Raw genomic sequence first — 70,892 nt, forward strand, 5'->3', positions numbered from 1 at the left:
CGCCGATGAGCTGAAGAAATCCAAGGAAGACTTGGAGGAGACAAAGAAGAAGTTGGCTGATGCTGAGGCTCTACTCAAAGTCCGTGTCTATACCCAGGAAGAATATGAAATGGGTTTCAGAAACGGGTTCAGAGTGTGCCGAAGAGTCTGCCTTCATGCTGAGCCGAAGTTGGACTGGTCCAAATGTGTTGAATGGGTCCAGGATCCCGAAGACCCTCATATGAAGTATGCAACTCCAGTCGAAGCTGAAATCCTTAAGGCTGAGGAAGCCGAAGAAGAAGCTGAGAGAATGGAGTTGGAGGCTGAACAGAGGGAAAGGGAGGCTCGGTAGAGTGCAAAGCCTGCTTCTTCTGCTGCTGGGGCTGAGACCACCATGGGGCCCAACAATGCTGACCAGTCTGATCCTCGGGCTGAAGCATAGGAACTCGGGCAGTCGTCTTCAGAATCTTGCGGTTCATCATGCGCTCAACTTTAGACTTGCCGCTTTCTGAATTTTTGCCTTGTTTGTTTTTTGCTTCAGCTTGCCTTGTCGTACAAAACAGTTTATTTTTTTGCTTCTGTACGTATTTCGGCAGCTGTTATTTTCCGCTTGTGGGCGGCTGCCGATATAGTTTTTTAACTTATTTGAACTTGTAGCTCAATTTCTGAGCATGAATTATTAATTTGATGTTCTTTTCTTCAGCTGCTTTGTTTTCTGAATGCTTTACTGTTTCTTCAATTCTGCTGAACATAAACTTGCACTGGTAGTGCTTCTTGCCCCCCCAGAAATTGAAGTATGGCTTCAGCTGAATAAACAATTTCTTTATTTCTTAAAAATGGGTATTCGAAACACAGGGCCAACTAAAGGCAATGCTTCGGATAATGGCTTTCTGGGATACAAGGCTCAGTTAAGGCAATATCTCAGAATTGTCCATGGACTCACGCCTTTGGAGAACAAATCTTACTGAAGCTTGACTTCAGCTGAAAGACTAGAGTTCTTTAAAAAGACGAGTTTGTCAGCAATCTGAAACCCAGTTACCCGAAGGCGAAGGTTTCAGACGAGGCTGAATAAACAATTTCCAACAGTTGCTGTTATCCTTGATTTTCTGTCTATCATTGGAAAAATGGATATCCGAAACACAGGGCCAACTAAAGGCAATGTTTCGGATAATGGCTTTCTGGGATACAAGGCTCAGTTAAGGCAATATCCCAGAATTGTCCATGGACTCATGTCTTTGGAGAACAAGTCTTACTAAAGTTTGACTTCAGCTAAAAGACCAGTGTTCTTTAAAAAGACGAGTTTTGTCAGCAATCTGAAACCCAGTTACCCGAAGGCGAAGGTTTCAGACGAGGCTGAATAAAAAACCCTTAAAGAGTAGATAGAACCAAGAAAACTTTGAAAGGATAAAAAGTTGCAAATATTTATATAAATGGCGGCTCCAAGGCCTTTCATTAGTTCAAAATGTACTTACAAAGATTGTTCTGCCCCGAAGGGTTTACACATGATATTTTTTCAGTACATCAGCGTTCCAGTGATTTTTCAACTCAGTTCCATCCAACTGCCGAAGTCGGTATGTCCCTGGCTGAAGCTCATCACAGATTTCATAAGGCCCTTCCCATGCAGCTGAGAGTTTCCCATGGATTCGGCCTTTCTGAACTGCAGCAGCATTTCGAAGGACAAGGTCTCCAATTTTAAGAGGCCTTGCATGGACCCTTCGGTTATAAAATTTGCTGATTCTCTGCTTATAAGCGGCCATTCTGTCTCGAGTTGAGTCTCTTACTTCGTCGAGGAAATCGAGAGATTCCCTCATCAGTCGCTCATTCTCAGCCGAGAAGTGGTGCACTCGTAGGCTCTCAGAGCCAATTTCCACTGGAAGAACGGCTTCGGCACCATACACCAGTTCCAAAGGTGAATAGCCCGTTGCCATTTTTTCAGTTGTCCGAAGGGACCAAAGGGTTCCAGGGAGCTCCTCCAGCCACTTGGACTTTTAATCTTCCACCCTCTTCTTGAGGGCATTTAGGATCTGTTTATTTGCAGCTTCGGCTTGTCCGTTACTTTGCGGGTGGCATACCGCTGAATATGCCAGTTTGATGCCGAACTGATCTGTATACCGCTTCAATGGTAAGTTATCAAATTGCCTCCCATGATCGAAGACAAATACTCTCGGGATGCCAAAACGAGTGATGATATTCTGCCAGATAAATTTTCTGACAGTTTGCTCTGTAATGTTCGAGGCTGCTTCGGCCTCGATCCATTTACTGAAGTAGTCAACACCAACTATCAGCCATTTTTTCTGGTACACAGCCTCTGGAAATGGTCCTAGTATATCCAGTCCCCATTGGGCAAACGGGAGTGGATTAAGGATCGGCTGAAGATCCCTTGCTGGCTGGTGGATAACTGGAGCGTATTTTTGACATTTTTCGCATTTCCGGACCAGCTCCTTAGCATCTGCGATCATGGTGGGCCAGTAATATCCAGCCCTCAATGCCTTGTGGGCTAAGGTCCTTCCCCCAATGTGGTTCCCACAGATGCCGAGGTGAATCTCCCGTAGGATATAATCTGCATCTGTTGGTCCCACGCATTTCAGCAATGGGGCTGAGAAGGACTTTTTCAGAAGTTCCCCCCTGAAGACAATGAACCTTGAGTTGGCTCTCTTCATCTTGGAGGCCAAAGCTTTATCTTCGGGAGTTTCTCCCCGAAGCTTGAAAGCTAGGATGGGGTCCATCCAACTAGGCTCTGGGTCAGCGCAGCACACTTCAGGTGCTTCGTCGACACTTCTCTCTCGACGCACTTCTACATATACAGATCTGTTCAGCTCGGTAAGAGATGAACTGGCAAGTTTGGAGAGTGCATCGGCTTGAGTATTCTGACCCCTTGGGATCAGCTGAACCTCAAAAGTTTTCAGCTCTGCAATGACTGACTTGGTCTTGGCAAGATAAGCTATCATGGAGGGCTCTTTGGCCTCGTAGCTGCCGCTAATCTGATATGCAACTAGCTGAGAGTCTGTTTTCAGGCAGACATGATCGGCTTCCAGGGAGATGCACAATTCTAGGCCGGCGATTGCTGCCTCATATTCGGCTTCGTTGTTCGAGGCCTTAAAAGAAAATTTGAGTGCATACTCAAAGGATTTGCCTTCGGGAGAAGTTATCACTACTCCTGCCCCCGAACCGTTTTTGGTGGAAGATCCATCCGTAAACACGGTCCAGACTTTCTTTTCATTGTCTAGCGCTTCTTGGTATGAGCATTCGGCCAGGAAATCCGCTAGAGCTTGAGCCTTAATGGCAGCCCTCGGACGGTAGCTGATGCTGAATTCGGTGAGCTCAAAAGCCCACTTGGCTAGCCTACCAGATTTTTCAACCTTGCCGAGAACTTTTTCCAACGGCTGATCAGTTAAGACCACTATCTGATGGCAATCAAAATAGGGCCTCAGCTTCCGAGCAGCTACTACTACCGCGAAAGCGACTTTCTGGAGTAGAGGGTAGCGAGTCTCGGCATCCGTTAGTGTATGACTGACAAAGTAGATCGGTTGCTGACTTTTACTTTCTTCCTTCAGCAGTACTGCACTGATGGTGGCTGGGCTAACGGCCACATACAGGTACAAAGTTTCTCCTTCTGCTGGGCTAGCCAGCGTTGGGAGTTGAGCCAGATGCTCCTGAAGCTGTTTAAAGGCGTCTTTTTGCTCTTCCTCCCAAACGAGCTCTTTTGTTTTCGGGAGTTTCAGGGCTTTGAAGAAAGGTAACCCCTTATCCGAAGCTCTGGAAATGAACCTCGAGAGGGCTTCCATTCTTCCGGTGAGCCGCTGAACATCCCGCTTTGTTTTCGGCTCAGGAAGGTCGAGCGCTGCTTTGACTTTAGAGGGATTGGCATCAATCCCCCTTTTGCTGACTATGAACCCAAGGAATTTCCCTGACTTCACGCCGAAGACACACTTCTTCGGATTCAGCTTCATTTGATGCTTTCTTAAGGTGGCGAAAGTTTCAGCCAGGTCCTTAACATGGTCCTCAGGTTTTTTGCTTTTGACGATCGAATCGTCGACATAGACTTCCATGTTTCGGCCCTTTTGATCGGCAAAAACTTGATCCACCAGCCTTTGATAGGTTGCTCCCGCATTTTTCAATCCGAAGGGCATCATTTTGTAATTGTACACCCCAGCGTTCGTGACGAATGCTGTCTTTGCTCGATCGTCGGGGTGCAGGAAGATCTGATGATACCCCGAGAATGCGTCCATGAAACTAAGCAAGGCATGGCCACTTGTCGAATCGACTAGCTGATCGATCCTCGGCAAGGGATAGAAATCCTTCGGGAAGCCTTATTTAGGTCCGTGAAGTCAACGCACATCCTCCAGGTACCATTGGCCTTCTGAACCATCACCACATTTGCCAGCCATTCTGGATATTGGCAAGGTTCGATGAAGCCTGCCTCCAGCAATTTTTTGACCTCGGCTGCGATGTCCCGGTTCTTATTAGCGGAGTAATTCCGCCTCTTTTGCTTAACTGGTCGACACGTTGGGTCAACATTAAGCTTATGGGAGATGAGGTCTGGACTTATCCCGGGCATATCAGTTGCCGAGAAAGCAAACACATCTCTGTTGTCCCGAAGGAGCTGAATAAGTTCACAACGGGTGTTCGGATCAAGGTCCATCCCGATTGTTACACATTTCTCAACGTCTCCTTCGGCCAACTCAACTGTTTCAGTCTGTTGGTCCATGCCCATTGCTGATGGACTGGACTCTTCATAATCTGGCCTGCTGCCTATGTCAGCAGGTGTCCCAGTCTTTTTGTTCTTCGGCTGGCTCTCTGAGTCCTGCTGTTCAGCTGAAGAGCTAGCCTTTTCCCTTTCGAGCCCTTTACCTCTGGGTACAGATCCTTGGGCCGAAGCACTTAGGCCTTTCGGCTTTTTTGTGCTTGGCTCTCTTTCTTTTTCTTTCTCCTCCTCATCCTTGTCGTCATCTGGGCGACTACTGGATGGCTTGAGGTAGTTGCACCTTCGGGCGTCCTTTTGGTTGCCCTATATCCTTTCGGGGAAGCCGGCGTCTGAGACGTAAATCATCAGCTGATGATAAGTTGAGACGACCCCTTGGATCTCATGAATTATGGGTCTCCCCAAAATCACGTTGTACACTGAAGGAGCGTCAATGACCAAAAATTCAATCATGACGTTCCTGGCTGCCTCATCGCAGCCGATGGTGATAGGAAGTGTCACCTTCCCATCTGGATAAGTTGAAGCCCCGTTGAACCCGGATACCGGGTAGGGTACCGGCGTAAGGTGCTTGGGCTTCAGCTTGATTTGATTGTAGGCCTTTCGGAACAGAATGTTTGCTCCGCTGCCACCGTCAACAAGGACCTTACTGACGTCGTGGTTGGCCACCGTGGCGATGATCACCAACGGATCCTCGTGAGGGAACGTTATCCCCCGGCAGTCGGCGGCTGTGAACGTCATGTTCGGCACCGGCGACTGGGGAGATTGAATGTCAGCGTTGTTCACCTGGTGAGTCAAAGCTCTAAGGTGTCGCTTGTGCTCCCTCCGAGAGCATATTCCTCCCGAGATAACATTGATCGGAGAGAATTTCCCCTCCGGCTTTTTACTGTTCTTCCGGGGGAAGTCGAGGTCTTGCCGAGAGTCCTTTGCTGACTTCTCGGACTCTTTTTTCCCGCGGTGATCCGCGATGTATTTTTTAAAGTATCCCTTCCAGACCATGTCCTCTATCTGGTCCTTCAGTTGGATACACTCCTCAGTGTTGTGTCCCGGAGACTCGTGGAACTCGCACCACTGATTTTTATTTTTTCGCTGATACCACTCTGGGAGTGGTCTCGGCTTTCGGTAACTCTGCTCCTCCTTCATCACGCTGTAAATTTTGGCGCGTGGAAAAGAGAGCGGAGTGTAGGACTCGTATCTGCCTGTGTATGAGGCAGATTTTTCCTTCTTTGGGTCGCCGGCCGAAGATTGCTCCGAGGCCTTTGACTTTCCCTTTGCCTTATGGCCTTGGCCTTCAGACAAGGGTATTTGTCTTTGTTTTCCTCCCCCGAATTGAGGTTGGGTTTTCGCTTTGTTCCATTCTCGGCTCGGATGAACTTATCCGAGGCATTCAGAGCTTCCTCCAAGGTCTGCGGGGTATGCATGACCATGAAGTCTAGGAACTTCCCGGGCTGAAGGCCATTCTGCACTGCAAAAACGGCTAGCCCCTGGTCCAGTTGAGAGACGCTGGATGACTCGTTACTGAAACGGGTCAGATAGTCTCGGAGGCTTTCGGTTTCCCCCAGTTGCAGACTCATGAGTTCTGCAGTAGTCTTCTCTCGGCGGTTTGCCGTGGAAAACTTGCTCCTACATTTGGAGGACAGATCACCCCACCCTGTTATGGAGCCTTGCTTTACTCCCTTGGAGATCCACGCTTGCGCGACCCCCTTGAGAGTGGTTGGGAAATATTTGCACCAAGTCGCTTCGGATCTGGGGTAAAGATGCATATGAGTCTCATACGAGGCCACGTGGTCCTTCGGATCCGAGGTCCCGTCATATGTGATGTGCGACGGTATTTTAACCGTGGGCATGTGCTCTTCCAGTATCCATTGCTCGAATGGCGAACTGTCGGGTAGCATAACGGCCTTGCCCTTGTTCCTGGCCGAAGGAACCGCGCTCCGACCTCTTAGAGAGGTAGGAGTGGTTTTCGTCCCTGGCTGGGAAGTCTGGGCCTCGGCCGCAGGGAACGAGAGGCGACTGTGCAAGCTCGGTTCCTTGCCGCCGAGTCGGTCGAGGACGCTTCGGCGAACAGTCTTAGGTTGTTCTCGGTGAGTAGATTCTGGCCGAGAAGCTGAGCTGCTGCTCTTATGCGTTTCTGGTCGGGAGGATGAGGATCCTTTGAAAAATTGAGGGTTCTTTTTCCTCTCTTTTTCATTTTTCCAGGTATCCTCTTCCCACTCTTCCAGTTCCCGGAAGGAAGGAAGCTTCCCACTATCATGGTCTAGCTTCCTCCGTTGATGCCGGGTATGCGGAGGAGTTCGATCACGAGGTGGTGGCATATTTTGTGCCCTCATCGCCTCCATGAGCACTGCCAGCGCTCTTGCCACCTCCTCCGAGCTGGGCCCCGTCAAAGGGGTCCTCGGCCGAGTATGGGAATGAGGGCGCACAGTCGATGGTTGGCTTTGGGGCACTGAATGTGTCCTATGATCGGACTCACCCCTGCTAGACCGAGAGTGACTCGGCCTATGATGAGAGTTATGAATTACGGGAGAAAGGGAATCCTCCCTGTATGATCCTCCCCCCGAGCTGGCACCCTTGGGAGAGTTCCGGTCCGGCGAGGGTGATGGTGTAGGGGTTTTAGGCTTTTCGCCCGCTCCTTGACGGAGGCCTTTGCTCTTGCGGTTCTTAGCCAATGCTACTAAGATAATTGCAAGATGATCTTGGTTAGAAATTTGGCTTAAAGATTTTTGAAAGTCTTCCCCACAGACGGCGCCAAATTGTTTCGGGTGAAAACAATGGGACCTTGTCGAAGGTCCGATGAAGTGGAGAAGACTAGATTCGATCCAAGTAACGTTGGGCCGAAGGTTTCCTGCACAGTAAACACACGTAAACTAGTCTCGGGGGTGTTGCCGAGGAAGGCCCCTCCGATGCTAAAGTCAGTACAGTGCGTAGAAAGAGAACACTATGCAAGAGAATTAATTGCTTGAGGTTTTGCTTGAATGAATGTACAAATGTAATATTGATGGCTTTTATACCTCTGCATACATGGAGAAGTTGGGCCTTAGCCCAATTGGCTTGCCTTGAAAACTGATCTTTGACTTTAGCACAATTGGAGAAATGAACCTTGACCTTGGGCTTTTAATTGGATCATTTAATGCCTAAGCCCAATTGGACTAAATTGGACCCAAACACTATCTAAGACTTGAAATCGAATCCCGTCTATCTAGTCTTTATATTTATCCAAAATGAGGGGTTTGGTGTTTTTGGATGGAGTATTGAAGTACAAAATGGGACAACATTTTTGGTTGTAATACGTAGTATATGTTTTATGTAAGACTTTCACATTCAAAGGAGGAACAACATTTAGAGATAAATCATTTGCTAATAGAGTTTATGTTGACTTATGAGGATGGCTAAATGTGTTAGTGTATGCTTGTATACTGAATAGTAAACTCAATTACTTATTACTGAAATGTCCCACCTTTATTAGAAAAATGGGACTGAATAAAGGTGAAACATTTTGAGAGTGTAAAGTGCGAAGAAAATAGGTGAATTGATGGCTAGTTTATTGGTCTTTGTTGGATATAATGGTATGATGTATCGGATTTGATAGAGTATAAAACATATTCTCGAGCCTCAACCAAAAGAGAGTATAACACATATTCCTGAGCCTCAACCAAAAACTCATTAAGCTTTATACCCTATCAGGATTGTATCCTATTGCTCGCAGTCCTGCACGGTGCACACTGAGCATAGTATGGAAGACATTTTGGCTTAAAGGATGAGGGGTACGGTAAGCTGTCTCAAAGGGTATGCTCGATGAAACTCTTGCAATTCCTAGGAAAGTTTGTTCGTTGTGTTGGGGGTTGAGAGAATTTAGAAGAGGAGTAAATGTGGCAATACATGACCTACCTTGGTAAGTGATTTGGTGGGGAAGTTTATACATTTTGGTTTTAGTCCTGTGTTAATAGTCTAGTTATGGGTTACTGTTGGCTCATTTTTAAGGTCTGATTGTAGCTCATAAATATTGATTAAGCATGTGGTTGGGGTGTTTTAGTTGATGCACACCTTGATCTGTAAGAAGGTAGTGGGCAGTCTGAGCACTCATGAGCTGATCGCTCAGGATTCTAAGTGATAACTCTTAAATTTCCGGGATTCTTGGCTTTATTCTAGTCACAGGCAATTGCAGTATATAAACCTATGTCCCTGCTCCACATAATCCCAAGTCTCAACTCTCAAGAATTGAAGTATTATACATTTTGGACCTAGGCGGCTAGGCCCTTAGCTTAATTTAACCTTTAGAGCCAAGGCTGCATATGTGCACATGGATGTACATGATCCCTGCCTAGTCGTATTCTTATCAGGTTATATTTGTTTGATCTCAAGACGTATGCATCAGTGCACCCTCTTTGGCTATCAATGTAATTTGTATGAGCCAAAGTAGTATATTGGTATCTGGTTATTAGTAGGTGCAAACTGCAAACGTTGATATATGCAAGAGCTATGAATAATGTCAATGTTTTGTTAAAGCTATAATCAGTGCTTGTTTCAAAATTATTTTTATAGCTCTCTATTTTGGGGGAAACATGATCCAAGGTGGAAAATTAATATTTTGTGAAGAGCACACGTAGGTAATACATGGAGTATTGTCAATATCCAGTGTTGTGCATTGAAGGATTATGTAATTTCACGAGGTTTCCTTTGTTTTATGACCCTGAAAGTGAAGTCGCTGAAGTAGGAATTAGCTGAATAACTATGTTAGACAAATTTGAGGACAGAAATTTTATGAAGTTATGTCACTTATCACAGTCAGACCTAGCAACTTTGAGTCTTTAAGGAAATTTCCTAGCTATTTTATGGATTAATTTGGAAGTGTTCTAATGTCATATTCAGGCTGTTAGTGGGTTAGACCAGATGCTATAATGATAAATTGGACTTATAAAGTTCGTTTCATGTTGAGCTTGATTCTTGAGGTGTTCATTAATTCGTCTTAGACTGTTGCATGTCCTAAATTGCAATTGAGAAGAAAAAACTGTAGAAAATCACTTGATATTTAACTCTTTTTAGCCTGCAAGATGTCTCACTCTTTTGTTTTATTTCTTTGAAGTTTCTTTTTTTTCAAAATCAGTTTGATTCCTTCTTGTCTTCTCTCTTCCTGTCTTAGCTTCAACATCATTGTTTATAAGGACTGGATATGCAAATTTTAAGTATAATCTGTTGCTGATGACATCCCTTATTTTGTGCTGTTAGGCTGGTGATGTAGGGACTCAGTATCGGTCAGGGATATACTACTACAATGAGACTCAAGCACGTCTAGCTCAGGAATCAAAGGAAGCCAAGCAATTGGAGCTTAAAGGCAGGACTGTTGTAACTGAGATTCTTCCCGCTAAGAGATTCTACCGGGCAGAGGAATATCACCAGCGGTATCTGGCAAAGGGTGGCCGTTTTGGTGATAAACAGTCTGCTGCAAAGGGTTGCACTGACCCCATCAAATGCTACGGCTAATAGCAGATTTGGCTTCTGAACAATCATACTATATATTTCTATTTTGAAATTTATATGTTAGACTTATATATCTATGACTGAGCTCAATAAATTGTCTCCATCTGATTAATACCCTGGATCAAAAAACTTATATTTGGGGAATTCTTGTTAAGCAAAGAGAGCTTATAGCATGATGATTATATTTTTACGGTATAAATCATGAATTAGCTTCACACAGTTGTATTATTTGTGCTTCGAAATCTTTCATTCGTTTTTTCCATGGAAGTACTTCCCAGAAAACATAGTAATCAGAAATGATTTTAAATATAAAGACAATCAGAACTTTATATAACTGCCACTATTATTATGCTGCCTTTAGTTTAGAATAGGCTATTAAAGTGTAGCTAACAATTGAAATGTAAAATTCAAGTTACATATGCCATAAAAGTTTTGAGTGATTCAATCACTAACATCTCTAAAACTGATTTAAAGTTCATCCTTCCCGGAGTATCCATCCTCAGAAGATGCAGGATTATTCGACGAATTCTTGATAGCATATGAGGCCTGCATCGCAATCCCACACAACCCTTCTTTTGCTGGGATACCGCGCTTCATCCTGATGTAACCCTTCTCGCCCCATTCTTCTCCCCATGAATTCTTCACAATCCAGTACTTGGTACCATCAAGGGTAGCTCCATAGCCCACAGCCGCGACACCATGATCCAATTCTGTTCCACATTCTCCACTGAACACCCCCTGTTTTTCAAATCATCATAGAAAAACATTAAGCATCAATGTTTTACATTTCAAAATATAAATGTTCAAATTAGGAATTTTTATTTTACCTCTGAATAGAACTGCATATCTTGACTCCCAGCATCAATGGCCACAGAAATAGGCTGGTTAGCAACCGCCTTGAGCAAAGCGCCCTCGTTGTTCTCAGGTACATCTTCATGTCCATCAATTGATACTTTTGGAGCATTCATCTGCAACATTAGTTTTTCTTGTTAAATTCTGCTGTTTATAATGGATTATTTCAGTACACAAGATTATGAAGATTGCTTTTTTGTTTTTGGTGTGTAGAGAAATCAATCCCATGATCACCTGGAACTGGGAGGGGAGCTTTAACCACCTGAGCTACCCCTCACTCTCGAGATTATGAAGATTGTAAGTTATGGAGTAATACCTTTATTTTATCACATTTACCATCTGCAGCTGAGTAAGGGTAGTTTTTTTCATCAGTAAGTCCACCAGTTTTCTTGATAAAATCGAAAGCAGAGTCCATGAGACCGCCGTTACATCCTTGGTTCTCAGAGGTGTCACAGTCAACAAGCTCTTGTTCAGACAGGGAAACCAGCTTCCCTGTTTTGATCTGGTTAATACCCTCGACGGATACGACAGTGGAAAATGCCCAGCAACTTCCTGTAAAGAGTAAAGCATATAAACAACTAAGAATCATACAAGAAAAGCTAATTTGGATTAAACTGTCACTTTCTTGATTGACTCATTTCAGCTAGTTTGAAGCATAAATATTAGTCCAATAAGCAATTTTAGCAAATGATTTAATGCAGAACTTAATGAACAAGTAATTGTGTACTGACCACATTGGCCTTGGTTCTTGATAGGTGTAACAGCACCCTTCTTCCTCCAATCAACGGATGCAGGGACATTATCGGCGTCTTCATACATGAAGCTTCCGGTAGTCTTCTTGCCTTGGAGCATCCGGTGGTGGGCGATTTTCGAGCCAGCATAGTGAGTACGAAACTCATGGGTTGTCATATCAGCAAACTTGTTCAACTTAAGCTTGTAAGGCTTGTCCATCTTATTAACTTCATGGACATGCTTCACATTAGCCTTGAACACATTGAACCTTTTGTGTTTGTCTTCTAGGCTCCTTGACACGGTATGCTGGCTACGCCACCTCTCGTATAGGTTCCATAAACTATCTTCGGATTCTAGGTCCTTCTCATGGAAATCGAACCCCTCCGAGAGGCCAATGACCATTGCAAAGGCTAAGGATGCAAGTAAAATGCACTTGATCTTATTGTAACCCATATTTGGTTTTTTTTTTCCTTTGTGTGTTTGGTTTTGTGTTTTTAATGTGATGTAAAAGAAAAGTGTATGGGTTGATGATTAAATTAGGAGAAGAGAGGAGGTATTTATAGATGAGTGTTGAGGAAACAAGACAAGAGGTGTGCAATTATTATAACATATGAAGGTGCCTTATGGGTAAGAACTACTTAACAAAGAGAGGATTGTGTGCATGATATGTTGCTATTTCTTATGTTGGACAAGGTGAAAATTTCTTAGAAGTTTTAGGAAATTACATATTTTATTATGGAGTGGGCTTTGAGCTTACTTCTACCCACACACTAGTAAATGATGGGGAATTTGAGGCAAGTACGTTAATAGAGCTAGTAAAAGTAAATTCGATACAACTACGTGACAAGAGCTAGACACGATATTTGTGGATTAGTGTAGTGATTTTTTATTCATTAATGAGCCAAGTAAGTGCTTAGTGTTTAATATGAATATGACAAAAGTCCTATGTGCTTAGATTTTCTATCCGTTAATGAGCTTCTCACTTAACTAAAATTTATACTCCGTACTTCACAAACTTTTAAATCAAAATCTAAGAGGTAATTAAAAGCTAGAGCCTAGAGGGTTATTCAATCTTAAATTAAAATACTAGCATGGCAAGCAAACTAGCTAATTTACAAAAAAAATAGTTTTTTAAAATTATTTACATAGCGTGATCAAACAAGATAACTGAGTCGAATATATTTATGGCTAAGACCATCTTACCATTATAAGAACACCTTGTGATGGGTTAGGTCAAGGGGAGAAAGAAATAGGGATAGAGTCATATACTCACATGTTTAATTTGCAATGACTCACAAAAAGTGGTTCTATAATGCTAATGGTGATATAAGTTGATTAGTCCAGTATTTTAACTCATATACTTCTCTCTTTGATCCTCTGTTTCTGTATATGTATCCCATTTGAAATCTTCATTTTGTGGAGAGAAATTTTAAATATGAATTATCTATGATAATTATGCAAAGAAAGTAAGTAACATATCCACTTGGGATGCATTTAGATTCATCACGATAAATTATTTCATATTATTAACTTTTTTTAACTTATATAATACGCAGTTAAAAATATTGATTTTTATAAAATCGTGCAATGTAAATTGTGCAAAAGGTAAATGGAGCAAACAAAAAGGAATGAAGGGAGTAAATCAGTTGGCCTTAGGTAGATATCTAAGAATCCATCTTTGATACAAACTCGAAACTGACACAACATGATCCATTTGCCGCTTCTACATGTCCCCCTAATATTACAATGCGCTTACATAAGGGATACACCTTTATAGTTAAGGTATGACGAGCATTAGCCATACTAGTTTTAAGTTCAACTGGTATGTTCCACAATTTAGTTTGTTATTTTTCAGTGTTATCATACAACTTCGGTGTTGAAGAAATGGGTTAAATTGTAGTATTATGGGGGAAGAAGATAGATGTGTACGTAGCTTATTTGGGATGCGTGACAATTATGTGTGATGACGATTATGTTTTTTTATTTTGCTATGGTTTGTTTTGCAAATATCTTGTGGCTTGTTACAAATTTGCAACTGCAATTGTCCTTTTCCTTAATGAAAACATCTTGTGATATTGATTTTTAGATCTATCAATCAATAACATACATTTTTTTCACCATTACAAATATAAAGGTGCAAATTATTAGAAATTAGAAATAACTAAAAGATGATATGAATTGAAGGTGTTATTAAGTAATCTTTAAGTTAGGTGATTTTTTTTGAAATACTATAATTCAATGAAGTAACATGAAATTGTTGATTCATCAAAAGGCTAAAGTGTTCCAATACTTTAGCATTTTACTAGAGCAATGAAACATGCACTTTACCCTTAATTTCTTACATCAATCATTACTTCATCCGTTCACTTTTAGCTGTAAAAGTTTGACTAAATTTGTAGAAGTTTTTTTTAATCAAACTGTTACAACTAAAAATAATGGATAAAAGTATTTAAGTCATCTTATTTGATTTTTGATATAATTTCTGTACATAATTTTGAGACATATCATGTTTCTAAACATTATTTCATCAAGCTAATAGCCGAACAATGCTATTCATTTCATTTAACACTTTATAGATTTCAACTCCTTGTCGATCATTTAAGTTACTTGTATGGAATGGATTACCAAATAGACTAAAACGAGTGAAATCGAATTTGGATGTACCATATAGAACTTTCCCATTCTAGCATGAAGATCAATCATTTTAATGTATGCATTATTGAGGGAAAAAGTTTAAGAGATCTATAAAGCAATAAACACGTACCAATAATTTACATAACTAAAACTAAGCTTAGATTGCCCCAAACTTTACTTTACTTGTAACTTTCAAACTATATGGATATGTTCTTTACCAATATTATTGGCTAGATCTAATAAATGTAATGGCGCAAAGAAAAGATACAAAAAAAAAAAAAAAAAAAAAAAAAAAAAAAAAAAAAAGCATTTACTACTTTGTAGAAAAATTACATAACATTTTATCAAAAATGAAAAAAAAAAATTAAATAAAAAAAAAACTAAATGAATAAAACAAAGTTATGATAGTTTTGCTTGTAGAAACAAGAAAAGCGTAGTGTGTAGTGTGTTGGGTGGTAATGGCTTCTTCAACTGAAACTCTAGTGTAGAACACAACAAAATATGAAATGACTCGGCCTGTTCACATTTACTTAATTTCAGTTCAGTTTAGTTCAGTTCAGCTCCAATCAGTTCAGTTCAGCTCCTAATTTCCCTCACTCATAAAATATTCATTTCAGCTCAATTCAGTTCAGTTCAGTTCAGTTCAGCTCAGTTCTGTAAATGTAAACAGATCCTGAGACTTAAATCTTATAGTAAGCTTAATTATATACATTTAAATCATATTTAATGAAAATTTTATTGGAATTTGAGGCCAGTGTTTTTAGCTTCAAAGGCTGAATCTAAACAGAATCATTGTTGGTCAAGAATAATTTGTTCTCTAAAGTAACTCTAAAGGTTTCTTGCCTTTCATGCTATGTACATGTATAGTAAAACTAATTAGTCTAATTCCCTATCACATGAGAACCCATTTGACTAATTGATCTTTGATGTGGTATTTGGATTGTGTACGTGGACAAGCTAAGCTTCTAAATTAAGGGTTGATTCAAATTGACTCGAGTCTATTCAGTTACGTAGTATGTCATATTTATAAGTTTATTATGATATTATAAGCTACACAATATAATAAGTTTAGAGTCAAGAAGGGTTAATTTCAATTCGAGTCCAATCAAGTTCTATTATAACTTATAAGTCGGGGCAGATCTAAGATTATTAAGGTAACACTTGTAATTGTCAATTTATTACATAATCGTTTCTTTTATCTAAAATTTTGAAAAACGGTGGGTCATGTGTAACTCGAAACTGTTACTAAATCTCTGATGATTGTAATTTGTAAGTCAGATGAATTAAAATTAAGCATTGATATGACTGTAATAGAGTATATAAATCTTTGGCTTCAACCATTAGCTTAATTCTTTTGGTTTGGTTGATTCTTTAACACGGGCATCAAGAGTCAACATAACACTAAGGTCACGGGTTTGAATATCATCTACCCCTCTTTCATAGTGGAATAATATTAAGCGTTTTGTATATTGGAACCCATGCTGGATCTACACTTCAAAACCCAATGGGCTCTCATGTGAGGGACATAATAGAGTATAATAAACTGATTCTAAGCTTCATCAACTTTTAGTTGAGTTGTCGGATTTCTTTGTCAAGTCTATATTCTAAAGCCGAGGCCGAAATTCAAAATTCTAGGGAATATGCTGCCTTTAAGCTAAGTGTTCCCATATTTGACTAAACAAGTATGATGAAGCTATCGCTAATCATTTGAGCATTCTTCTAGAGGTCTTAAATTTATGTTACGATAGAGTATGGATTTGTGAAGATTGTAAGGTTTTGCCAACCAAGTCGGCATACATGCTAACTTTTGTAAAAAATAATTTGGAACTTTTGTAGCGTGATATATAGCATCAGAATGTAAAGTTTTTTTTTTTTTTTTTTTGACAAAAAAGGTTTAATATTTGGCTTGAAGGTTAAAGAAGGGCACATGATCGTTATTATCATCGAGGTTGCATGGACGTGTAAAACACTACTAATATTAAACGTCATCTCCTATTGATATTATAAATACAAGTTATAATTTTAATACTAATAGAGCCGCATAATCGACTTTTAATTTATGAGTATATTGTAGGATATGAGTACGACTATACAAGTAGTTAATGTCTTTAAATAGTTACTCTGTTTTTTTAGTTGTACCATAGTGGCTTGACATGTTTGTCAAAATGTATTTTTGACTATAAATTACATGATTTTTTTGTTTGGTCACGAATACTTGAATTATTTAATATATAAGCTTAGATTATAAAATTGTTATTTAAGATGCCAATATGAAAAAAAAAAAAAAAAAATCTAACAAGTTTTGACATGACTATACTTAACAAAAGGACAAAGTCAATATGGTTCAATTTACGAAAATAAAGTATTATTCCACAACTTAAGATGTTAAGTTGTTACTATATAAATCAAAACTTTAGAGAAGAGATATTGTTGACATTTTAGGTTGATAATAATATAGGTTGGGTATCATGTGAACTTCAAGAATGACAGAAACTCCAACACGAATTGTGTAAATAATTAGTTTTTTTTTTTTTTAAGTTTTTTTTTTAAAATTTTTCTTTTTCATGGAGAAGTCATGGACATCTTGAATTCTTGAGTACTCTTTAAGATAACCAAAAGATTAAAATTTAAATTAAGAAAATGAATGCAAGAATAATATTCATATGAAATCAAAAGGCATTTTACATCACTAGTATACTCTATAAAATCAATCAAATTTAACCCTGTTATTATTATTTGCAATGGCCCTTGAGAAACAAAAAAAATTCATCATAAACCAGTGAGAAAATATATTTACATTTTAAATTTCAAGAATATTGATGATATAATTTCCACTTTCAGTAACCCCCCTTTTTCTTCATTCACTGAGAACAAGAAACAGATAAACCGAAACATTGTACAGCTGAATAAACAGAACAGGGAAGATATGAAAGCTGTACCTTGCAGCCAACAGGCAAAAAACATAACATTCCATAGGAAGAAGAAATGAACTGTACATTGCAAGAGAAGAAATCATAGCATTTCATAATTTATACCCTCTACCCCTGTCTAACTATTAAGCACGCCAATCAAAATCACCATAAAAAACAACCAGTAGACGTGAATATATGATAAACCGAAGTAAAATGTATCACACCCAAGTGCAAATAACTCCATTCTTGTCAGATGTCGCCAAAGGCTTTCCTAGACCACTCCAAGCACAGCACAAAACAGAAGATCCATGTTCCTTAAGAGTGCTGACTATATCTCCCTTCTGTATTGACCAGATATGTACAGATCCATCGGCAGATCCAGCAGCAACATAATTGTCATCGGCACTAATACAGGATCTGCTCCAATTAGATGCCACTCTGTTTCCACTTGCCCTTAATGTATTGTAAACCTCAAGTGTTCTCATATCAAACAGATTATGCACATTATCTCTCCCACTGGTCAAAATTGTGTTACCATTTCGAGACAAAGAGATTGATGTCACAGCAAGAGAATGAGCAGCAACTTCACTTAAAAGCTTCCCTGTCTGAATGTCCCAAAGCCGGAGATTGCCATCGACATGACCAGAGCATATTGTTCTTCCATCCATACTGAAACAAACAGCGTTGCAATTGCTTGGAAAAATGATTGTATTAGTGCAATAACCTTTCTGCAAATCCCAAGCTTTTATTGTTCGATCGTATGCTGCACTGACAACGTGCCGATTGGATACTTTGCTCACATCTACTGCGCAGACTTTATCAGTATGCCCTGTAAGTGTATGTCGGATTCGGCCCGAGCTGACATCCCAAACATACAAGTTATTTGAGCTACTGGCAGCTATTACAGTTTTATTATCATTTGTGACAGTGAGATCAAGAACAGAACCTAAGCAACCATAAAGAGTGTGACTTAATGATCCTGTGCTTGTATCCCACATCTTAATAGAACGATCCTGTCCTCCAGTGATCAGTTTGTTGGAATTGTACTCAAACAATATGGAAGCACAGCCACCATCATGAGCTTGTATTCTATTCTTGCAAGTTGTAGGAATGGTTGATTCCACAAAAAACTCGGCACCTTCCTCACTTCGACGAACTACACCATCAACTTGTTGGCGAGCAATTTGTTGTATGCTGCTGGCCTTAAGTTGTTGAAGCATGTCTTCATAAAGAGAATTTGCCTAAATCAAAATGAATATAACATAAGATCTTAGTAAATAAATGTTAAATTTTCTGTATAAGGATGGCAACAGGACATAGCAGCTAAAGAAGTTGATATCGGCAGCAAAAGAATACATTCAAGAAGCTCTCCTGAGCCCTGATTAAGATACTTCAAACAACTAATAGGAACTCATTGATGCCGTTATCTGGTTAGTTTAGAGCTTGACAGTAGAATATTTTGGTTAGGACTTGGGAGTTCTCTGCCCTTCAATATATAAAGCATATTGACTAGCAAATCTGATCTATGAAGCTTCTACCATAGGCAATGAAACCACAGGAAAAGATTGATGAAAGTATCTAGTGATAGTCAAACACGAGATATATAGAAGTTAATGGAGACAGTTCATAACCTTTTCCATTGGGAATAATAGGAACTCATTATGGTTACTTGGTTAGTTTAGAGTTTGACAGTAGATAAATTTGGTTAGGAGTTCTCCGTCAGTCAGTGTATAAAGTACATTAAATAGATCTATGAAACTTCTACTAAAGGCACTGAACTGCAGGAAAAGATTAATGAAAGCATCTAGTGATAGTCACACAATAGATGTTTAGAAGTTAACGGAGACAGTTATAACTTTTTTTCCATAAGGCAATTACTCATCTAAAGGTGATGAATCATTAATTTACTAATTTTATTGAGACAAAATTTTCATTCTTTATGTAATGAAGTTCATAAATCAAGAAAGTAAAACCTGATCTCTCCAAGTGAATTGCTGAAGATAGCTAGATATTAACAGAAAATACTTTATCCCTAGAACTTCAACAGCAATAATATACTTTATAATCTCAAAGGGCCCCACGCCACAGCATCTAACTGCAACATATATTAACCAAAAACACAGGGAATAAGAGGGACTCTTATAAGCATCAGGAGAACAAAATTAGAACAAGCCATCAAAAATTAAAAGAAGCTATCTTGACTGAAGGTTGCCAACATTTTTCAGTCCTTAAATCAGTTGCCAGTATTTGCAAAGAGCAGCGGAGGAGTTGATGAAAGCTACAAGTGATACACTCAGACTAGTCACTTAGTAATGTCAATGGCAACTTTGTGGAATAAGCTTTTTTCGATTCTGATGCCCGAAAATGAACAAATTTGAGGAAATAATAACAATGGAAGTTTTGGTTCTAGAATTTCATGACAAACAAATTGAAAATGGTACATTTCATCACTTGTCATCCTTTCTTCACCTTAAATCAACAGGTATGGTCCATTGTCTTTGCATATTAAGTACAGGAAGCGCTGAAATTTTCACATTAATATTTCCTAATTTATTGGCATAGCATAAAAAAAGGAAGGGCCCATATTGACTCAATTCATAATTATAATCATCAAAGACATATCAATCTCTCTAGCTTTTGTATATGCTTATGGTCCAGCACTCCAGCACAACACATCAGCAAGCATTAGATTGATTATAAGACTTGAAAATGCGCTTTGCACACTCAGAACAGATCTCCAGAAACCTTTCAAGATACTATATTCTTACATCATAGCTGTTCAAGAGATCCCATTACACCCATCTCACGCAGTAAAATGCATTGTGCTAAGTTTCTCGTGGTTATAAACTTTATTTTGCTTGTTTACATCAACTTAAACAGGCCTGACAAAACTCACTCTCAATCTTTAATGAAGTGCTATGTGTCCATTTTCTAAAAAAGCATGAATGCACGATATAATACTCAAAAGGAGAAATTGTGGGAGTAATTACACTGGCCAAAAACTACCCATCAGACAAAAAGCTCGGCATTCAACAACAAACATTTCTATTAACTGCAGAAGTAGCTCCTTTCTAAAGCAATAAGCTGATGAATATACATGTGATACCCAGATAGATAAGTAGGCTAGTGTGTTTCAAAAAAAAAAAAAAAAAATCTAAGTCAAACAATTACATGGCTATATATGATCTTGAACTATTCATGGTCAATAAAATTTGATAAGTTTGGTCCAATAACAAACCTTTGCATAATTCAGTATCCTTACAGAGATTTTAAAATGTGCAGAATGAATCAGACTTTCTATTTTGCCACATTTTTTTTGAGTAAAAAATGTGGCAAAATAGAAAGTTTGATTCAATTCTGCAGTTAGTACAAATCACGCAGCTACCAAATAAACCCCGCCCAGCACTAAATTAAATTCAATATATCATTTCCTCTCGATAAAAACTATAGAGAGGAATAAAATACCTCATTAAGACGCTCAGCATCTTGCATTTTCTGGAGCATCCAACGATCAACCAACATCTTATTCTCAGCTTCAGCATTTTTTGCTTTCATACTCATCTCATCAAGTTGTTTTTTCAGCTCTTGGTTCTCACTTGTCAGCAATTCTTCACCCTTAATCTTCTCATCTAATAGTTTCTTCAACTCAGAGTTCTCATCGCTAAAGCATTATGTAAACTTCGATTCAATATCCATATGAAGTGAAGTACAGATAATTCAGAAACAGAAAGCCAGAAAATCATAGTGGAAAGCACAAGAGGTTAACCTGAGCTGAGTAACCTCCTTTTCCAAGTTAGCTACAGCAGTTTCTTTCTCTTGAATCAAAGCTTTGGAAGACCGTCCCTCAGCAACTTCAACCACAAGCTGCTCAGATAGTCGAGATTGAGCTTTGTAACATTGCTGAAGTTCAAGCTCCAAATTTTCAGCTTTCTCTTTCCATTCTGAGCCCTTAAAGAGTAGATACAATCAGTCAGTTACTTAAAGAAATGAAAAAAATAGGAGACAGGTATGCAACACCTGTAGGTTCATTCAAATAGAGCTGAAACCATATAGTGTATAGACCAAGCAGGGACCCATTATAGTAGGTCTAACTCACTAATGTTCGAAGACGTTTTCGCACCAAAGATAATTGCTAAGAATATGTGATAATCTAACCTAATTCTTGTTGATGTATGCCCGATTATTCAGCAAACCCATTCAGCACATAAAACTTGCCACTTAAGCTAGATCAAAAGAGAAACTTCCCCCAAAAAAACAGGCCAATAATGATAATTGTAAAACCCAAGTAACATGGGTAAACCTAAATTAGACAGAGGAGTTAACTTTTGTCATCACTAACCTAATCAAGTTACTCATCAAACATAAGCACTAACTATTTAGTTCCCATATCTGGGCCCAAGCTGCTTAACAGGCTTGTTTGGCAAATGGCTTTTAGCTAGATTTTATGTTGGTTTAACATATAATAAGGTCAAAAAACCAAAAACTTTGTTTGCAAAATAATTTTTCCATCAAAATTTAATAAACCATAAATGCAAAACTTGGCCAGAACATATCTAATTCTCTTTCATAAATTTTCTAATTTAAATGATTGTAAAAATGCCAGTCATTTTGTATACTCATGGCTAATCAGAACAACCAATCTTACACCATATCACAACAATCAGCAAATGCTGCCAATTGACTAATAGTCTGATTAGTCAAACAAGCCAATTGAACCAACCAACATCCAATATTAATTCTCGTCAATACACACATTAACACAATTATCGAATAAAAATGAACAAAAATTCAAAACCCTAAAATAACGAGAAAAAAAAAAATCTGCAAGAAGTTAAGTGTTTGACCTGATGAATAAGAGGTCTAGCAATAGCGGTAATCGCCGGAGCATGAGCACCTTCTTCCGCCAAATGCCGCTTCCGAAGCGCTTTCAAAGCATGCTTAATTGCATCAATGGCAACTTCTTCTTCATTCAACCTGCTTCAGTAATTTCAAATTGATCAATTCATTCATAAATTCATCAAAAAATTAGAAATTATACTCAAACAGTATAAAAAGTCAATTAAATTTGAAAGAAGAATAAAATTTTATTACATTTTTAGCATCGGCGATTATTTCTTCTCCTTCATTCGCTAATTCAACAGATTTTCGTCAATATCTTGCAGCAGATTTTTCGATAATTGAATTTTCAGATCGATTATCGTTTATATATAATTATATTAGTGTTGTACTGGAGAATTTTGAAGAATCTGAAGAGTATAAAGTTTGCTTGAATTTGTAACAAATTCAACAAGAAATTTTAGAAAGATTTAGAAGTTTGAGTAGAAGAGGAAGATGATAGAAACAGGAGTTCTTTTATTTAGTTTGAGTGAGAAAATGAAACAACAACCAAATGAACCGATGTGGGTTTGATGTTTGGGCCCATGGAGCCTCGTGAGTTTTAGGTGAATCCGCATCGAGACATCTGCAGTTCGAGCATTCGGGTCGAGTTTGGTGAGTTTAAATCGAGTGGAGTCTATTTTAAATTTGAGTTATGTTAAATTAGTGTATCCGTATAAAAATCTAAATTTGAAAAAAAAAAAATTGGGTTGGTTAGGTAGATTTCGGCCGCAAGCTTTCTGTCCCCCTTTAAGTGGTTTTTGCTTCTTCTTGCTCCTGTTCTTAACTCTTTCTCGGGTAGTTCTCAATGTTTGGCACTTTCCATACTTCGTGGGTGCAACATCAACAACTTCGCTCATGATCAAGTTACAGCCAAAGATCTATGACTATATTATGTTAATTGTTCGTATTTCGTTCATTCCATCGGTATGCTCCCAGGTACCTGTAATTGTGATCCATTTGCCAAAACTGAGGGGTCTTTTTTGTGGAAACCTTCACGAAAAATCGTCGTTTTTTTTTATAATGGTTTTCCCCTTTTCACAGCTGCTCTTTCCATACCTTTGGATATCTGGTGCCAAATCGTAGCATGATTCCTTATTTCTTCAATGATAGAGTTGGCTATCTTTGTGGCATCGATTTTACAAGTTTACGAAGAAGGCTGGACGAGTGGAATAAGGGGGAACAACTCGATCAACAAAAAAGAAGAGTAGCCTCCCTAGAACCTGGCAGTAATTACCAATGAATTCCCGAAGAATTCTCAACCAAGATCTGCAATTCATTCTTGTAAAGATTATAACACACAGAAGACTCCTTACCTTAGGAGCGGGATGAATAATACATCCAGCGAACGCCGGTGAAGAATGCAAGCAAAGCTGGAGCTCGAGCATTGTTATATTCTAATCCATCAAGAAAAAGAAGGCAGACTATTAAAAAGGCTGACCGCATAAAGTACATGGAGTGAACAGTCGGGTGAAGTTTTGACATCCATAGTTATTCCTCCTTATGTTGTGGAATAATGCATGTATCTATTTAATTGGATACATGAAAGTTGAAGCAAAATGCTAATTAAGGATCATAATTTGACTCAAGTCCGATCCAAACCCTACCCAATATCAAACATAACTAGGCACAATTTGACTAAATTTAACCAAACTAATAAAATTTTTCTGATATGTAATTTTGTAGAATATAAACTAATTGACAGTATATTTAAGATTATGGATGTCAATTAGGTTAGTTGACTAAGGGTCTGTTCCCTTCAGCTTAATTTTAATTCAGTTTAGTTTCTAATTTCCTTCTCTCATAAACAATTCAGTTCAGCTCAGTTCAGCAAAGTTCAGTGAATGAGAACATACCTTAAATTCTTAAGGGGTGATATACAAAACCTAAGACTATCACCGGATGTTATCATAGTGCCCTTAAGATTAGTGTATATGAGAATGTTTTGGAAATACTTTTGCTATTGAAATCTCTCTATGAACAAAAGGTCATTGTGGCATTTGGTCATTCAACTTCAAAATACAACTAAAATAAGGTCTAATAAAAACTAAACAAATTCATTGGTTTTCCAGTGTGGAAATTAAGTGAAATGAATGCACCCTAATATGTTAGAGAGTAATATTTTAGTAATCAATAATACTCTACATTAAAAGTTGTCAACACAGAGGTAGACCTTACTAGCAAATAGCTCTAGGTCACAAACCGCTTAATGAATCTTTATTACTCACTTTAAAATTATTGAATCAAATCAATCAATAATGGTGTTTGGTGGATTTTATTTATATATTTTGGTAGATAAGGAGAAGTACCTATTAGAGATCAATTTAATTTGACATAAGTTATCGATCAAAACTCGTTGAATTTAAAGGGAAAAGGGTTTTAAAAAAATCCCTAGCCTCAAGGAACCCTAATATTATTCGATTTTAAAACTTCTAGATTGCGAGATGTAAATCTTTTCACTAAACCAACCTTTGTTTGATCAAGACTATAAAGAAGATATCAATAATTTGGATTTTTCAGTTTGATTTTTCCTTTTAGATAAGGTAGTAGTTTATGTTTTTTATTCAACAAAACAAAACACAATATCATTATCCTATTTTTATATAGTACTTGGTATAATGACTATTATCCATAATTTTCATAATTAACCACCACTTGTATACAATCATTTAAGATAGTCCATAATCTGACGACACCCATCTTTTACTTTTGAGGATCAAATTCCTTTTCAATTGGTACTCTCTCCAAAAAAAATTCAATTGGCCCAACCCTTTAATTTAATTGTGTATTGCTAAAAAAGATTCCTGTCCTTACTCCTATTTTAGTTTAGAATCTGCAATTTTCACATTACCAACACCTTATCCTCTGCTCAAAATAAAATAATTTAAATTTAATAAAAATACAAAATTCAATTATTAATTTCTTGACTTATTTTATTTTTTAATACCCAAAAATATCTTCTAATTTTCTAAACTGTATAAATTGACAAGAAAGGTTCTCTATTTTTCTGGGCATCATTTCCTTCTTCATCCCCTTTAAAAAAATTGTAGCTTTTTACTGTTCATTGAAGTTTTTCAGGGGATCGAAGATGGCCGCCTGTTTTCTGGGTTTCTCTCTGCTTCTTCTACTTGCTCCTTCGGTAATTCATCTATCTATTTCCTTTGGTTGATCTTTTTAATTTTAATGAATTTGTCATCCATTAAAGTTTCCATTTTTGGTTAATTGTACTTTTTTTTCTATGAATAATTGTTATGTTTGCCTTATATTGATTTAGTTGACCCACTTATCTTAAAGTTATGATCACTTGTTATAATTTTGATTGGTCAAATTATAATAACTACCCATTTCAGGGTTCTGTTTTTTTTTAATAATTTAGAATCAGTTTTTGTATTAGAGTTATAGATATGACTATACGAGTTAGCTTAGTTAGTAGAGTCTTGAAGCATGTATGTAAGACTCGAGATCAAATTCTGTCTTATTATCTCTTGTGGCTCTCTATATACGAAATTATATTAGAATTACAATTGATTTGCTATGATTGGATCTGTGGAACTTTGAATTTGGGGAAAGAATTAAGAAAAAAAAAAAAAACCTTTTTTCTTTGGAAAATATAAATTTCTTAAATAAAGAAAATTGGAAGTTTGGTTTAATTTCTTGTTCAAATTTTGATTTGAGCTATTGTATTGGTGGGGTGGGGCAGGAGAAGTAGGGGGCTTTGGTGTATTCTACAAGTATATATTAGTGGCCATTTCTGGGTCAGTTAGCAAATTTGTCTTTTGGGGAAATTCTTGTTTTTAATACTACGTAAAATATTATGACTCACATAGTTTGTCCTGTGTTGTTGGGTTGATCTTTGAGCTTGATTTAAGTTGTTGCAATTGCTAATTATCACTTGAAACGTGTAAGAAATTCTTGGAGTATTTATTTGTCGTAAAAATGTTTGATAATTGATTTTAGCACTCCCATAGTTATAACCGCAGTATACTTCTTTGAAGAAGGAAGAAGGTAGCTTGGTTATTGATCCTTGGAGTGTCAATATAATTATATAACCAAACCACCCTCTTCTCAATTCTCCCAAAATTTTCTCCTACACGGCTACACATTTACAATCCTAAAACATATATTTTTTTCCTATATTCTTTGGAATTGTTTAAAATCATGTGTTTTTAAGTGTATACGTCTCCTACCTTGGGAATTAGAGTTGTGCTTTCAATATTTTGTCAACCTATGAACTGATGGCTTTTTTACTTTCCAAGAAGTTCAACTTAGTGTAGATTTTATTTTGCTTCTAACAACTACTTGAAAGTATAACTCATTAGCAATGGACATTAGTAACTTGTAATCTACTGGTCGAGTAGGAAAATGCTAATTGAGTAAATGTAGGTACGACTAAGAATCTAAGTGTAGTGATACTTAACTTTAAAGAAACCCACTCAAGGTGTAAATTTGTCATAGATTCTCAACCCACTCTTATTTTGAGGGTTATAAACTTATATATTATGCTTATTTATGGTTAGCGAAACTAGTGGAGTGGAGTCATATGGATTGCTTTGACAAACATATGACCTTAACCTCTTGCTGAAAGCTGAAATTAAAATTAAAATTCATTACCTAATAACATGTAAGTGTGTGCATTGCCCTGCAAGAAGTGTGAAATCATAAATTAGTTCCTGTATGTCCCCAGCCACAGGAGTACAGGACTACTTATGCTCACAAGCTTTGTACTTTTTAGTGGTTGTTATTTAGTTCCTGAGAGTATAAAAGGTAAAAGGTTCATCCTTAAGTAGTAATGAAGTAGAATTTGAAGCTGTATGTTATACAATATCTACTGTCTATGCTTCTCAATATATCATTATCTTGTTGTTTGTTCCTTTCTTGACTTGACAAATTCTCTAACAATTTCTTTCATGTTTATATTGCAGCTTATTGTGGCTGAATCAGTGTCTGAGCTGAAGTTGAACTCGAACCTTCTCCAGGTATGTTTAAGCTCCTTTGAGTGATGTAAAACTTATGAGTCATCTCTATATTGATCAACACACCTTCATATCTTATTTCAGGACTCCATAGTCAATTCAGTAAATACAAATCCAAAAGCTGGATGGAAGGCTGGAATGAACCCGCGATTCTCTGATTTTACAGTGAGTTTTCGTTCAAATGTTCTCTGATAATTGTTTGATGAGACTCAATCTTTAATCTTCAACAACCTGAGTGTTCCTGAAAGACTGTAACTCTTTAGATTTGCGCAAAATTTTCACTGCTGTTTTTTTATTTTTGTCATTGTTAAGCTTGGCCAATTCAAGCGCATCTTAGGTGCTAGACCAACCCCGGAGAGTGAGAAGAGGAATATTCCTCTAGTGCATCATGACAGGTCCTCGAACTTGCCAAAGGAGTTTGATGCCAGAAAAACATGGTCTCAGTGTAGCACTATTGGAAGAATTCTTGGTAAGTCTAAGTGATGTATTCTTCTTTCTAATGTTCTGTAACAATATCTATGCAATGATCATCTAATTCTTATTTACTTTTGTCTCCCTTTTCCTCTTATCTCACTTGGGGGGTCATTGCTAAATTCCGTATTAAAGACCAGGTACTTGGCATCTTATTACATTTTGTTAAAACAGCTGTCAGTTAAGATAAATCACAACATTTCAAGCTCACTTAGATGATCTTCTGCTATCTGTCAAATAGGGTCACTGTGGTTCTTGTTGGGCATTTGCTGCTGTTGAAGCTCTTTCAGATCGTTTCTGCATTAATTACGGCATGGTAACCACACTCTCTATCTTTTGAATCCGTTATATTTCCTTTCCTTCTGAAATTAGTCATAACATTATGTTCCCCCAAATATGTTCTTGTAGAACATCTCATTATCAGTTAATGATCTCTTGGCATGCTGTGGGTTCTTGTGTGGAGCCGGATGTGATGGTGGAACACCCATCTATGCCTGGCGCTATTTTGTTCACCATGGTGTTGTCACTGAAGAGGTAAAGAAATTATTCTTCAGCCCAATGATATGTTTTCTCAACTTTTCAACCTTTTCCTACTAATAATGTCTGTATGTTGACGTGTGTGATTGATTTCTCTGTAACAGTGTGATCCATACTTTGACACCACTGGTTGCTCACATCCAGGTTGTGAGCCCGGTTACCCTACTCCCAAGTGTGTAAGGAAATGTATGGGTGGTAACCAATTATGGAGACAATCAAAGCATTATGGTTCAAATGCCTACAGAGTTAAAAAAGACACATATCAGATCATGGCTGAACTCTACAAGAATGGACCTGTTGAGGTGGCTTTTGATGTTTACGAGGTAATCGAATAGCAATCTGAATCAGCTAGCAAGCATTGTTCAGTTTTAATGCAAGTAGTTTGAAATTTAGTGACGGAGCTCATATTTAATCAAAGCTGATTTCAATGCAAACTTATAGATGAATGAACTAATACGGGTATAAATAAGCTATATTGGTGACTCGTTAGGCCACAAGGTTTCCTTTTCCTTTGGGTTTTCAAACAGAACAATGATTTGGGACGAGAACCTGCTACATAAGATTTAAAGTGCTGACCACCCTCAACATTTGCTATGTAATTTTCCAAAGTGCTTTAATTAACAGATATTAAGTGGGTTCATTGGAACCCTGTGCTTCTAACATAGGTCTGTCACTGATTGATTTTTCAACCAAGCTAAAAGTCTTAAGCTGGAAAAACCAGAATCAAGATAAAGTGTAGTTGCCTCCGCCTTTTAGCTTTTACTCAATCCTGTTGTTATTTTATTTCAGGATTTTGCTCATTACAAATCAGGAGTTTACAAGCATGTGACCGGACAATACCTTGGAGGACATGCTGTGAAGCTGATTGGATGGGGAACTACTGCTGAAGGAGAGGATTATTGGGTACTTTTTGTTACCTTTTCATATTCTGACCCTTTCGATGTATGAATTATATCTCAGTTTTGATGCCTGGTTGCTAATTCAATGTCATGTTTCACAGCTACTCGCAAATCAGTGGAACAGAAGCTGGGGAGATGTATGTTTGTTCTCTCTTGTAATCTTATTTCAACCATCAAATAATAACAAGTATATTTTTGACTCATATATTTTTCTTATTATGACAGGACGGATACTTCATGATCAGCAGAGGAACCAACGAATGTGGCATCGAAGAAGACGTGGTGGCTGGCTTGCCTTCACCCAAGAACTTGTTCAAGGTGGTAGGCGAATCAGATGATGGTGTTTCTGCCTCCTTTTAAGCGATATGATTATTGCTCATTGATTGGCTTCTATAACATATTTCCAAATCAGCATCGACGTAGGAAATGGACAGTATTTGATATCTAATGTTCATTGGCAGCAAATCATATTTGTAATTTGTGATTCAGAACATTAATGAAGATCTCAGTTCTATAAGAACATGATTCTTCAGAATAATTCTCAGCTAGTCTATTACATGTAAATGTCCTATTAAAGAAGAATACTGCTTGCTATTAACCAAATTATCAAAGGGACATACCACTTCTTTTAAGCTCTTTAATTCTTTTCTTCCCTGTTTGGATTATTCTTGAATTAGCAAAGTTCTCCGGTGCCAAGCAGGCCATTCTTGCAGATCGACATATGAAATCCTTGATCTCCTTTTCACTCCCTGCTTTACCGCTTACCTATTGAACACCGGTCTAGATTGATTACACGAAAGGATATTGTAACAGCATAGGCTGTCATGTTTGCTTGCTGGCTGCTTCTTAGACCTTGCAGAGCGCGTATTTGAGATGATAATTAAATGATAAGAAGTGTGTGTATTGATAAAAAAAAAAAAAAAAAAAAAAAAAAAAAAAAAAAAAAAAAAAAAAAAGGATCACTTAAGTTAGACTACAATTTCTCATGTTCTCTATTAAGTATAGTTTAACTTGTACACATTTGAAGGCAAGAATTAGACACCACAGCAAAATGAAAAATATAATAAAGGTTTAAAGATGAAAAAAAAATCTTTAATTGAACTCCTTAATTACAAGAATCAAACTTCTATTGAATAATTTTATTTAAAAAACAAAAAACTCAATCCAGCTCCATAATTGGTATTTTACTTATTCATGCAACAATTTTATTCATTAATTTATAATACATTACTGTATTATTGCTTGTTATTTTAATCCCAATGCATTATGTATAACAATTTTTGGCCTAATTTTTCTTTTGACGATCAATTCAAAAGCCAAACATAAAAGTTTCCATTGCAAATTTGTCCATAATATGGTTGAGCTAGTAATATAACTTAGTATTGTAATAGACTAGTAGTCAGTCTCATGAAAGTGATGGGCTTTAAATTGCTATAAACTATGCTTATAATTCTTGCTAAAATCCCCCATCACTATAATTATGAGTTTATGACATGGAGGACAAATGGCGGTTAGGCCGGTTACTCTATATATTACAAATTAGTTTTTACACTTTCCATCAACTAATCATCTAGATGTGCCATGATTAAAAGCTAATCTAGGACAAATGCAATATTTAGATGGATAAAAGGTAAATATGATACAAGGTCAGACTAGTATAATATGGAATGTCCCTGAAAAGGCATAACATGACATGCTACTATTTATGCCAAGCAAACATGACTTGAAAAAATAAAATACATTAAAATAAGTTAAATTTGGCTTAGGAACACAAGCATGGCATGTTTCCATGTGTGTTTAGGTCGTGCTTGGGCTGCGCTTTTGAAATTTTTTTGACAAGTTGGGATGTAACAAGTGAGCTTAACTTTAGACAAGACATGTAAGTAAAATATAAGGTAAACCCAACACGAATCATAACCATTTTAAAATTCCATAACCATGTAAAATTCTATCTTTACCTATTGCATAGGTAATTTGATATTGTATTATATTTAGACAATTAGACAAATAAGCGTCCGGATCCTCTAGAGTTGGAGGAAAACTCTACCATGTAGAGTTGGGCTTATCACAACCCTTCATATATATCAACGGTTGATAGCCTTCAATCTTCCACTAACTTTATAAAAACTTTTTTTTAAAAAAAAGGCAATTTGTAGTTACCGAAGTAGGCGCCTAAATTGCTTAGCTGCTTCAATACTTTTCCCACCAAATATTCATCTTATTTTCTCACCAAAATCTTTAATTTACTACTATGATTCGTAATCTTCACTCTTATGAGTCTATATCTCCACCATTGTTAAGTAATTTTTTTTTTATTTGCTTCCCCATATTTTAAACCTATATATATACACATTAAAAAAAATTAATGCAACAATCATCTACCATTAACAATAATTCAAGGCGCAACATTTGATCAAGAAGTCTACAATTTGTGATTTCGTATTTTCATTCAACGAATACAAGTAAGATAAAATTGCTCCAATATTTGCCCTATTTTAATTTATATTTCCATTCAAAAACTTCAGTTTTTTTTATAACTTTTTTATTTTTACACTTTAAATTATTTATAATTTGAATGATCATCTTTAATGATTCATACTAATAGCTATAATAAAATTTATTTGTCTTAGAATGGAAGATCGTAACGACGAAGTAGAAAATTGGGTTCCTCGGGTAGGCATGGAATTTGATTCGGTGGAGGATGCTTCGAATTTTTGGCTACAATATGGAGAGAAGATGGGATTTAATGTTTGTAAGCACTATGAGAACAGGAGCAAGGATGGACAGGTAACTTCTAGGAGATTTGTTTGTTCAAAAGAGGGTTTCCGTCAACCTGACAAACGAGACCACTTGACAACCAATTCTCGAGCTGAAAGAAGAACCGGATGCAAGGTCCGCATCGGTATTATATTAATTAGATCTACAGGTAAATACCAAGTTCATGATTTTGTATCCGAACACAATCATGTACTTCATCCACCGGAAACCAGCCACTTGTTGTCATCGCAGAGAAAAATTTATGAAATACAAGCCATTGAAATTGAACTTGCGGATGATTCTGGAATTCGTCCTAGAGCAGCTCATGAGTTCATCGGTGCTCATGTGGGTGGTTATTCCAATCTTGGCTACACTCAACGAGACCATAAAAAATTATCTACGAAGTGAGCACCAAAGAGATATGATGTATGGAGAAGCAGGAAGTTTATTAAAATACTTTCATTTACAAACAGTGGAGAACCCTTCATTCCAATACTCAATTGAATTGGATTGTGAAGAGCAAATAACAAACATATTTTGGGCTGATGCAAAAAATTCTTATTGATTATGCTTTATTTGGAGATGTAGTTGCCTTTGATACTACCTTTGGTACAAATAAAGAACATAGACCACTTGGTATATTTAATTTGTTGGTTTTAACCATTTCAGGGAGACAACAGTTTTTGGTGCAGCTCTTTTATACGATGAAACAACTGAATCTTTTAAATGGTTGTCCGAAACATTTCTAGGACCCTCAGTTGGATGCTACTCGTTGATATAAATCATTGTGTCAAAAATTTGTGAAAGTTGCTTCGAGAGCCTCTAATTTTGAAGAATCATCATCACTTTTAGAGAATGGGTTACATAATTTGATTTCTGAGGTTGAAAAGTTATTTATGAGCCTTGCTATCGCAAAGGGTAGAGCTTCTTCTGATGTGAATTCAAGTGAACAACTACAAGCATGTGTTCCTAACAATATTACTTTGAAACCAAAAGAGGGGAAAAAAAAGGAGGAAAGCGAAGAAAAAGTTGGATTGGAAAATTTCATGATGTAAGTACTCAAGCCAATCGGTCAAAGCAGAAAAAACATAACAAGAAGAAAGTGCCAGATCATCCAAATTCAGAAAATATACCACCACAGGTAAAGCCATATTCATAACTTCATAAAATAGTTTACATTAAATTGAACTTTTTTTAATTTTCTTGTGTTTGTTTTTTTGTTTCCTTTTTGTAATTTTACAGCAAGGAGAAATTTATAATATGCCACATGAGATTAATTATGATAATCTTGAAATCCCCTGGAGCAATTATACACAAGTATTGTTGGTAAGCATCATTACACAACTAAATTTTTCTTATTATGTTGTACTCTGTCACTGAGCTTTTTGTTTTGTAACATAGGGTGAATGTTATGGAAGTGAAGCTTCATCTTATTATAACACATGGAAAGAGGTCCCATTTCAAACTCAGGTGTATGTTGTAAATAATATAATCTGCATTTAGAAGTAATACCTTATATTAATACATCTTCAATGACTTTTTGTAGGCTATGAATGTACCAAATTCTACTCTTGAGCTCAACCCTCAGACCTATTTTAGCAACATGTCAAATGTAAATCAACGAGGTATATTAAATGTTGTATAATTCCTATAAATTGTGTGATACTTAGGTAGTACAAGCTATGTGTGAGTTCACATAGTGACATTTTGTTCTTTACATGGATGTAGGTATGTGATGCTTGAGGTCCCTCTAGGTTGCTTTGCAAGTTGAAGCTCATGGTGCAAGCTAAGTTTGATGAAGAAAGAGTCATATTTTTTATTCTATGTAATCATACATCATTATGAATTTATCCAAATGCTCATTCTATAAAATAATATTATCTCAATTAGTTTTATCACAACTCAAACATTTATTCATAATCGTGTAGCCTATGTAGGATTTGAACCTACTTCATTGTGTGCTTTAGCACAACGCTCTACCATATTGAGCTAATAGGCTAGACATTAGTGGCATACTGTAGGTAATAATTTCAAGCCTTTAAATCCCACTAGCTTGAACCCCACTGTGATCATACACTAAAGTACGGTGGCGTCCAAAAGGGAAGAAGATAGAGCAAAAGAGTCGCCAACAAGTTTTTTAGGAACTTGTAAACCGTTCATAGGATGAAGGTTACACCCCTTAACGATCCAAGAGATCGTCAACTCCATAAGGTCTAGAACCAAATAAGGGTTCGGGGATGAAGGTACAAATCCAACCTAAAAGAGATTGAACCTGCCCTTATAATAGGCCTCTACTTTATTCTGATCGTATTCATGTGCGCTTTTTAATTAATATGCAATCAATAGGATTACCCTAAACCTGTTTGTCTATGTTGGTTGAATATTAATGCACAAATAAACTATTATTGGCGATCACTTGAAATCATAATCAAATTAACCCTAACAAGATTATTAATATCTTATTAAGCGTGATTACAAGTACCAAATTCCCTTTAAACATGCATAAAGGTGTGATCAAGCAATAACAATAAAAATCAAGCAACATAATTATAATAAATATCATGAATAATAATTATAAAAGTAATAATCATAATAAAATAATAATAACCATCAAAATAATAATAATAATAATAATAATAATAATAATAATCATGAATAATCATCATCGAAATAACAATAACAATAATATTCATAATCATCATAAATTATAACAATTATAATCACAATCATGTTCATGTTAAAGCATGATAAAAATAGCAAGATCCTAGGCATGATACTAACAAGATTAATAACAAACCCTAGCATGTCACTAAGCAATAAAAATCAAATCTTTAGCCCTAACATGATACTAGCAATCATAAATATTAGGAAGAACATAGGAAGCATCGTAACAATCATATTTAATATTAAAATTACCCTAGACATGATACTAGGAATATCATAATAACAATGTAAACATGATTTCTACATCATAACATCAATTAATCATTAAAGTACTTACTTTGATGCCTCGTACTTCTTTCTAATAACAAAATACACACGTTAGTAACTTCAAGGAAAATAAATAATCAAACAATTAAATTAAATAATTGAAATAGAGATTTGGGACCAAACCCTCATAAATTAAACTTTTCACGTCTAGGGCGAAGGCAACTTCGAATATGGCTAGGTGTTTCTAGATCTTGTGAATGCGGAATTTTGTATGAAAAAGCAAAGGTTTAGAAAGAAAGAATTGAATGTTTTAAGAGAGATGAATGATTTAGAGAATGCTAAAGAATTAATGATTGTTGATGATTGAAAACGATTGGTGAGAATTGGTGAATGATAGATGTAGATGATGAATGAAAACGGTGTTTTTAAGACGATATTTATAAAGAAAATCAGCCAAAAAAGATAAATTTACAAAACAGAGTCTGACGCTCAGAAAAACAGAGTTGGCGCTAACCCTGGCTAGCTGGCGCCAGGCACCACCACTAGCGCCAGGCGCCAATGGCTAGCGCCAGGCGCTAGGCCTGGTTCCAGGCGCCAAGGCCTGGGGTTAGGCGCCAAGCCTGATACCAACGCGGGTTTTCGAAAATCCGATAAGTTTACCGTACTGGAGGATAAAATAATATAATTTCCTCGAAAATGCTATTTGATTTTGATTAAAACTCTGAAAAGTCAACAAAAGTCAATTTATCAATGCTAATTGAATTAGGAATGAAAAGAACCTTTTAGAGGAATCTAGAAGACTAAAACCATTCCTAATTGCATTAGGAATGATAAATCATATTAGGCCCTCCCCTAGATCATTGGGCCGTACATAAAGCTCAAATCGGGCCCAGTTTGGTAAATTGGCCATAACTTCCTCAATATTCATCGGAATTGGGCTTATAATATATCGTTGGAAAGGTCTTTGCAAGCCCCATCCAACTACACTAATATTGGACCCATATTATGGACCAACCAAACTGGATTGACTGTTTTCTTAAAATAAGTTTTAAAAAACAGAGAGAAGAGAAAAGAAAATAAAACTTTCCGCAACACTAGACCTTCCACAGTTTTGTTTCATTCGATTATGATTCGACGTGAAAGGTACTCATCACTGGGTTTGGTTTTGGGGAGACACAAATGGGTGTCTGCACATACCAAATTCAAGTAGCCGAAGTAGCTAGGTAAGCTCTAGTAGGAGAGGTAGCTTGTCATACTACTATAAATGAATGTAGTTGTCATATACTTGAATATAAGTTCCACTAATTACAACACTATGTGTAGTAGAAATTAGGTACAAAATTCAACGGTTTGAAAAGTAAATTAAAATGGGTGAAAAGCAACAAAAGCCTTTTTAAGTACTACACATTCATATCTGATCAAAATCTGTCTAAATCCAGAGCCAAGTTTAAACTAATTAACCATGATATAATCAAGATTATATTTCCCCAAATCTTGAAACTAATTAAAAAATAATAGCAACAAAATTAAACCCATCAAGATCCAATAAACGAAAAACCAATTACGAAGTATTATTTTGGCACACAATATATCAACAACAATTACGCAATTGCAGCTCACAAAGATCATAGAGATCGATAATCAAAACCCCCAAAATTTATCTAATTCAACCAAAACAAATCCAAAATTAAAATTCAAGAAATACAAACCTGATTTAATTAGATGTCAAGTGATACTTTGATGGATTTCACTGACGATCGAAAGCTAAAAATTGCCGTAGGTAGGAGAATTTTGGACAATAATGGAGAATGAAGACCCATGAGGCATGAGAGAGAATGTAGTGAGGGAGGTGAAAAAAAATAAGTACAGAATGTAATTGGGGTGATTGCCTTTTCTTTTCTTTTTTTTTATTTATTTTTTATTTTTTATAAAGTTAGTGGAAGATTGAAGGCAATCAACCGTTGATATTTATGAAGAGCTATGATAAGTACAACTCTACATGGTAGAGTTTTCCTCCAACTCTAGAGGATCCGGACGCGACAAATAACTATGTAGCTTTATAAAAATTAAGAACATGTCAAGTTAAATTAAGAAACCTTAGTTTATATTGTACTCATATAGTCACATGGTTACATTGATATATATGATGAAAACATCATTTTGATCCAAGATCCGATAGTAAATACACTTTATTTCTCGTAAGAAATGATTGCACGTATCATTATTCCACATTTAATGAGGAAAACAATTGTGGTTTTCATATCTATTCATTAAAGTAACGTGGAATTTTCCAGGCAACACAAAAATTGTGTACTTGTTTCAGCCTCAATCTCAGTCACTCTTGCATTGCTAAAGGAACACCTGTGACCTGTGTCTGTTTTCACTCTTATAAAGTCGGTCTGATACACTACACCCGTTGGTGCATACAATACACCCGTTGCATACGAGTATTTGAAGTTCGCAGAACAAGCAAATGTGCCCAGCACGTATTACTTGCAGGATACCAAGAAAGCTTATAAGCATTTGAACGTTTCTGAATGCAGAAAAGAAAAGTAGGAATAACAGCCAACCTGCTAGTTCTGTACACGTTCTATTGATTTTTTTAACGCACCAGACAGTTCTACATGGAAGCATGCTTCAGTCAACTTCTATTTCAGGTCTTAAGGGAAGAAATAAAACAAAGTAACTTAATTTGTTAATTATAAAGGCTTGAGATTAAAATGAGAAATCAATCAAAAGGCTTACTATGTACCAAAAAAGCATAGTAAAATTCAAGAACATGATAGTCAAATTACTGCTACACCCTCGACTTCGAAATGAACATATTTTTTTTCCTTAGAATGATGGAAAGTACTACATGTTAGAACTTATCCATTTGAAACATCTATGAAGCTTGAACATTTACTCCTAAATCAAATCTGAAGTTCCAAAGAGAAACTTCTCATGGATTGAAAATCAAAGATCTAAAATACCAACTCCCAAAGCCATAAGTTATACCATCCAATGAAATGAATCGCCGTTTTCTTTACCCCAGTTTGCTTGTTCTACTCACTTATCTGTATTTCTTATGTCCCCCCTCCCTTTCACAAGAACTTGATTGTTTCCACTTACTTTACAGTGATCTGACAACCTTCAGACGGCTCTAATTCTATCCACCCAATCCACACTACGTCGACCCTTCTCAAACTGTAAGTCAATGCTTTTTCGAGACCTGTCATGATACTCTACACTTCTTCGGGACCTCTCCAGCTGCTCAAAAGGAATGTTCAATTTTTCGAGCTTATTGACGCTGCTGGCCTTGTACTCATGTATTTTCATCATTTCTGGCCGGTCAATGCTTTTCCTTGGTTTTTCTGGCCGGTCAGTGCTTTTCCTTGGTTTCTCTCTCCGGTCAGTGCTTTTCCTTGGAGCATCGTAACAGTCAGTGCTCTTTCGAGAATTTTCAGGCCTGTCAACACTTTTGCGTGAGATGTTGTGCCTTTGGGAAGGAGGTTTCTCCATCATGGATACAAATTTCTTGAGATGTCTAATATACTCGGGGTAAAGTTCCAAGTCACAATGACTTCCCCCTTTTAGCCACAAGGGTTCATATTTTTCTGGGGACATTTCCCACAATGTTTTACCATGTGAAAAATCAACAACATCATCAGCCGTTCCCTATATACCATAACATGCAGAGTCAACAGATTACCCAAAGAAAACAGTAGTTTGATGCATCTATACAATGGAAAGAAAATCAAATGAAGCTTCAATACTTTCATGGATAAGCAATCAGAACTCAAGAAATGATAACTTTCCAACCATAATTAATAATGTCATTGCACTATTGCTACACAAACTCAGCTTAAGTCAAAAGATGCAGTTAAAAGTGGTTAAACAAGTCTCTTTTAATTTGATGATTTTGTTCACTCAATGATCTTTTAATAAGATGAAAGCAAAGATTACGTAACAAAAAAATTAAGAAATAAAATGGCTTCAGCAACATCGAGGAGGCCAAGGAGCAAAAAGAAAGGCAGAGAGGTGAGAACTGATGCTTACATGAATTACCAGAACAGGACACTTCACCAATGGGATTTTATCGATATTCTGCACAGAAGAATCAAAAAATTTTACTTACATGCTTAAGTTCCTTGAACTTGTCGAAACAGGAAATGATGAAGCAAACTTGTCAAAGTAGGAAATGATGAAGCAATGATACTACCTTGTAGATGTCAAACCAATAAGTGCGCTTAACAGGATACATGACTCTCAAGCCTGAAAGGATAGGACTATGCAGTACAACAGCTCTTAGTCGAGGTAAACGAGAGGCAAGATCCAAAGTGGGACCACTACCAACAGATTGACCATAAAGAATGATATCTTCCTGCTTAGCACCATAGTTCTCTTCAAGACACTTATAAGCAGCTTCAATGTCTGCATACGTGTTGTTCTCAGTGGGCTGTAAATACACAAGTGTAAGTGGCTAACTCTTGTCATACTTGGCCTTTTTTTTTGTAATACAAAAAGGAATCGACCAATTCAAAAGATTTTCTATTTCCCAGTAAATAAACAGATGTAAATTTTACTTGAGTTACCTTTCCAGTTGATTGCCCATACCCAGAGTAATCATACCTGCAACAACAAAATTACTTAAGGTTAATTTACTAAGTATGAAGTTCTGCTTGTACAGTCTATGTCATTCTATAAAGAGAGTCAGCCTTCAGCAATTGGGAAAATCATGAGTTAAATAGATTCACATCTAGGCTGTAAGGTCTGTAAGACTTCAACAATACAGGAGGTTTGCATCAGAAACACATTTTACTATGTTTTCTAGGCCCCTTCTCGCAGCCAGATTTTTACAGTACTTCTGATTTCGCAAGGCATGCATTAAAGAAGGGAGAGTTCTCCAACCTCTCCCCTATCAAGATATTAGAATTTTGAACAAAGCTTCTCAAAACAAGGAATTTCTCTATCCAATATTCCCCCATCACCCATCATGATTCATCATCCGACAAGTTAAGAGGGTTCAGATCTTTGTTCTCGCTCTGCTCTCACAGTCAAGATACAAATACAAAAATTATGCACACTTAAAACCAACATGTTGAATATAGCATGATATCAACCTCCTATCATGCTTATGGGTACGTAGAGGAGCATTTTATGAATTAATCGAGCTTGAGCTCAGCAAAAGTTGTAATTATCAATAAAAACCAGTTCTGCTCTGACTGAAGTGCAATCTCGACAATATATGCTAATTTTGCTCAGGAAATCATTCGAACACGACCTGATAATCAAGGAATGACTATATTATGCTATAAAATCCTTTACTAGCTTGGTAGCCTTGGTTGAGTAATTAGCAAAAGAATAAACCATATTAAATTATTAACCGAGCATACAGAGTTTTCTACATGGAAACAAAAGAACCCTTCAACTACATTATTTTCTACATCTGTCCACAGCAGTGGACAAAAGCAAATACGAAATTCAGGTTTGGTTAAGTAGATAAATTATTATCAAATTATTGTTTTACGTTTCACCAGGTAAAAAGAAGATACTAGACTGCTTAGAAGTTAGAAGTGTTGCCATACATCCCCCCTTTCTCATAAGTAAGCTATCCAATTCCTTCAATTTGGTATGAGGATAAAAGGAACGCGCCAAATCTACCATATAATAAAAGACCAAAATGATTGAATGACAAGCAGGAGAGAGACAAGTCTTCCCTAAATAGAAAATATAGATAGAACAAATGGAACACAGATAGACAACGACTTCACACACCAAGAGATCAAAAGCAAGGCCGCCATCAGCTCATCATCATCCCCAAATTACTCGATATTAATCGATATAACTCCATTGCAGTAATATACCATATTGACCTCGAAAAACAATCCAGTTCAACCACCTTCCATTAATCACTTTACTACTAATCCAAAATCAAGGCATTAAACGATCAAATCCTCATCATCTAGCTGATTGCAACTACTCAATAGCCTTAACTCCATCATCGAACGAACAAGCACAAAACTAGTCAAAGGGTAAAAGATGAAACTAAGAAATAGCAGTTGATTGCAGTTCCAACAATTGGGGAAAAATCCCAGGTCAATAATCTTTCTATAAACGCTAATTAAACTCATATAATCAAATTTCAGTAGCAACCCATTAATTTTTAATTACCAGAAAGTTAGAGAAGATGAACCAATATTATTTTTCTTTTTATATTATATTTTTTTTCATCAATTTCCAAAATCCCCAAATTGTCAAATCGCTAATCAGAATAAAAACAAACAATAATAATAGCAAAAAAGTCGCAAAAACATCATCACCAGAAACAAATTAACAAATTCCAAATATGATAACCCTGATTATTCACACAAAATTGACAAAAACCCAGAAAAATCAAACTAAAACCCAGAATCCCAACATTAACAAAACAATAAAATAAACTAAAAAAATTAAATCAACAAAATATTGAGGAGAGAGAAAATACATAATTGAGAATACAAAACATACCCCATAATATTGACCTTCAAATGAATGCTCAACTCAATGAAAAGCTCATACATCTGACCAATATCAGCAGCATTTCCATGAGAGTAAAGCACAGTAGAAGTAGCCATTGGATACCTCACATAAACAGCAACGATCTCAGTTCCTCTTCTTGTTTGGATCTTCAAAACGTCGACGTTTTCCCTGTGTGGGTAAGGTTCTAGAAGCTGTAAACCTGTTAATTCATCTTTAAGGACTCTGTAAGAAGGTGGGTTTGGTGGGAAAAACGCGAATTTAGCCGCCATTGATGACGTCACCCCTCCCATCTCTCTAGCTTTCTCTCTCTAAACTTCCCCTGTTTTTTTCTCTCTCTGTTTTTTTTTCGTTTCTGAGAAAAATTAACAAAAAAAGGGGGCTAAATTCAGAACTGGGTTATGACATTCCTTTACTTTTTGTGGGGTTTACCTTTTTTTTTTTTTATTTGAAATTTGTGGGTTTCTTTACTTTAACAGAATCTGATCACAAAGGTGTTTTCCGGTGGATTTCAGCGTTTTCCGGCGGCTTTTAGCGCTTTCCGGCAATGGTTGCGGCGGAGGAAAAAAGAGGAGAGAGAAAGAAGAGGGGAGAAGTACCAAGTTGGCAATGGAGTGTGGTCACATGTAAGAAAGTGGGGGGAGATTTAATTTTTATCTATGGCAATTTAATTAATTATTTTAATTTAATAATTTTACTTTTTATTAAATTAATTTAATATTGTTACTTTTTGATGGATTATAAATTATGGTTAGAGGGTGTTGACAAAAATTGGACAGAAGTTTTACAGGTTGTTATGTAGTAAATCATCATGTACACATGTCATATATCATAATGGTTAGTTATGGAAAAATTTTGTTTGAGGTTTTGTGACACTTTAAGGTAAATCTAGAGATATTATGATGCTTTGAGGGTAAATCTAGAAATTAGTTGAGATTTTGGAATAGGTAAAGATAAGCTTGCTAACGAACGTTCCCGGAACATTGGATAAACATTTAAAATATTACCTAAAATGGTATTAATTTGGGAAAATATTACAAAATCACGCGTCAATCGGTGTAATTAATATTCATTTTAATTTAATCTTTTTATTTTTAGCTAGTTTATCCAATGTCCCCAGGGCGTTCGTAAGCTTTTGCCTTTAATTAATTGAACCCAAATATTTCAGTTTTTATTTTTACTCCGTATTTTTTTTTTATGAATTTTATCACCTACATAAAATCTTGTGCAATGATTTAGGGGTGAATCAGATCAAGACAAAAAGAGTTCTAAATTTACACTCATATTGGTATATTCAAATGTTATAGACCCCTTATTTGCCTTTGAAAATGTATTTTTTTTAAAATTTAATTTTTCAAAGGTTAACTTATTAGACTTGTAATCCATTTTTTTAACATATTTATACATGATTGGACCTGATTAGCTCGAAGTATCATAGTTCATGATATTACACCTAATTGGACCTCATCATACTTCATTAGCCTTAAAAACTTATTTTTAAAAGGTGAACAAAATCGCACTCTATCTAATAACTTAAAACTAGTTTTTTAAAATTATTAAAAAAAAATTTAAAAATAATGTAATACCATTCAAGTTGGGATTTTTTCTTGATAATTTGATCATTAAATGTTACTTAATACGTTTTCTAAATTACCTAATGAGGGTAAAAGTTTATAATTTACCGTGAGTGTCAACATATTCCAAAAGCTAATCTAATTTAAATCAAAAGTCGAATTCAAATTGGATAATTTTGAGTATATAATTCAAAAAGATGGGATGTTTCACGCATTGAAGTCATACATAATTCTAGCCAGATTCAAGTACTCCACAGTACTGAGTAATTTCTTATATTCACCCTTAACAACAATAAATTTTAACAATGCTACAAACCTACTCTCTTGATTAATATTTTTGGATTTGGCAATAAATTAGCAACCACATGAACAATTCAATAAGAGGACAACTCTTAACAATGTTAACATAGTCTAAAAAGTAAGGAACTCACATGGTTAGATAACATATTATAATTAATTACAAATAGACTTCCAAAAAAAAAACTCTAAAAAATTTAATAATAATAATAATAATAATAATAATAATAATAATAATAATAATAATAATAATAATAATCTTTGATAAAATCAAACGGGTCTTAATGGTCTTCGATTAATTGAATATACATTATTAGTTGTATATAACAATGTTTTATGCATAAGAATGTGAGGAGTATGTTGGTGACATTCAAGACATTTTCCTCGAGATAGGGTTTTTGTGGGTTTTCATTTTTCTTAATTCTGTTCTTTTTATTCCTCTTAGAATTTGGCTTTAGCTCCCTTTTCCACCTACGTAACCAACACATATGAGCTTGCTCTTGTCATTTTATTATAACAACAAAAAGTCAAAAACGAACGCATTTTAATCCATGAATACCGTCTTTTCCTCTTAAGAAGGATGCTCAATTGTCTTGGAACTTATGTGTAGAATAAGGAAGCCGATTACAACAACGTAGATCCCCTTTGCGAAATTTACTTCTAAGGTGTAGTTGAAGGAGTCATAAAAGACAATGGAGCCATGTATACGAAATTTGATATTTTTTAATAAAAGAAATAAACCTAGCCTTTTGCGATATTCTAACAAAGAACTTTTTGAAACGAAAAAGCATATGTAACTAACTAGTCTGTAACTCTTCCACTAATATTTCGTAAGTTGATAACATTACTCTTATAGTCTTATGTAATGAATATGAGTTGGGTAAAGATGTTGAACTTGTAAGCTATGCTAGCTAATCATATACACGTTCGACATGAATATATATATATATATATGTTAGGGCCTATAATTAGTGTTTATATTGTATAGTTAACGGGCCTATTTCTTGAGCCCTAATCACTTGTATAAATACTCTACTCTACACTCTAATGAAACTACGGAAAATATTTCGTGACATGGTATCGGAGCCAATCAAATTCTAATCCCTAAACTTCTACATTCTAATCCCTAATTTTCTGAATTTTTAATCCGAATTTCTACTCTAAATTGCTGGATTTCTGATTATTTTGTTTTTAATCTGAAAATTCGACTCCAAATTTCTGAAATTTCGACTCCAAATTTCTGAAAGTTCTACCAATTCTCCTCTAAATTTCTGCTATTTTACTCTAAATTCCTATTCTAAATTGCTCCTCTACATTGTCAAATTGCTCAATTGCTACTCTATCTTGCTGAATTTCGGACCTCTTACTCTGAATTTCTACTCTAACATTCTGTTATCAACAATGGTGAATGCTAAGTCACAATTGTTCTGTACCCACTGCAATCGATCGGGCCACGATTATGGTGCTTGCTTCCTTGTCCACGGGCTTCCCGATTGGTGGCTGGAAAAATACGGGCATAAAGGTCGACCTTCCCTGACGTCCATTGATGCTTCTCTGTCGCATGCTCTGCCAGCCGCGGGTGCTGCACCTTCGTCTGCTAAGCTTTTGCCGCACGTTCATCCAGGTCAAGGTGCCAACCCGCGAGCCTGTCCCGCGGGGTCTGCTTCAGTCCCACAGATTCTGCCAGCCCGCAGGTTTATCCCGCGACCACAGGCCGCGGCTTCCAATACTGCTGCTCCTTTGAACGCCTCTTCACCTACTGCATCTACTGTTATTCCTCAGTCTGCCTTTGCCGCTGCTTCCTCTATGTTGTTGATGACCTCTATTTCCACCCCTAATCCTAGTTTGGGTGGTGTATTTGCTCTTTCTACAGATTCTATTAATGATGCTTATTTATCATCGTCGTGGATTATTGACACCGGTGCATTCCATCATGTTACCGGCGATGAGAGATTTCTCCAAGATGCTCACTTCATTACTTCTTGTCCCGTTGGTCTTCCCGATGGTGCTAAGGCCATGGCTACTAAGGAAGGTCGTGTTGTTTTGACAGATGACATTACTCTTCAACATGTTCTATTTGTTCCGCAATTGAATTGCAATTTGATTTCGGTGTCTAAGTTGATTGATGACTCTACTTTCTTTGTCCGATTCACTAATTCTCTTTGTGCTATACAGGATCAATCCTCGGGGAGCTTAATTGGAGGCGGTGAACGGATAGATGGACTATATTATTTCCGGCGTCTCCCAAAAGTGTGTGCTCTCACAGGTACGGACATTTCTACATTCGAGTTGTGGCATCGTCGTTTGGGGCATCCGTCGAAGAAAATTGTCAAATTACTTCCTTCTATTCGAGGTAGTTTTGCTCCTAAGTGTTTACATAAAGCATGTGAAATTTGTCCTCTAGCAAAACAAACCCGAGCCAGTTTTCCTGATAGTGATAGTCATGCTAGTCGTATTCTTGAAATGATACATTGTGATTTGTAGGGACCATATAACACGGCTTCTACTTGTGGTGCTCATTATTTCTTGACGATTGTTGATGATTTTTCACGTGGTGTTTGGGTTTATTTATTGAATGACAAAACCGAAGTTTATTCTTCTTTTTGCTCTTTCTTTGCTATGGTTAAGTGTCAATTTGATGTCCATGTTAAGTGTGTGCGGAGTGACAATGGCACAAAATTTAAACCCATGATCCCATATTTTACTGAAAATGGCATTCTTTTCCAAACCTCTTGTGTTGGCACACCTCAACAAAATGGTCGGGTAGAGCGTAAACACCAACATATATTGAATATGAGTCGTGCTTTGATGTTTCAAGGTAATTTGCCGATTACTTTTTGGGGTGAGTGTGTCCTTGGGGCGGTTTATTTGATTAATCGTACTCCTTCTACTTTGCTAGCCAATAAAACCCCATATGAAATTCTCTTTGACAAAGAACCCGATTTTGATGCTTTGAGGGTGTTTGGTTGTCTTTGTTTTGCTCATAACCAAAAAGCTAAGGGTGACAAGTTTGCACCTAGGAGTAGAAAGTGTGTGTTTGTGGGTTATCCTCATGGCAAGAAGGGTTGGAAGTTGTATGATTTGGAGACCGGTGATATTTTTGTTTCCCGTGATGTTAAATTCCAAGAGAATGAATTCCCGTTTGTGAAAGATGGTGATTCGGTTTCTTCTACTGTGGGTGCCGAGGGTGTTTCTAATGACTATGTTGGTGTTGATCACGATTTTCTTGATGATTTGGAATATGTATTAGAGGTTGGTGAGGGTTCTCTTGTGCCTGAAAACTTTTCACAACCTCGTGCTACTGCTTCTACCCCCCACGGGTCACCTGAGGCTGTTGTCCATGACCACGGCAGTCCCGTGGTGTCCTCTGCCCCCTCTGCTGCCTCCTCGGCCACTGGTACGAGCAGTCTTGATGTGGTTGTTCCGGACCCCTCTTCTACCTCTCCTATTGCGTTGGACCGTGCTCAACGTCCAAGGCAACCCCCGGGGTGGCACCGGGATTATGTTGCACACACTATATCTCTACCTAGTTCATCTATCTCGCAATGTTCATCGCCTACTCCATGCTCCTCAGGTACTCCTTACCCCTTAGCACATTTTTGTGAATTGTGATAAATTTTCTATGCAACACCGTGTTTTTATTGCAGCTGTTGATACGGTAGTTGAGCCTCGTAATTTCAAGGAGGCAATGCAAGATGAGGGGTGGAAAGCGGCTATGCAAACGGAAATTGATGCTTTAGAAAAAAATGGCACATGGGTAATGGAAAAATTGCCTCCGGGTAAGAAAGCTCTTGGGTATCGATGGGTTTACAAGGTCAAACTTAATTCTGATGGCACACTCGAGAGATTGAAGGCTCGTCTTGTTATCTTTGGTAATCATCAGGTTGAGGGTATTGATTACAATGAGACTTTTGCTCCCTTTGCTAAAATGGTCACTGTTCGTGCTTTTCTTGCTGTCGCTGCTGCAAAGAATTGGGAATTGCATCAGATGGATGTTCACAATGCATTTCTTCATGGTGATCTTGATGAGGAAGTTTATATGAAGCTTCCCCCTGGGTTTCATGGCTCTCAACCTGGTATGGTGTGTCGTCTTCTGAAGTCGTTGTATGGTCTTCGACAAGCACCTCGTTGTTGGTATTCTAAATTGGCTGCCTCTCTGAAAAGGTACGGATTTGTGCAATCGTACTCTGACTATTCTCTTTTTACTCTGCAATCTGGGTCTATACAACTTAGTGTTCTGGTGTATGTTGATGATTTGATAATTTCTGGTAATGATTCTTCTACGATTTCAACATTCAAGTCATACTTGAGTGACTGTTTTCATATGAAAGATTTGGGTGTTTTGAAGTATTTTCTTGGTGTTGAGGTTGCTCGTAGTCAGGAAGGCATATTTTTATGTCAACGGAAATATACACTTGACATTATTGCAGAGTCTGGTTTGCTAGGTGCTCGTCCGGCAGGAACTCCTATTGAGTAGAATCATACTCTGGCGAAATCAGAGTCCTCTTTCTTTTCTGATCCAGAGCAGTATCGACGACTTGTGGGTCGTCTGATTTATTTGTCTTTTACTAGACCGGATTTGGCATACTTGGTGCATATTTTGTCTCAATTTATGCAACAACCGCGACAGGACCATTGGGAAGCGGCTCTTCGTACAGTGCGGTACTTGAAGGGATGTCCGGGTCAGGGAATCCTTTTGAGTTCAGATTGTGATTTACATATTACAGGTTGGTGTGATTCAGATTGGGCAGGTTGTCCCTTGTCGTGCCGTTCTATCTCTGGATGGTTGGTGTTTCTTGGTGCTTCTCCTATATCTTGGAAGACTAAGAAACAGAACACTGTGGCCAAGTCTTCTTCAGAGGCCGAATTCCGCTCAATGTCTAAAACTACTGATGAGTTGAAATGGTTAAAGGCCCTTCTTCTGAGTTTGGGTGTCTCGCATCCCCGTGCTATGAGTTTGTTTTGTGATAATCAATCTGCTTTGTATATTGCGAAGAATCCGGTTTTCCATGAGCGTACCAAGCACATTGAGGTTGATTGTTATTATCTTCGTGATGCGATTCAGGATGGTATCATTAGTCCGTCTTATGTGAAGACAACAAACCAATTAGCGGATATTTTCACCAAGGCTTTGAGTAAAAGTCAATTCATGTATTTACTTGGCAAGTTGGGCATTTGTGATTTGCATGCTCCAACTTGAGGAGGGGTGTTAGGGCCTATAATTAGTGTTTATATTGTATAGTTAACGGGCCTATTTCTTGAGCCCTAATCACTTATATAAATACTCTACTCTACACTCTAATGAAACTACGGAAAATATTTCGTGACAATGTATATATATATATATATATCAAATAAGTGTTTCAATTCGATTATTTTGTGATTTTTTCTTTTAAAAAAGTTAGCGCATTATGAATCAATGAGGTGTCCTATGACTCCTATCCAAATTCCATTATCAAGGATGTGGCAAGAAAATCAAAGGTGATAACATGAAGAGTTCAAATAACGTAGGTTGTACGTAATGATACTAATGTTAATACCCAAAGTGTTTTTCATTAATTTTTTGACATATGCTTAAAGAATAGCTAAGAAAACTGGACAAAGGGGTGAGAGCGTGATTAATTGAGTTTGGAGTTATTTTTACCGTATAAGTTGTGATGTACCTATTAAACTCTTTCTCTACTAGTTTTAATATGTGAATATTGTACGACTTGAAACACTTGGCGATTTATTTTTAATTTCATCATTCGACCTGTTTATCAGGTCTGCATGTCATCTATGTTTGTCTTTTGTAAGAGTGTAACTAAATGACTAATACATAAAGTGTTAGATGGAGAACTATTAAGTAATTTAGCTTGCTATACCGTAGAATTGTAGATCGGATAAAAATATAGACATTTTTCTCTGAAATAATGCATGTCCTATTTGGTGAAATCCGATCCAACCCCCAAAGTTTTGAAATTTTTTATATACACCCGGGTTCGTGTACCCAACTAACCCAAAGTCAGTTTTTACTCTTCATTTGATGATAATAATAAAAAAAAATAATCAACAAAATAAAAACAAGATGCATATGAATTTACCCTGTATCGTAGTGTATATCACAATCTCTCCCAAAGTTTGGATAAGCCTCCCATACAACCCTTGAATGAATGTAATATCTTATCATACATACCAAAAATGCTTTGGATAAATGATGGCTCTATGAACAAGTGATTACATCAAAATCAGTATCTCGTGTGTTCAAAATAATTATAAAACCTCCAATTATTTAATTTGAAAGTTTTTATTTATTTACTTTTTAAATAATAAGTTTGCCGCAAATAGTATGAGGTTGCTGTCACATATAGTTGGTTGATCGATCATCTTTATATTTTCTAATCAATGGAATAGTGATGTAAACCTACAGTTTCAGGTACCCCAGTAATCTAATCAATGGATTAGGAATGTAAACATCTAAAGACCAGTTAACCAGCCAATATACCCGAATATAGGGGTTTCGGGTTGGTGAATAGGCATGTTATCCACGTAAGTGTTTACATATTATAGGGGTTTCGGGCGTTGTTTATGAAAATTCGATCATAAATCATTCATAAAATCCTTTGCAAGTGAACAGACTTGATTAATTATATTTGTCTTAAACTTTACTTCAGATAAGCATAATAATTATTGAATATATTTATGGTCAAATATGCGTATTGAAAATTGTTCAAATGGCCTAGCTAGTTGAACTTTCAAAAACTATTAGTGTATTTACAATTGCAAGACTTGAAATTTTTTAAAATAATGCTTTTAAATAAAATACATAATGTAAAAATTAAAGTTTGTATGTAAGCTCGTATACTATTGACTCGCATAAATTAAAAATTATAAGCCTAATTGTTTATTTCCTTAATATGATAAGATGCACTGCTGTATATGGACAAACGTCACCCATAGCACCTAAATACCTAATAGAGTATGTGTGTAATAACGGTGACCTCAAAATCATATCACCAAATGAGTTTCCCATTTTCACCACCAAATATACTCAATTTGTTTTTATTGGTACATACATTGAGTAGATTTGATGATATTTTATAAGTTTGTACACATTTTGTACTTTAGATAGCATTTTAAAGGTTGTATTGAATTTTCAAAGACTTGTGATTTTTGTTAGGATTAGCAAAAATATGTTATTACGTCAACCAAATACCAAATGACTTTGAATTTCGGGCATGTTCTCTTCAGATTATGTTCAATTCATTTCAGTTCAGCTCCAATAAGTTCAGTTTAATTCTTAATTTCTTTCTCTCATAAAATATTCAGTTCAGTTCAACTCCAATAAGCTCAATTCAATCAATCAGAACAGGCTTGAATGACCCTAAGTGATAATCATAATAGTAAGAACATTTTAGCCATATGTCATAGTTTTAGTCAAACATTTAACAAAAAAACATAATTGTCACATCATCATCATTGAATGACCCTAAGTGAACAGCAAGTCATGATGCAAAAAATATGAAAATCAAAATAATTGTCCCATACATTTTGTTAAAACTTTAAACACCCCAATTGAATTTAAATAGTGGGCACAAAATTGAATTTCCCAAGTTAACCAACTCTAAATGTTCACATGCAATTCAGAAATGATCGAAAAGTTGAATTGAATGACATCTTCACTAATCATCACATTATAAAGCATGTTTCTTATTCACTACAAGATTGTTGCTAGGCTACTATATGAATGACGAAATTGCTACCACACCAATGCAAAATAAAGACACTACCAAAAACCGTGCCTCTAGCGACTAAAAAAGATATATTATGCTTCTATAACACATTAACACTCCATCTGTATCTGAATAAGTATATCACTTTTTTCTATAATAATATAAAATACCGATAAAAAAGAATAGAGAGGGCGATTAAGAGAATTGTTTGGCATTTGGTATTTGGCATTTGGCAATTTGGAGAAGCAAATGACAACAATTTGGGATGTGTTGAATTGGAAGGTATAGTTTAAGAGACAAGCCACTTTCAAAGAAAGAGCATGTTTGCCTTAGGCTAATCGATGATAGGGACATCACTCCAGTGGGCATGCATTTCTTGGTGGGCTCACATCCTCATTGTTCCTTTGCCTTGTTCCCATGGATTTATCTATATCCACACTTGCATATGTCCTGCGCATATATGTTATCAGAAATCGATCACTTCGCCTTGCTTTAGTCCCACGCCCCTACCTCGATCACAATTCACCAAACTCGATCTCCCGATAAGAAACTTCAAAATCATATATTTCCTATGATATTTTTGTTGGATTAGAATTATTATCGAATTGAAATCAATCTTTTATGAATTAAAACAAACTCTTATTAACTACAAATCTATATGATTGGTTATTTTCGTATAAAGACTTTTTGTTTAATCTCTAGCATGAAATTTGTAGTCCGAATTTTTTTAATATGATTTGATCTTGAGTGAATCTAATAAAAGATTTAATAAGTTCCTAAACTTATACAGATAATAAAAACGTAATATAGCCTAAAACCTCTCTTGTTCCGCTATCCTCTAATAACCCTAAAGAACTCTATGGAATATGGTATAGATTTTTATGAGGCAAACTAACCCTCTTTCCTAGTCCTTTGTCACAAAAACAAACCATGAAAATGAAATATAGAATAAAAATGGAATAATTCACAATTCAATCTAATGTATGTCCATACATCTATGACCTATCAGGTGAGTCCAATTAGGCAATTAAGGATGAAAATGAAATATAGAATATAAATACAATAGCAAATTAAACATGATAATGATGTATGTCTTGGGATTTAATTACCTATATCTATATAGTATATTGTTTATAACTACTAATGTCTCTTTGAAAGTGACTAGTTTGGTAGGGTGAACTTGTGTTGCATGCTGTATGATTATTTGAAAGTAGCTAGCTGCTACATGCATGAATGTTGGTCCACCAATAATACGTGTTTTTTGTTAACCTTACTAGCTACCCTTGCTTTCATGCTTCCTTCATTCCGTGGGGCTTATTACTGACTTAAATCACAAGGAACTCTTTGCTCTTTTCTCTCTCCTAAAGATGGAATATAATGAAGTGAGTTATCATAAATTCAGGAAAAAGATAATCATGATTATTAATGAGATTATTTATATAGATTATGAACATTATTCATTCTTGATTATATACATTAAAAATGTAAGGAAACACTTCGATATCTCAGCCTAAATGTGTATATATAGATCAAGTATGGTATATTGACAAATTAGGGAGAAGAGAATAGAATAGCTTTTTGTATTGCTTGTTTATTATTCATCAATAGGTTAGTATTTATACAAAACCTAAGAACATAAAATAGGAAACGATCTTCCTAAAAGATATACTTAAATAATATCTTAACATATAATAAACCTAAATATATTATTCTCCTAATAAGATCAATACGGAAAATATATCACACATATTTTCCGATATATCATATTTCTAACACCCTCCCGCAATCGTAACGGCAGTAACACGAACGTTGCGATTGGAAATTCATCAAACTGTTCGAAGCCGAGATGCACACTCTTGTGATGTCGCCTTCAAAAAAAATTATTTAACGATGAGAACGTTCATCTTTTCGAACTCATCTGTCATCAATCAAACAGGAACGTCATTCTTTTCGAACCTGCAAATATAACAATTTTTGGTTTTTCTAGAGCAAAACCAAGCTCCAATCAAATATTGGTTTTTCAGATTAAACCACACTCAAATCTTTTATTGGTTTTTCAGAGTAAACCACACTCAAATCTTGGTTTTTCAAAGTAAACCACACTCAAATCTCTTAATGGTCTTTCAGAGTAAAACCAAACTCAAATTCAAAAGAGCAAAATCATGCTCAAATCAACTCACAAACCTTGTCTCACGACACAAGGAGAACCAAATATATCTTGTCTCACGACACAAGAGAGCCGTTTTTTTTTTTTTAAATATTGCGTCAAGCATAACGCTGTTTAATGTTTTCATCTCCAAAGATGTGTTATAGTGGAGGAAGTCCACTCACATACTCCCACAAAAAAAAAAAAAAACAAAAAAAAAACAATTCTCCCAAAAAAAAAATTCACATACACATATGATTAATGTGTACCAACCCAAAAAAATAAAAATTTAAAGAGTATTAATATTGCATAGCGGAAACAAAATTTTGAATCCCACCGGTGGGTTTAATTTTCTAACCCACCGGCGATTTAACCTGCTCTTGATAACAAATTAGGGAGAAGAGAATAGAATAGCTTTTTGTATTGCTTGTTTAATATTCATCAATAGGTTGAGTATTTATACAAAACCTAAGAACATAAGATAGGAAACAATCTTCCTAAAAGATACTTAAATAATATCTTAACATATAATAAACCTAAATATATTATTCTCCTAATAAGATCAATACGGAAAATATATCACACATATTTTCCGATATATCATATTCCTAACATATATTAATTCAGAATTAAGGTATCAGATTTATAGGTATTGTATATAACGAGTGTATTGCAGAATAGATTTAGAATCTTTAGACCTTAGTTAGTTAGTAATATGAGTCAATTTCTTGTGAAATTGATTCTTATGTAATTTGAAATGACTAAATTTATGTACGATTAAACAAGTGTTGTCATTAGGCCCGATTCATAGAGAATTTTGCAGCAAGATATTATTGAATAGAAAATGTTTCGGATGAAAACAATCGAATCTCGGAAGATCCTTTTATCTTGAGGGAACTTGGTCTCGGTCCGAACGACGCAGGAGCCGAGGGTTTCCTGCACAACAAATACACGTAAACTAGCCTCGGGGGGGACGCCGAGGAAGGCCCCTCCGATGCTTAAGTCAGTATATTAGAGAGAGAAAGCTGTGCAAGAGTTTAGTTGCTTGAGGCTTTATTGTCTTACCAAGAATTGACCAAATTGTTGGCTTTTATACCTTGGCTAATGAAGGAGGCGGATTGGGCCCGGAAGTCAGTTGGGCTGGGCCAAGCTGATTGGGCCGTTGACTGACCTTGACATGGCTTTGAGGATGTTGATTTTTGACTTTAGCACATTTGGAGAGTTGAACCTTAACCTTGGGCTTTTAATTGGATCATTCAGTGACCAGGCCCAATTGGACTAAATTGGACCCAAACAACTTGCCCCCCAGACCCGATTTGGAAGGATGACGGGTCGGGTTTGATTTAATCAGAAAAGGAGGGAAGTGAATGATTTGTTAATCCAAAAATGTGAATTTAAACCGTAATTAACCCATGATTAATGAGATAACAACAGTTAATGTGGATAATTGCGGAAGTTGGATGGGTAGTGGGCGATTTAACTGCAAGGTCGTGTGTTTAACGGTTACTTAGTGGGGTGCTTGAGAGAAATTGAAACGCAGACTCCTTGAATTCCCATTTCTGGAGATATAAATAGAGGCGCGTCTTCTCTCCCCACTCATTCATCAACACAAACCCAGAATTCTCAAGAACGCTCAAGAGCCCGCATCAAAACTTCGCAAATTCCCCGAGCATTAAGCTTAGAAGCTGAGACTTGTCACTACCAATTCGTAAATCGGCGACTTTTGCTTCAGATCAAGGTAAATTCCTTTGATTTTATTTCATTTTTCTTCGAATTCGAACTCCTTCCCTTTTTCTTTCGACTTTTCTCTTCGAAATAGTCCATGGCAAGAGGAGTTAGAGGTAGAGCCCGTGCTCCAAGAAGAGCAAGGCCGATTCCCGATCCTAGGAATAGGATTGGGACCTGGAATGGTCGAAGGCCGGAGTCTGACCCTGCTGATGGGATTAGGGCGACTCCCCTTTCCTCGGCTCCTCCTCAAAGAACGGATGAGCCGAGTGCTTCTGGACGGGACGATGAAATTCCCGCTGTCCTTTGGGATATCCTCCCTGGGTTTTCAGAGTGGGAGAATGCCGAAGTCGCTTCGGCCATGATAAAGAACCGCCCCTACTCATGGTGGGTAGAGAACGCCGATCAATATCGATTTGCCGAGCAAATTGAGTTGCACTACGACATTTTTGAAGCTGATGGATATTGGTGCCGAATGCCCTCAGCATCCGATAGAATCCATCGTCCACCCCCGGGGTATGTGGGGGTGTACACGAGACAGCTTCAGTATGGGCTGAGGTTCCCTTTGGACGTTTTCGTCCGAGACTTGCTGATCCATTACAACATTTCCCTATGTCAGCTAACCCCCACCAGTATCCGAAGGGTGATGACATACTTATGGGTCTGCAAGTTCTTCAGATACGTGCCGAACCTGCACTGCTTCAGAAAGCTCCATCGGCTAGTGCCAAATATTCAGAGTGGGCACGGAAGCCATGGTTCTGGGTGGTATCGGATTGAGTCCCGGCCCCAATACTTGACCATGTGGCCAAATGACTCTTCAGACAAGGACTGGAGAGGTCAATGGATTTGGGTTAGGGCACCCATAGATCCGGGCCACCCTTGTGTCTTCAGCGCTCCCCGGTACTTAGCTGAGCCTGATCCCGAAATGGGAAGTCTAGGTCCCCCCGCAGATAACGGGGCGGATCCGAACCTGGATCAGCAACATATCTTCGGCAAGCTGCCGAACCCGGGGGGGAGTGGTCGAATGCAGCATATCCCGGAGACTTGGCTCCCCGATACGCATTACGTTTTCCAAGAGAATATGCTAGCAGCTGTTGGCCTCAGCCGAAAGTTTAAGGATGGTAAGCTTCTTCGGCTGGGGCCGAGGCTTTTAACTACCTCTTTTTCTTCTCTCGCTTTGCTTTTTTATGCTGTGCCAACATATCTGAGCTAAACTTTTTCCCTTTCCTTTTTTCAGAGCGGGACGAGACCAACGTTGGTATTAACTACGCTCGTCTTGGTGTTAACCGAGAGCGAGTTGTAACTGAACGGGCCCCGTCTATCACTGAGCCGAGGCATAGGGAAGTTCATCTGGACTCTTCCCACTTCCAAATTGAGGCTGTTGCTCTGTATCAGAGGCAGAAGCCTTGGTGGAAGAAGAGAGACCCTTGGTTTCAGCTGCTGAACGAGGAAGCTGAAGCTGCCCGCACAGCCGAAGAGGTTGCACGAGTACTTGAGGCTTGTGAAGGAGGAGAAGGGTCCTCCAGAGCTGCTGAAGCCGAAGCTGCAGCTAGAGCAGCTGAAGAAGACGAGGCTTTGCTGAAAACCTCGGTGAGCTTTCAGACAACTTTTTTCTTTTCTTCTTCTTTTTTTTTTTTTTACTCACACTCTTCTTCCCCCCTGTCTGTTACAGTCTGAAGAGAGTAACAGACACAGAGAAGGCAAAGCTCCTGTTCGTCCCGAAGATCAAATACAAGAGTCTTCAGACTCAGATATGGACGAGCAGCCCCTTCTGAAGAGGCGCCGAAGGATGGCCATCATCGGCCCTCATGACTTTCAGCAGAGGCCGATGACCATCGGCGTCGCAATAAGGGAACCTGAGGAAGGCAATGGATCGCCGAGGGTTCCCCAGCCAACACCCCAATCTCTTCAAAAGACCCCTCCGCCACCTCCTGAGATGGAGGTGGATCAGAGAACTCCCGAACCTAAGGGAGGGGTCCAAGAAGAAATCAAGGAGAGTGCTGCTGAGCACGAAAATAAAGATGCCGTGATGTCAAGTGCTGAAGGCTTCACGGCAGATATCGCAAGAGAGGTTGAGGCTTTCGTCCTCACCCCTGAAGAAGAGGAGGTCATAGTACTTGACTCCTCTGAGAAGGACGATGCTGAGACAACCAAAGCTAATCAAGCTCCATCGTCGTCCTTCCCTTCTTTCCAGACTCTGCATTCTGGAGAAATGGGTTTCTCGGCCCCCCGAATTCCAATCCCAGATCACATCTGGGACCTCATATGGGGTCAAAACCGAGAAGGAGCTGCAGCCTACTTCGGCAATTTTGCTGGCATGTCCGAAGTAGACAGGGCAAGGATCTGGTCGCTGAAGGCCACTGCTGGGATGGGCGAATCCAGTAGATCAGTTCCTGACCCAGCCAGGTCTAACCAACTGCTGATGATGCAGGTAATTTTCCTTCATTTCCTCCGAAATTCAGCTCTATTTTTTTTTTTCTTATTACTTATTTTTTTTGTCTTCCTGTTTTCAGTTCGTGCACAATCAGACTCTCACTGTAGAGCTGATTGATACCCTACAAGATAGGGTAGACGCTGCTGTGCACGAAAGGAAGGTGGCTGAAGAGGAAGTTAAGCTTGCTAAGCTGAAGCAAGCAGCAGCTGAAGAGAAGCAGCAGGAGGTTGAGGAGTACGGTAAAAAAGCTGCCGAAGCTCTGAAAACCTTCTGCGATGCTATGGAGATGGAGGTTTTTCCCCCACTGATGGAAGGGGAAAAATTCCTCCAGGAGCATATGGGAGTGGACGTCTCCAAATTCAAGGCTGCTATTGAGAGCCGAATTCAAGAAGGAACTGCTGCACAAGCTGAAGTGCAGCAGCGTCTAGAGGCTCTTGAAGCCAGCCGAATGGCTGCTGAAGAGTTGCTCTTGGCCAAAGACGTCCAACTCTCAGAGGCTGCTGCTGCTGCTGAAGCTCAAAGAGCTAAATTCCAAGAGGCTGAGGATCAACTGCTGATCCAGAAAGTTGAAGTGGCCCAAGCTCAGACAAAGGCTTTCCAAATTCAGCAAGAGCTGAATGAGCTGAAGGGGTCCTCCTCCAAAGTCGCTGAACAGCTGAAGAAATCCAAGGAAGACTTGGAGGAGACCCAGAAGAAGCTGGCTGATGCTGAGGCTTTACTCAAAGTCCGTGTTTACACCCAAGAGGAATATGAGATGGGTTTCAGAAACGGATTCCGAGTATGCCGAAGACTCTGCCTTCATGCTGAGCCGAAGCTGGACTGGTCTAAATGTGCTGAGTGGGTCCAGAATCCCGAAGACCCTCACATGAAGTATGCAACTCCAGCTGAAGCTGAAATTCTTAAGGCTGAGGAAGCCGAAGAGGAAGCTGAAAGACTGGAGTTGGAAGCTGAGCAGAGGGAAAGGGAGGCTCGGCAAAGTGCAAAGCCCGCCTCTTCTGCTGCTGGAGCTGAGACCACCATTGGGCCCAATGAAGCTGATCAGTCTGATCCTCAGGCTGAAGCATAGGAACTCGGGCAGTCGTCTTCAGAATCTTGCGGTTCATCATGCGCTCAACTTTAGACTTGCCGCTTTCTGAATTTTTGCCTTTTGTTTTTTTTTTGCTTCAGCTTGCCTTATCGTACAACAGCTTATTATATTTTTATTTTGCCTGTACGTATTTCGGCAGCTGTTACTTTCCGCTTGTGGGCGGCTGCCGACTATTTTTGTAATTCAACATTTTTATTTCAAAGAAGTTCACTTTCTCAGCTTTCTTGTGTATTTTTTTTTTTTTCTTCTCTTCGCTTTACCAGTCTTCGCACTTTACTGCTTTCTTTGAATGATCTTTCAAATATTTGCTAAGTGCAGAACTTCGGCTAGCGAGAATCATTTCTGCTGAGACTTCTTTTTGCCGTTTGTACTCGGATGTTTTCAACTTGTGAAAAAACTGACATAAGTATCAAACTTCGGCTGAGCTGAAGGGTATTAGATCAGTTGTGCCATTTCTCTATTTCCCTCTGCCCCCCCAGAAATCTGAAGATGAGGTCTTCTGAATTCTGGAATGGCTGATAATTTTTCTCGGCTAAGCCGAGGATCTTTGAACACTTTGCTTTATTTTCTACATCTGTTTTTAAAGTACTGATTTCCCACCTGAGAGTTTTCACTCTAGAGATGGTACTCTTGTGACACTTTCTTCAATTCATCCAAGGGAACAACTATCCGAAACACCATGCCGGGGCAGCAGTTTATCTGAAGTACGAGGCATCATCATGCAATACTTCAGAGTTGCAACTACCACCCGGAACTGATTCATCCGAAGTACAAGGCATCACTATGCAATACTTCGGGGCTTTATCAGTTCCTATTTTTTAGGCTATGTTTCGGATAAGTCTATGGCCTTTTTGCCCAAAGGAACAGATTCTCCGAAGTACAAGGCATCACTATGCAATACTTCGGGCTTGTATCTTTTTTTGGCAGGTTTTACGGCTTGCCGAGGTACAAGGCATCATTATGCAATACCCCGGACAGCGCCGAATGAAACCTTGAATTTTTGAAAAACCGTAGAAAGCATAAAGACTTAAAGAATACACGCAATCTGAATGAATACTGGCTCGATGGCCTTTTTATAAACAAAATCAGTGTACTTACATAGATTGTACTATCCGAAGGATTTACACATAGTATTTTTTGAGCACATCGGCATTCCAATGGTTTTTCAGCTCGGTGCCATCCATTTGTTTGAGTCTGAAGGTACCGGGCTGAAGCTCTTGATAAATTTCATAAGGTCCCTCCCAAGATGCTGAGAGTTTGCCATGAATGCGACTTTTTTGAACAGCTGCAGCATTCCTCAAAACTAAATCCCCAACTCTGAGAGGTCGTTGATAGACTCTTCGGTTGTAGGACTTGCTCATTCTGAGCTTGTGTGCAGCCATCCTTTCTCGGGCTAGATCTCTAATCTCGTCAAGGAAGTCGAGGGACTCTTTCATGAGCTGCTCATTTTCCTCGGCTGAGAAGAGATTCACTCGTAGGCTTTCTGAGCCCACTTCCACTGGAAGCACTGCTTCGGATCCATACACCAGCTGAAAAGGTGAATGCCCTGTTGCCTCCTTCTCGGTTGTCCGGAGTGACCAGAGGGTTCCCGGAAGTTCCTCTACCCACTTGGACTTTTGATCCTCTACTCTTTTTCTGAGAGCGTTAAGGATCTGTTTATTTGCGGCTTCGGCTTGGCCATTACTCTGAGGGTGGCAAACCGCGGAGTAAGCCAATTTTATCCCGAATTGATCAGTGTATCGGCGCAAGGGCAGGTTGTCAAACTGTCTGCCGTGGTCGAACACAAAAACTTTTGGGATGCCGAACCGAGTTATTATGTTCTGCCAGATGAACTGTCTGACAGTTTGCTCAGATATGCTTGAAGCAGCTTCCGCTTCAATCCATTTGCTGAAATAGTCGATTCCGACTATCAGCCACTTTCTTTTGTATGGGGCCTCGGGAAAGGGTCCCAGAATATCCAACCCCCATTGTGCAAATGGAAGAGGATTAAGAATTGGCTGGAGATCTAGGCATGGCCGATGGATTACCGGTGCAAATTTTTGGCATTTCTCGCATTTTCTGACCATGTTCTTTGCATCCGAGATCATTGTAGGCCAAAAATACCCTGCCCTGAGAGCTTTGTGGGCTAAGGTTCTCCCTCCTATGTGGTTTCCGCAGATGCCGAGGTGAATCTCTCGGAGAATATAGTCGGCATCCGTTGGACCCACGCATTTCAATAATGGAGCGGAGAAGGATTTTCTGAGGAGTTGGCCGCCGAAGACGAGGAATCGTGAACTGATCCGCTTTATCTTGGAGGCCGAATTCCTATCCTCGGGGAGCTCGTCCCTGAGTTTATAAGCCAGGATGTCATCCATCCAGCTCGGCTCGAGTGCAGCGCAGCAGATTGATATTGCTTCGGCTACACTCTTTTCTCGGCGCACCTCCACATAGACAGAACGGCTTAACTCAGTCAGAGTTGAGCTTGCAAGTTTGGAGAGTGCGTCCGCTTGAGCATTTTGACCCCTTGGGATCAGCTCTACTTCGAAAGATCTCAGCTTCGCAATTGTCGATTTGATCCTTGTGAGGTAAGCTGCCATTGAAGGCTCTTTAGCCTCATACTCCCCCCGGATCTGATTGGCGACCAGCTGAGAATCTGTCTTGAGGTAGACATGCTCGGCTTCCAACGATATGCACAGGTCTAAGCCAGCAATGGCTGCTTCATATTCGGCCTCGTTGTTAGAGGCTTTGAATGAAAATTTTAGTGCATACTCGAAGGTTTTGCCTTCGGGAGAGGTGATGACGACCCCTGCCCCCGAACTGTTCACGGTGGAGGACCCATCCGTGAAGACGGTCCAGATTTTCCTCCTTGCATCCAGAGTCTCCTGATAGGAGCACTCGGCCAAGAAGTCTGCCAAGGCTTGCGCCTTGATGGCTGTTCTCGGCTGATAACCGATACTGAACTCGGTGAGCTCGAAAGCCCACTTTGCTAGTCTACCGGATTTTTCAACCTTGCCGAGGACTTTCTCTAACGGCTGATCAGTTAGAACCGCTATTTGATGAGAATCAAAATAGGGTCGCAACTTCCGAGCAGCCACCACCACTGCATAAGCCACTTTTTCTAACAATGGGTAGCGCGTCTCGGCATCCGTCAGGGTGTGGCTGACGAAATAGATCGGCTGTTGAACTTTTTCTTCTTCCCTTAGCAGCACCGCGCTTACCGTGGCTGGACTGACCGCCACGTATAAGTATAGGATGTCTCCTACGACTGGCCTTGCCAGTGTTGGGAGTTGAGCCAGGTGTTCACGGAGCTGCTGAAAGGCTGACTTTTGTTCGTCTCCCCATTCAATGCCTTTTGAATTTTGGAGCTTCAGCGCCTTGAAGAAAGGGAGCCCTTTGTCTGAGGCTCGTGAGATGAACCTGGACAAGGCAGCCATTCTCCCGGCTAGACGCTGAATATCCCTTTTTGTCTTCGGCTCGGGGAGGTCTAAAGCAGCTTGTACTTTGGCGGGGTTTGCATCAATCCCCCTCTTGCTGACCATGAAGCCGAGGAACTTGCCTGACTTCACGCCGAAGACACATTTCTTCGGATTCAGCTTCATTTTGTATTTTCTGAGGGTGGCGAAGGTTTCGGCTAGGTCCGTGACATGATCTTTTTCTTTTATGCTTTTGACGATTGAGTCGTCAACATAAACCTCCATGTTTCGGCCTTTTTGCTCGGCGAAAACCTGATCAACCAACCTCTGATATGTTGCCCCCGCATTTTTCAATCCGAAGGGCATCATTCTGTAATTGTACAACCCGGAACTTGTTATGAACGCTGTTTTAGCTCGGTCCTCGGGGTGCATGAAGATCTGATGGTATCCCGAGAATGCGTCCATGAAACTGAGCAGAGCATGCCCGCTTGTCGAGTCGACCAGTTGGTCGATCCTCGGCAGCGGATAGGAGTCCTTGGGACATGCCCTATTCAGGTCCGTGAAGTCAACGCACATCCTCCAGTTACCATTTGCCTTCTGAACCATTACAACATTGGCCAGCCACTCCGGATACTGACAGGGTTCAATGAACCCAGCATCTAGGAGCTTATCGACCTCAGCTGCGATGTTCTGGTTCTTTTCGGCGGAGTAGTTCCGCTTTTTCTGCTTAATGGGTCGACTGGAGGGGTCGACATTAAGCCTATGGGAGACGAAGTCCGGATCAATCCCGGGCATTTCTGCGGCTGAGAAGGCGAACACGTCTCCACTGGCCCGTAGGAGTTGGACGAGTGCCGCACGGGTGTTTGGCTCCAGTGACGACCCGATGCTAACACATCTGTTCGGATCTCCTACGGTCAGTTCTATTGACTCGGTCAGGTCATCCGTCTCCATGCTCTTAGAGTTGGATTCCTCGAATTCCGGCCTGCTATCAATATTAGCAGACTTTCCTGACCGCGGCTGGCCATCAGAGTCGTTCGGCTCTGAGGCGGAGTCAGCCTTTTGGCCCCCATCAGATTTCTCGTTGTCTGGGGCTTCATTAGCCGAAACGTCTGAGCCTCTCGGCTTTTTGGCGTTTCGGTCCCGGTGCTTTTCCTCCCCATCGCCACGGTCGCCTCGGCGAGACGTGGATGGCTTGAGGTGATTGCATCGGCGGGCTTCTTTTTGACTGCCCTTTATTTTCTCGGAGCGTCCCTCGTCTGAAACGTATATCATGATTTGATGATACGTGGAGACGACTCCTTGAATGCCGTGAATGAGGGGTCTCCCCATGATCACGTTGTATGCAGATGGAGCATCTACGACCAAAAATTCGGCCATGATATTCCTAGCTGCTCGGCCTTCGCCGATGGTGACAGGAAGTGTAATCTTCCCGTCAGGATACGAGGAAGAGCCGTTGAATCCAGACACCGGGTAGGGTGCGGGGGCCAGGTGCTCGGCTCCCATCCTCAGCTGGTCGAACGCTCCTCGGAAGAGGATGTTTGCCCCGCTACCGCCGTCGACGAGGGTCCGCCAGACGTTGCGGTTGGCGATGCCCAGAATGATTACTAGTGGGTCATCGTGGGGGTATACCACCCCCTCACAGTCTTCGGCTGTGAACAGGATGTTCGGCGCCGGTGACTGGGACTGCCGAAGCTCAGCCTGATGAATCTGATGGGTTAGACCCCTCAGTTGGCGTTTGGCTGTGCCTCGCGAGATTCCCCCGGAAATAACTAGGATGTCGAGGGACTCCTTGCCCTGAGGTCCCTTATCCTTCTTCCGAGCGAAGTTGAGGTCCTGCCGAGAATCTTTTTCAGCTTTTTTCTCCTCGCGCCTGTCCGCGAGGTATTGGCTCAGGTACCCCTTGCGGACCAGATCCTCAATCTGGTCCTTCAGCTGGACGCAGTCCTCGGTGCGATGTCCGGGTGAGTCATGGAACTCGCACCACTGGTCTTTTCCCCTCGTCTGATGCCAGGGAGGCAACGGACGAGGTTTTTTGAATCTCCCCTCGTCCTTCGTCGTGCTGAAAATCTTAGCACGGGGAAGGGAGAGTGGAGTGTATGAATCGTACCTTCCCGTGTAGGGAAAGTGTCTTTCCTTCTTCGGCTCGGCAGCAGAGGACGGTTCTGAGGCCTTAGCCTTCCCTTTCCTCTGCGCCGAGACTTCGGGCTGCTGCCCTTTCGGCTTCTCAATTCTCGGACGAGACTGAGACCTGGATCTGTTCCACTCCTCGGCTCGGATGAACCTATCCGATGCTTCCAAGGCTTCCTCCAGGGTCTGCGGGGGATGCATGACCATGAAGTCCAGGAACTTTCCAGCTTGGAGGCCGTTCCGTAGCGCGAACACGGCCAGGCCTTGATCCAGGCTTGTGATTCCGGATGACTCGTTGCTGAAGCGAGTCAGATAGTCGCGGAGGCTCTCGTCCTCCGCCTGCTGCAGACTCATTAGCTCTGCAGTGGTCTTCTCTCGGCGGTTGGCCGTAGAGAATTTGCTCTTGAACTTGTTGGAGAGGTCGTTCCAACCGGTTATGGAGCCTTCCTTGAGCCCTTTGGTGATCCAGGATTGGGCAACACCTTTGAGGGTCGTAGGAAAGTATTTACACCAGGTAGCCTCAGACCTCGGGTTCAGATACATGTGCCCCTCGTAAGAGGCAATGTGATCCTTAGGATCTGAGGTACCATCGTAAGTAATATGTGCCGGGATTTTGACCGTTGGCACATGCTCTTCCAGAATCCACTTCTGGAAGGGCGAGTTCGATGGAACCATGACCGCCTTCCCCTTGTACCCGGCCTCAGGGACCTCGCTCCCTCCTCTCTCAGAGGTGGAAGTGGTTTTCGTCCCCGGCTGAGACAAGATTGGGTGGGGTCCGGTATCCTCTGGGAAGGTGAGGCGGCTATGCACACTCACCTCCCTCGAACCCAAGCGTTCGTGAACGCTTTGGCGGGCGAATTCCGGGTCCTTGGAGGGCCCCATGGAATTCTGAGCTTCAGAGTGGTCAGAGGGTTGAGGGTTCCTCCTCCTCTCCTTACTGGAGTTTCGGGTGTCCCCTCGCCACCTCTGGCCGAGCTGTCTATGTGGTGGAACTTGTCCACCATCATCCTGACCGATCCTCCTTTTCAGGTTTCTCGGCTGGTGATCATCAGGCATCTGGATTGGAGCCCCTTGAGCTTTAAGGAACTCCATGCAGATGGCCACTGCTCTGGCCACTTCCTCGGTGGAGGGTCCGGAGGGAGGAGTCTCCCGCGGATGTGACCTGGATTGCACGCTATGGCGCGGCGGGGAGTTCCTCGCACCTGAGCCACTCGGTCTCGGGGATGGCCCCGGCTGCCGAGTGTGGTGCGAGGTGTTCTCCTCCTGGAGGCTAGGACCTCTTGAGGCTTCCCTTTCTGGAGAAATGGGGGCCTCCGATTCGGAAGAGGCTTGCTCCGGGGAGGGATAAACCGGCTGGCGTTCCCTCACCGTAATCCGGCCTCCTCCCTTCTTAGCCTTCTTGGAACTCTTTCCACTCTTAGTCATGGCGACTGCCGGAGTGTTTGATGACTGACGCGAAATTTAGTAGCGTTCCCCACAGACGGCGCCAAATTGTTTCGGATGAAAACAATCGAATCTCGGAAGATCCTTTTATCTTGAGGGAACTTGGTCTCGGTCCGAACGACGCAGGAGCCGAGGGTTTCCTGCACAACAAATACACGTAAACTAGCCTCGGGGGGGACGCCGAGGAAGGCCCCTCCGATGCTTAAGTCAGTATATTAGAGAGAGAAAGCTGTGCAAGAGTTTAGTTGCTTGAGGCTTTATTGTCTTACCAAGAATTGACCAAATTGTTGGCTTTTATACCTTGGCTAATGAAGGAGGCGGATTGGGCCCGGAAGTCAGTTGGGCTGGGCCAAGCTGATTGGGCCGTTGACTGACCTTGACATGGCTTTGAGGATGTTGATTTTTGACTTTAGCACATTTGGAGAGTTGAACCTTAACCTTGGGCTTTTAATTGGATCATTCAGTGACCAGGCCCAATTGGACTAAATTGGACCCAAACAGAAAATAAAATAAAGGAGTAGATTGCGTAACAAATAAAGCTTATACTTGGTATTAAATTGCCAGAATGATTTAGTACAGATTCCTATGATTCCATGATGCATTGTGAATGTTAAAATCAACATTATTCCTTGAGATATTATGAATTCTATCACCCGATTTATGAAAATTGCTGCTTTCTTGACTTGAGTGCTTTAGTGTCTTTATATGTGCACCAGGCCATCAGCTGTTCAGCTCCATTTGAAGAAGGAAAATAATTGTCAGGCCAAAAATGGCTAAATGGGCCGTATTTTATTTTACGGCCCTTAAATGCCAATTCCTTTGGTCGTACATGTGATGCTGCACGATTGGTTAACCCAACACAACACAATATCATCTTTATTTGTTGCTCAAGGGTATGGGGAAAAAACACTTCAAAATAAAAATTGTTGATATAAATTAAACACTTTCTGATTGTCATTAGTTGGGTTGAGCAAATCAAGTACTCAGTCAAAATTTTAGTTATGACTTCGTTATTTTCGGATTAATTTTTTTTTTTTTAATTTTTTTTTTTGTTTTTCTAACTCTTGGACTGAGCTATGACATATTATCCTGGATTGATTGAGCTCTTTAGTAAATTGGTATCAGATAGAAGCGGGGTTACAAATGCTAACACTGAAAGTGGCCCGATGCAATTTTGTTGAATTGGGACCTAAAATCAATTTTTTAAAGAAAAAGTATATTACTAAATTAAAAGGCTGGGGTTCTTTAAAGTAGTTTTACTTAGGAGTCCTGTGCGGTCAACCACCCTGCACATGCTCAGAACCACCCCTGGTATCAGACAACCATAGTTTGCAATCTTTGCATGTTTCCCACAAGAGAAATGAACTATCTTCGAGCTGGAATAAGCTGGGCCTAGGTATGGCCCAATAAGTTCATGCCAGGCTTAACATTAGGCTTGCAGACCATAGAACCTCACATCTCACTAATTTTTTCAAAATTATCCCGATCTAAGCACAAATCAACAAATATTGAAGCGACTTAATGAAAAAAAAGTTGCGCATTGAATTCTCATAGATGCATTGACCTCGTATAAATCATCGTCCAAGATGAACCAAATCGAGCAAACATGATCAACCGAGACTAATGACTCGTTGACAGCCGTATATGGTTTATACAAAGGTCTACTATGCGCTGTACCATCCTACCATGCCATGCTTATTTTAGTAACATTGCTAGGCCTAATACAAGACTACAAGCACAAGGCATTAGAGAGCCTCTCATTTTGAGTTGCTACGTATTAGGGCAAGCTGTTCTTAACTTCTTATCCAAAGCAAAATCGTACTAGTACTAGGCTAGTTTGGCACATCCCACTATTAATTTGACCTTTTCATCTCATTTTACTTGTCTCACCTGACCTAAATAACTTTCATAAAGAACACTCAATGGGCAAGCAAAATGAAACCGAGGGACCATGATTAATTCTTGACTAACAACTCACAAGTTCAAACACATTTCGTGTTATTCAAAAAGGAAAAGGACTTTGAAGGACGTACTAAAGCCCAAAAGGCCAAAATTCAACATTATGGTCCGTTTCTTCCCTTCATTTTATGATTTTCATCTCCTGATTCTTCAATTTTACAACCAAATCCTCCAAAATTCAACCCCTTCCATGCTCGATGTCGAGGGAGCCCCTATTCATCTTGATGATAATCAAAATTTATTTATCTAATGATATTTTCGTAAATATATCGGCAATTCTTTCTAGTCAGCATGACATTTTTCGTAAATAAGTGAACAACTTTAATTAATACGCGTATCCCACAAATATTGACTTATTTACGAAAATGCCATGTTGACTGAGATTTTTTGTTGATTTATTTACGAAAATGCCATTAGATAAACAAAATTTGTTTATCATCAAGATAAACTTGTATTTTCTCCTCGATGTCATGGATTACCTCTGAACAATTGTGGGTAAGCTTCTTTTTTTTCCCTCCAAACTTCTTTTGATCAATAATTTTTTTTAAAATATAATTTTAATTGTACTACGTATTTGCTAAATAGTTCAGAATTCGATTTATTACATATTCATCAATCAATCTTACAATTATGTTTCTATGAATTCTTTGGCACCAAGAAATTAGAAAGGTTAGATTTTGAATTATGCTGCTAAATTATTCAATTGGTTTGGTATCATTGCTATAAATTGTTCCACCAAAGGTGGTCCATAATTTCCGATAAGTTAATCCCAAAACACCAATATCAGATAACCCAGAATCTCTTTAGTCACTAATTTCATGGACTGATAAGCAATTTCAACGTATAAGGTTGAAAGAATTATTGGGGAAGAAATTATTGTTTATGAAGCATTTGACAAAGGAAAGAAACCTTGAATTGATCAATTGGATTCCAGAATGGCACCCAAGACACTAGAGCTGTGTAAATTAAAGGTGCTAGGGTGATGCTAGTTAACAATGAACTTAAATGTGAAGAAGAAGTTGGTGAATGGTGCTATTGGTACAATTTCATTGTGAAATATGTGGCTGTAAGCTGTTGCCAATAGTAAAATTCGACTCTAGACGTGAAAAGGTGATAAGTACTCATAGATAGGATGTAATGGTGGGAGATAAGAAATGTGCTACACGGTTGCAATTTCCCTTTGCGTTGGCATGGGCGACGAGCGTTCATAACGCATATTCTTAGGTGTACACTCATGCGCCTAGAAATAGGTGTAACAACAGCACAATATGAACATTAGCTTTTCAGAAAGTGAACATAGGCATAAAAAATATGAACATTAGCTTTTCAGAAAGTGAAAACATAGGCATAAAAAAGTGTGATTTTCGATTTTTTATGTGGTGACTTTGTGATTAACTTCGATTGATTAGGTTATACTACCTTCATTAATATTTAATTGCAACTTTGGGGTATTATTTGAGAGACATAAAATATTCCAAAGTTGCAACTAAATGTTTACGAAGGTAGTATATGATTTTCTTAATTCTAACGAGCTGAATTTTATCTGATTTTCTGCATTTTTTTTTATCAATGAACATAATAATGCAAAATATGAACATATGCATAGGTTGTTAAGTTCCCTTAAATGTGACCATTAGCTTTTCAGAAAGCGAACATAGACATAAAAAATATGAACTCATGCATTTCAGAAAGTGAACATAACATTTCAAAATATGAACGTAAGCATTGGTTTTCTTAAAGTGAATGTAAGCATTTAAAAGGTGAACATATACGTAAAAAAATATGAACATAAACATTTAAGAAAGACAACATATGCATACACAAATTTAATTAATACTTCATGAATAACACTACATATTTACATTATGAATATTTGAAATTATATATGAACATATAAAATATTATTATGAATATAATGCATTTAATTATGAACATAAAAATTTAAAGAAATAAAAAATAATATGATTATTATAAAACATATGCATTATAAGTATTAAATGTTCATTTTTTTTACGTGTTCAATTTTTATTATTAAATGTTCATTTTTTTTCATGTTCATATTTTTTTACTAAATGCTCATATTTGTTAATTAAATGTTCATTTTGTAAAGCGTAGTGTTGATTTTTTTTTTTACGTTGTTGCACCTATCTAAGGTGCACAAGGATGCACCTTAGACTAATTGCGTTCATAAATCTCAAGGCATGACTGTGGATGTGGACAGGCTTCATACTAATATATCTCATGGGCTTTTGGTTTTTGAATAATTTATGTTACTCTTTCCCGTTTAAGAAGCTTGGGTGGTCTTTCTTTCTCTTCAGACATTGATCCCTCAAAGATTATGGTCCGTTCCAAGGTTTCAGTGTATTACTGTCTTATAATTACATCTTGCGAGGTAGTGTGCAGGTTGGTATTTGTATGCACCCATAGCAAGAAATTAATGATGCAACTCATGCAACTGATGCTGAAGACTGATGTAAATAATGGATTTGAGAAAAGTTTATACTGTAGTAGACCTGGCAAACGGGTTGTTCGAGTCGGGTATGTGTCAAGTCAGTTCGGGTCGGGTCAATCAATATTCGGGTCGAATTGGGTCAATTCGGGTTTCGGGTCAAGGGTAATTCAGGTCGAGTTGGATATCGAGTCAACATTTCGGGTCGGGTTGAGTTCGGATCGGGTCATTTCGGGTTGGCTCAATTCGAGTCGGGTCAGTCTTCGGGTCCATTTGTTGGTCAAGTTTGGGTCAGGTCTGTTAGGGCCTGGTCAGTTTTGGAGAAATTTGACCAATGATATATTATAATTATCAATAAGTATAAAGTATAACAATTGAGAATATTAATAATATATTCATTAGACAATTCCAACAGGTACTGTATACACAAGATTGTATTGTTTCATATGTATGATCACTATCATTGATTAATTGGTCAAAAATTCAAATTAGATAAAGTGAATAGCGGAAAAAAATTCAATGTAACACTTATTAAAAGAAGAAGTTAAGAGTAATAGTAATAGTAATAATAACAATAACAAAAACTAGTGTTCTAATCAAATGAACTCTTTAAGAATTACAAATAATATATTACACGCACATTTCAACACTATTATAACACAATACTATACTGTTAAATTTAGGTTATTTTCGATAAGTGTTTATTTGGGTATAGTAATTAAGTCCTAAATCAATTAGATCATTTTGAGTATTTGTTAATTTTAGGTTGGTTCATTTCGGGTATAGTTCGAGTCGCTTCGGGTTTCGGTTATCAGGTCGAGTCAATTTGGAATCGGGTCAATTCGGATATCGGGTCAACTCTACTTTGGGTTGGGTATGGGTCGGGTCGGGTCAGCTTTGTGTTTGGGACAATTTTCGGGTTTACGTTTTTGGGTCAATTTCGGGTCACGGGTCGGGTTAGGAATCTTAGGATTGTCTGCTCTATAATGTAGTGTGTTATAATTTTGTTGCGGTTAAAAGTAGATGTAAATTTCTCCCTTGATTGTAGCCTTGTAGGATTTGTCTAAAATGTGCAGTATGCCAGTATTAGCATTCACTAATTGTTAAAACACAAGAAAGCGAACTTAGAAAATTCAGTTCGGGCAGCCACAGAAGTGTCAACCATTATAGTACCAATGGCAGTTATAAGAAGAAGCACCTTTTTTTTTACGAAAAAGAAGAAGCACCTTTTTTTTGACGAAAAAGAAGAAGCACCTTAATTCTTAGTTCTTACCCATTTTTTCATCTTCTTCATTTTTATTTTATTTTATTTTTTATTAT

At 38.5% G+C, this 70,892-nt stretch overlaps 6 protein-coding genes across 7 annotated transcripts; 3 read left to right on the top strand and 3 right to left on the bottom strand.

Moving 5' to 3' along the window:
• Positions 1-9,292: 9,292 nt before the first annotated feature.
• Positions 9,293-10,159, top strand: LOC110715421 (peptide methionine sulfoxide reductase-like). Its single transcript, XM_021894005.1, has 2 exons — positions 9,293-9,388; positions 9,905-10,159. Exons 1-2 carry the CDS (start codon positions 9,293-9,295, stop codon positions 10,157-10,159), a joined length of 351 nt encoding a protein of 116 aa, XP_021749697.1.
• Positions 10,160-10,381: 222 nt separating this feature from the next.
• LOC110715496 (vignain-like) lies at positions 10,382-12,193 on the bottom strand. The gene is made up of 4 exons (XM_021894078.1): positions 11,740-12,193; positions 11,325-11,560; positions 10,984-11,124; positions 10,382-10,894 (listed from the first exon to the last, which is right to left on the bottom strand). The coding sequence occupies exons 1-4, from the start codon at positions 12,191-12,193 to the stop codon at positions 10,625-10,627; spliced, it is 1,101 nt and encodes a 366-aa protein (XP_021749770.1). The 3' UTR covers positions 10,382-10,624.
• Positions 12,194-17,166: 4,973 nt separating this feature from the next.
• Positions 17,167-22,702, bottom strand: LOC110715384 (autophagy-related protein 16-like). Of its 2 annotated transcripts, none has more exons than XM_021893957.1 (5): positions 22,378-22,702; positions 22,131-22,263; positions 21,053-21,234; positions 20,752-20,947; positions 17,167-18,527 (listed from the first exon to the last, which is right to left on the bottom strand). In XM_021893957.1, exons 1-5 carry the CDS (start codon positions 22,386-22,388, stop codon positions 17,505-17,507), a joined length of 1,545 nt encoding a protein of 514 aa, XP_021749649.1. In that variant the 5' UTR covers positions 22,389-22,702; the 3' UTR covers positions 17,167-17,504. The 2 variants fall into 2 exon arrangements, with proteins under 2 accessions (XP_021749649.1, XP_021749651.1); XM_021893959.1 differs by having other exon boundaries at positions 22,131-22,260; positions 22,378-22,699.
• Positions 22,703-25,133: 2,431 nt separating this feature from the next.
• On the top strand, positions 25,134-29,682 carry LOC110715677 (cathepsin B-like protease 2). Its single transcript, XM_021894277.1, has 11 exons — positions 25,134-25,300; positions 27,084-27,137; positions 27,219-27,299; positions 27,447-27,603; positions 27,741-27,745; positions 27,847-27,921; positions 28,014-28,139; positions 28,247-28,465; positions 28,932-29,045; positions 29,143-29,178; positions 29,267-29,682. The coding sequence occupies exons 1-11, from the start codon at positions 25,250-25,252 to the stop codon at positions 29,399-29,401; spliced, it is 1,053 nt and encodes a 350-aa protein (XP_021749969.1). The 5' UTR covers positions 25,134-25,249; the 3' UTR covers positions 29,402-29,682.
• Positions 29,683-31,672: 1,990 nt separating this feature from the next.
• LOC110715422 (protein FAR1-RELATED SEQUENCE 5-like) lies at positions 31,673-32,579 on the top strand. The gene is made up of 2 exons (XM_021894006.1): positions 31,673-32,202; positions 32,468-32,579. The coding sequence occupies exons 1-2, from the start codon at positions 31,673-31,675 to the stop codon at positions 32,577-32,579; spliced, it is 642 nt and encodes a 213-aa protein (XP_021749698.1).
• A 4,859-nt stretch (positions 32,580-37,438) lies between these two features.
• Positions 37,439-41,899, bottom strand: LOC110715337 (protein ABHD17C-like). The gene is made up of 5 exons (XM_021893901.1): positions 41,219-41,899; positions 39,304-39,340; positions 38,931-39,167; positions 38,768-38,815; positions 37,439-38,386 (listed from the first exon to the last, which is right to left on the bottom strand). Exons 1-5 carry the CDS (start codon positions 41,518-41,520, stop codon positions 37,862-37,864), a joined length of 1,149 nt encoding a protein of 382 aa, XP_021749593.1. The 5' UTR covers positions 41,521-41,899; the 3' UTR covers positions 37,439-37,861.
• Between the last annotated feature and the right edge of the window lie 28,993 nt (positions 41,900-70,892).

Source organism: Chenopodium quinoa, unplaced genomic scaffold, assembly GCF_001683475.1.
Source record: "Chenopodium quinoa cultivar QQ74 unplaced genomic scaffold, ASM168347v1, whole genome shotgun sequence".
NCBI classification, from domain to species: Eukaryota; Viridiplantae; Streptophyta; class Magnoliopsida; order Caryophyllales; family Amaranthaceae; genus Chenopodium; species Chenopodium quinoa.

What these genes read in the sequence shown, in the direction of transcription:
- LOC110715422 (XM_021894006.1), top strand. Translation starts at nt 31,673, where the DNA reads ATGGAAGATCGTAACGACGAAGTAGAAAATTGGGTTCCTCGGGTAGGC. An exon ending in CATAAAAAATTATCTACGAA is followed by an intron (nt 32,203 to 32,467) that starts GTGAGCACCAAA and finishes TAACCATTTCAG; the next exon opens with GGAGACAACAGTTTTTGGTG.
- LOC110715384 (XM_021893957.1), bottom strand. An exon ending in AAGGAGGTTACTCAGCTCAG is followed by an intron (nt 20,948 to 21,052) that starts GTTAACCTCTTG and finishes ATAATGCTTTAG; the next exon opens with CGATGAGAACTCTGAGTTGA. An exon ending in ATGCTGAGCGTCTTAATGAG is followed by an intron (nt 18,528 to 20,751) that starts GTATTTTATTCC and finishes ATTTTGATTTAG; the next exon opens with GCAAATTCTCTTTATGAAGA.
- LOC110715496 (XM_021894078.1), bottom strand. Translation starts at nt 12,193, where the DNA reads ATGGGTTACAATAAGATCAAGTGCATTTTACTTGCATCCTTAGCCTTT. An exon ending in CAAGAACCAAGGCCAATGTG is followed by an intron (nt 11,561 to 11,739) that starts GTCAGTACACAA and finishes TACTCTTTACAG; the next exon opens with GAAGTTGCTGGGCATTTTCC. An exon ending in GTAAATGTGATAAAATAAAG is followed by an intron (nt 11,125 to 11,324) that starts GTATTACTCCAT and finishes CTAATGTTGCAG; the next exon opens with ATGAATGCTCCAAAAGTATC.
- LOC110715677 (XM_021894277.1), top strand. Translation starts at nt 25,250, where the DNA reads ATGGCCGCCTGTTTTCTGGGTTTCTCTCTGCTTCTTCTACTTGCTCCT. An exon ending in TGGCTTTTGATGTTTACGAG is followed by an intron (nt 28,466 to 28,931) that starts GTAATCGAATAG and finishes ATTTTATTTCAG; the next exon opens with GATTTTGCTCATTACAAATC. An exon ending in GGAACAGAAGCTGGGGAGAT is followed by an intron (nt 29,179 to 29,266) that starts GTATGTTTGTTC and finishes TTATTATGACAG; the next exon opens with GACGGATACTTCATGATCAG.
- LOC110715421 (XM_021894005.1), top strand. Translation starts at nt 9,293, where the DNA reads ATGGAGTATTGTCAATATCCAGTGTTGTGCATTGAAGGATTATGTAAT. An exon ending in CTGAAAGTGAAGTCGCTGAA is followed by an intron (nt 9,389 to 9,904) that starts GTAGGAATTAGC and finishes TTGTGCTGTTAG; the next exon opens with GCTGGTGATGTAGGGACTCA.
- LOC110715337 (XM_021893901.1), bottom strand. Translation starts at nt 41,520, where the DNA reads ATGGGAGGGGTGACGTCATCAATGGCGGCTAAATTCGCGTTTTTCCCA. An exon ending in ATGGGCAATCAACTGGAAAG is followed by an intron (nt 39,168 to 39,303) that starts GTAACTCAAGTA and finishes GTGTATTTACAG; the next exon opens with CCCACTGAGAACAACACGTA. An exon ending in ATTGGTTTGACATCTACAAG is followed by an intron (nt 38,816 to 38,930) that starts GTAGTATCATTG and finishes TCTTCTGTGCAG; the next exon opens with AATATCGATAAAATCCCATT.